This window comes from Camelus bactrianus, chromosome 1 (assembly GCF_048773025.1).
Source record: "Camelus bactrianus isolate YW-2024 breed Bactrian camel chromosome 1, ASM4877302v1, whole genome shotgun sequence".
NCBI classification, from domain to species: Eukaryota; Metazoa; Chordata; class Mammalia; order Artiodactyla; family Camelidae; genus Camelus; species Camelus bactrianus.
In genome coordinates this window covers 31,228,300-31,300,388 of record NC_133539.1, presented here as the reverse complement: position 1 = coordinate 31,300,388, position 72,089 = coordinate 31,228,300, and the positions used below count along the sequence as shown (strand labels likewise).

General features: G+C 33.2%; 1 long non-coding RNA gene across 2 annotated transcripts; it reads right to left on the bottom strand.

Moving 5' to 3' along the window:
* Positions 1 to 29,523: 29,523 nt before the first annotated feature.
* On the bottom strand, positions 29,524 to 42,214 carry LOC141577526 (uncharacterized). 2 transcript variants are annotated; one of them, XR_012506675.1, is made up of 4 exons: positions 41,970 to 42,214; positions 40,176 to 40,324; positions 39,996 to 40,038; positions 29,524 to 30,761 (listed from the first exon to the last, which is right to left on the bottom strand). It is a non-coding gene; the product is annotated as an uncharacterized LOC141577526 (long non-coding RNA). The 2 variants fall into 2 exon arrangements; XR_012506672.1 differs by lacking the exon at positions 29,524 to 30,761 and adding an exon at positions 34,730 to 38,560.
* Between the last annotated feature and the right edge of the window lie 29,875 nt (positions 42,215 to 72,089).

Here is a 72,089-nt window from a genome sequence, read left to right as displayed (position 1 = left end):
ATTCTGAGAGACACGTGTTATATATAATAGTAAAGAAAGCCAATAGCAAGTATACTGTTTCTCATATCAAGTGACAGCTAGAAGATGAAAGGGTAATACTAACATTTATTACATTCTGAGTGTTCTATATGTATTAAATGTATGTGTATATTGATATATATTAAATAATATACATTAATATATCATTAAATCCATATATCATTATCTCTGTTTTAGAAGCAGTCCAACTCCAAAGATCATACCCTTAACCACCAGAGTATGCTAAAGATGTTGTTCTGTGAGAATTGAACATCATAATTAGTAAGCACCATCTAAGATGAGCAGTAGCTAGTTTTCTCTCCAGGATTTGTTGGTCTATCACTCATATCCTAGTTTTTAACTCTCAGTTTCTCTTTGCTGATCTTACCTAGCCATTTTTATGTATATATATGTATGTGTCTCTATCTCTGTGGTATGCAGCCAAGACACTGACTGTCTACCTTCCATTGTTAGATATCAGAAGCTGCTAATAAAGAACTATTGTCATTTTCTAATCTTAAGAGACTATGTTCCAGCTTGTCCAATACTAAGAAAGTTCCCATGATGCAAGACTCAGTTTTAAAACTGGGAAAAAAAAGTCCAAGGAAAACCAAGATTTATGTTTGTTGTGCATAGTTAGAAGTAGAAGCAGTGGACCTTCCTAACCCAGTCATCTTCCACACACATTTTAATAGTTTTGTTTTTTTTTTAAGTTGTGGAATAACCTAATGTATCCTCTAATATGTATGGAGATGATTTACACTGGTATCTGAAACCCCTGGAATAAATAAAGCTACTCTTTGTTTAAAAATTTACAGAAAATAAATCCAGTGGTTTAGATGCATTCACGAGTTACCATACAGAGGCTTCAATAATAAGGGTTTTGTTCTTAAGAGACTTTAAGGAAATACCTGAAACCTGTCAGATTACCAATGTTAACCCTTTTCCCATAGAGGCATCTGTTCTTATAAGCTGCTGTATATTATCCTTAATTTCCATTTAAGAAGTTGTAAATTTCAAGCAACACTCTTCTCCAGAGCTGGAAAATTGCACTAGCTCATTGCTTTCTGGTGTTCAACTGGAGAGCCATATATCTTGCATTTTGATGGCTGCATGCTGAATGGCCATCAGGTAATAATAATGTTGTGAAATGAATAAGAGTGTGTTTTCAGTGATACACAGGGTGAAATATGGGTAAAATTCCTCCTACCAATAATAGCACTTTTACTTGAAATGTATAGAGTATAGAGAATAGATCTTTATAATATTTAATTCTAAATCATTAGATGGTGGGCTCTCAATCCTGACAGCACTCATGTCCAATAGAGAGATCATCTTTTTGATAAGACTATCTTGGGCAAACTACACAGCTAAGGAACATTTCAAACCCCCTAATGATTAGAACTACAGTCATCACCTGTGATTTATACGTATGTGTATATGTACCTGCATAACACTTTTATAACTAGTATGTTATTTAGGCATGTGTTTGGTGGCAGGACTTGCATTCCAATTTCCTCAAGGCCATATTACTGAAAAAATCAGTGCAATGAAACACTATGGTAATCACATGTGTATTACACTCTCAGCACATAAACATATATTATATAACTTTTCCAGACAAGGCTCTCCTACAGATTCTTAAGAGACCTCCTATGCAAGTATATAATAAATGGGAGGTAAATTTCAAACAAATAGTTTATTTTTATTTCCAATTCAGTTATCCATTATGTCGGTCCATTATGTTTTGGCTCCCGTGGAGCTGAGCACTGCAGGAACAATGAGTTGAGCAGTGCTGACTACTGTTCTGATTAGACCAGAAGCTGAGACAGGGTAATTTAAATAGAATAGACTGGCCAATGGCTGGATGGAGGGAGTTGAATGGAGTGTGGAAGTCATTTACAGAATTGGACAGCATCACAAAAGCGAGATTATCCAGGCTCAATCCCTCATCCATAGCTCATGTGGTTCTCCTTGGAATTCTGTGGCCATCTCCAGCTGTTAAAACGCACTTTGTTCTCTTGCAGGTTAGCAAATGACATCTATTTGGAACTATTAGGATTTGCTGTGGTTTCACTACGGAAAAACCCCACAGAGCTTTAAATAAGAAACTGCACCCGCACTTACCTAATTCTATCTTCATATTAATCTGCACTCTGGTAATTGAAAATCAAACAACAAATGTGAAAAATGAAGGTTATTTAGGTCCGAGAGTTTAGAACAAATAACAATAAAACCGTGATTCACGTTGCTGATAGAAGCACAGATAATTATAGCAGATATTGGACAACTTGCTTTGCCTTTAGAAAAACTGGGCAATGAGCGAGAACTTGGAGGACAAAATTTGAAGGTGAATCTTTGATAGCAAGTTTAAACATTTGTAGATTTAATGATCCTACTGATTCATTACAAATAATTGTAGTTCCTGTTGCTGAGACATGAATTTGAAACACAAAGTAAATGTCAAGATGTTGAAGGGAGTCATGTGGTGAGGGTTCAAGCCTGGATTGCTGCTCCTTCTCAGAGCAGCCTTGTCAGTCTCATTTAATGCAGTATTTTACTGAATTCACACAATAATGCAGTGAAATTGGTATTACCAGCCATATTATACAGGTACAGAATGAGGAAATGATGCGCTATTGTGCATTTCATGGATTGTTAACAATTAGTGATGTCTTTGAAAATGTGTTTTGTTAATATAATCAGAAAGCATGTAAAAAATTACAAAATGTATCTCATCCTGGGAGTCAGATCTATGTGAGTGCAATATTTTGAAATTAATTTGTTTATCACCATAGAACTAATGACCAGTGCACTTCTCATTGAATGAATAGCACTATCACATGTATTGTGCAAAATTTCATTTACTGGTCTTATTATTGATCTTTATTTTAAGAAGCATTTAAAATCGGAAAATTTACGGAACATTGTGACTATAATCAGAACCATTTCAAAAGCTTTCCTTCATCATTTAAATATGCAATTAATGCTAATACCTGTCTTAGGAAATGCTGTGAAGCAAGTGCTTTTCTACTCTTGTCTTTTAGTTTTCAGGATATGGAGCCCTTTAGGATATTTTCTTTCTGAAATTAATAACTTCTTTAGTATGGAAGGTAAGTCCGTAAGATCAAGTATGGCATGTATAGGTAGAATTCAGCCCTTAAGACAGAGCTTGCCTAAATCCTGCTTTCAAAAAGCTGAAGGCAAAATGATCTTGTGCAAAATATTGCAAAGTAGTTGGCAATTTCCTCATCTAGTGCAGAGCATTATTCTAAACCTTAGGGTAAAACTGGCAGATCATCATTAATCCTGTTTGTGCCCCCCAGTGCAAATTGAAAACATAAAATTTGGTGGGTGTGAATTAAATTAATGATAGGAAAAACACACAGGCCTATTTTATACTGTGAGTTACAAACATGAAGTTGACAATTACTACCAGAGTCTACACTAGGGCCCTTTTACCATCAGTTGATTTATTTCATCTACTTTTTCTAGTATGAAAGACATAGCCAATCTACAGGATACCACACATTTGGAGATAGTTGCAGCCAAAATATACACAATATTTTGGAAGGAGCAAATGCCTATCTGCTAGGTTGTCTTACACTCTAATCCTATTACTGGGGATGGGGGAAGGGAGGACAAAGATGTTTTTAAAAGGGCAGGTGCACACAGTAATCCAGCCAAAAGTAGGAGTACCTCGAGCAGTAATGTATTTTACTAGGACTTTACGTCTCTAAATCTCTGAGTAGAGGACTCCAAGTTCCCGAGCTACCACGTAACACAGGGTCTGAGTCATAAATTACTGTTGACATTTTTTGTGACTTCTCTTACTGTGTAGATTTCCAAATAGTTGGTCCTAAAGTCCACTTTCCATCTCTTGTGTCTTACTAAAGGAAAAAGAAATCCATATAAGGAACAAAACTCCTTTCCCTGGGCAACATGTGTATTTTTTCTTTGTAATGGGAATATTAAAGTCAACCTTCATATGTGTTCTACTGTCTAATTACATGTGGAAACAAGCATAATTCACAACTGTGCAATAAAATGTAAATTGTATATGATTTAAATTTGTGTGCAGTATACACTTTATTTCAGGCAGTATACTTTTGTTATGTTACTCTCCTGTCACAGACATAAATCAACAGGGAATGTCTTTCCCTGGAGAAGAATTTTCTGCTGCCTTTTCCCCTATGTAAACAAAACATGGTTTTCCTCTACAAACATTTCATTCATCTTTAGAGCAAAGTTCAAATGACTGTATTGGTCCTGTAAGGTTGCTTTGATTCCAAAGACCAGCCCCAAACTTAAAAACAGAACAAAACCAAACAAAAGCAGTCAGGTAAAAAAAAATGATGACTTCATGAGAATTTTATAAACACCAAGTCATATAGGAGCCTTTTCTTTAGGAATACCTTTTTTAAAAAACTCTGTATTTGAGAAAAAATTAGCAATTGACTTGGTTTAATATGAAAACATAATAGACTACGGCCTTTATTAAATAAGCCAAATTTCTGATTCCATGGCCTCAAATCATGCCAATTAATTCTATCTTAAGTCCAGTCAGTTCATTGATTCTCACATGGCCAAGAGCCAATTCCTTGGGTAAAGAAATTTCTGCCATACTGCTTTAATTTTATTTGAAAATTAATTGTTTCAAATAAATTATATATTCTATAATGGGATTTGTATTGGGATAGTAGAAAATCAGATAATCAGATAATAATCTTGTCTATATAGTAAGTGCTATATACATGTGAATGAAATGGATAAATTGAACTGAAAAAATGCATAGCTGCCATCCATTTCACCCTGCCTCTCCCATTTTCACTCTCATTGCTTTGTGCCCTGAGTTGTTTTATAAAGATGACTAATAACTATACTTTCCTGATCCAAGATTACTCCTCCAACATATTTTCTATAGGGCTCTGAAACTGATCATTCCCAACTACAATTTTTGTGTGATTAACTTTATTTTTGTTGGTGCTTCAATGCTTGCAAATTACATTCAGATCCTACACTTTGGATTAAGGCATAATGTAGATCCCTACCTTATCTATATTCTCTTTCTAATTCTGGGAAATGTTTTAGTCATCGAAAAGTGACCCTATGTAATATTCTACTTGGTCTTAACCCCAAACTTTTTCTGCTTTCTCTTATCAAACCTCATCTCTGCTATTCTCACTTTCTAACTGACCTTTCATAGTATATTTTTAGACTGAGGCTATTTAAAAAAAAATACCATCCTCTAATCTCTACATGCCCGTTCCTTTTCTACTCCCCTCTGGGTTCAGAGGGATACCTTTTAGTCTTATTTACCAAAGCTAACCTGCCTACGGAGGCTGTGATTCTTTCCTCTTATCCTGTATGACTTTTCTCTCTTTGAAAATCTCTCTCTTCACGGGATCTTCCAGTCCACTGGAAATGTGTTCAAGAGAACTTCATTCAAAAAATTAATAACAAGAAAAAATAAAGGTGTCTAACTTCAAATCATGTATCCATCAAGGTCAATAAACTTACCGCGTTACTGCTGTAATTACTGGACAGGTTAGTATTTATTGCTTCTGTATAATAATTACACCCACATCCTAAATCTCTTGCAGTTAGGCTTGATTCTCATCACTCTTCACAACTGCTCTTATAAATATAATCAAGTCATTATTCTTAAGCTAAAATTTATTGAAGACTTTTTATTCCAGCCAAAGCCTAAAGCATCTACATGGATTACATACTCAAACCTGCACAGAGATGAGAAATTGGAAGTTAGAAATTACCCTAGGGTTACAACAGAGCTATCAAAGCTTGGGATTGGATTTAGGTTTTCCAGTTCCAGAGCTTATATACTACCTGATCTCTTCTTATTTGAAGGCAAATTATTATCATAGAATTATTTTAGCTGTTATGTTGAATTTTCTGTATCATTCATTACTATTGACTGTCACATTATTAATTCATTTTTCTACTTCCTTGGTGTCTGACATTGCAGTTTTTCTGTTTTTATCTTAATTTCCTACCTGCTTTTTCTAGTGTCTTTACTGCTGAATTTTATTCCTCCTTCATTCCATCAATGCAGATGTTACCCAATGAATATTACCGTGACCCTTTCCTCTCTCAACAGTCTCTCCCGTCACAACTGTTAAACCTTTTGAACTATTACCACTATGTAGCTGATTCCCCATTTTATAAATTTTGCCCTAATCTTCCTCCTGAGATATAAATCTGCATTTTAATTGACTCTAGATCATTCCTTACTTCTTGTTGAGGCTGAATATAATAACTTCAACTCAAAATAAAAGCATAAGGTTAAATATTGTTACCATGCTGTCATCACAGACATTAATTTTTCTGGCCTCACAGCTACCAATACTGCAAATCCAAGGAAGATTGAGGAACCGGTTTAAAGGAGGAGATGTACTGCTAAAGATTATAGAAAAAGGGATATTAAAAAAGTGGAGCAAGAAGACATTTTATTAAGTAATAAAATAAAACCTATAATTCGTATATAGAACTCAGTATTTTAACCATTTGAAATAACGTGCTATATTTTGGAACATTTCTTAGGTGATAAGGTTCCTATGGTTTTATTTGTCAGCTCTCTTTCTTGAAACCAAAATATGGACCTGACCATAGTCTTATCTTCTCCAGTTAATTCTCTGACAATATAGTCATTTTTTTTCCTCTTTCAGGTCCTCATTGGTTGTGGTTTTATGCTGAAGAGTACATTTGGAAATTTGTTTTAGACAGTTTGATGATCTCTGTAATGCTAATGGAGCTCAGATTCTGTGATCAGTTTTCAGATGAGAGGGATTTGCATGCCATTCACAGAGGTAGTACATATGTATTTTTCATATGATTTTTTTGTCCGCACCACAATTTCATATGACACATGACACTGTTCTTGACAATTCACCGTGGTCTTTTATCAGTAATCTTAAGCAATCGATTGCTCCTCTAGCTTTTACTGGATTCTAGTGCTGGAAAGTGCAAGGAAATAGGATAAAAAACAAACATTGTGTTATTTCTGAGAGTTTGTGAAAGTTTGATGATGGCCAGAACAATGTTAATGGCCAGAACATTATCTGTGGCATGACACTATTAGGCGTGTGTTGGCAACTGCAGCTTGAGAAATATCAACTCTCAGGCTGACAAAAGAGATCAGAGAGAGGTTGGCAATTCAAAGGGAGAAAACAATTACCATGTGATAAGCTGAAATCAGGTGGGTGATAGGTAAGTCCTTATTATCAAGAGAAAGCAAATGTGTTTAACCTTAATAATTTATGAGCTTATGTGTAGACAGACAATATGCATTTTTGTGTTACTGTAGCATAGCTGTTCCAGAATTATTTAATGGAGTTAAAACATTTGAGATGCCTTTATAACTTTCAGTCTGAAGTTGGAGGATACTGAGTACAGATACAGAGAATTTTGAGCAACAGCCAGTTAAAATAATATGTACACTAAGACCCATGATCAGGTTTTTTGTTATAAAAGGAACTTTCATTATTGAATAGGGTATTAGTTGCTGGAGTGAATGGGTGACAGGTAGAGCTATAATGTACTATTATGATTAGACCACCTTTTATCTTTGAGATGATAGGAAAGCTATGGGATAGGATGAATTCGAAATTAAATTTATTGTGTAGGAATCCAAATGTTCATAAAAGTTGGAGGGTTTTCAGCAATCTCTTGTACTTCCCATGTGAATCCTTGTTCTAGGCCCATGTATCATAGATTTTTATGTATTTAAGATTACTTTTTCAGATCAATGGCCACCTCAAATTCCTGGAGACATGTTATGAATGGTTCATGGAAAATTATTTAGGAAATGGACAAATAAACCTGTAGAAAATCGGGGTGGGTCTTTCTGATTAATGTATGCAAATGGTCTTTCTGGTAGAATAGAGCCTCTGAGCTCTGATCTATATGCACATCAAAAAATAACCTTTACTTTTTAATGGGTATAATTAATTTGTATAAGAAAATAGGGCTTCTTCAAATCAATCTAACTTTCTAGTATTTGGATCTCCTTCGAGAGATAACATAAAAAATAACTATTGCTTTCTCTTAAACTCAAAAGGAATTTTTCCATCAGTTTCCCATGCTACAAAAAGATTAACAACTTTGAAAAATTTCTTTTAAAACAATGACTTGACTACTGACAAACGGAAGTCAGATTACTAACCACAGTAATTCTGTGAGACAAATCATATGCTAATCATCTATGTCATTATTTGTCATCATATTTTAAGGGAAACTCATACAAAAGAACTCTTATTCTATGTTCTACACTAAAAACAAAACAAGCAAACAAAAACAAACAAAAAATATAGATGTTAAAGAAGGGAAAGTGAGAGTTTTGTTGAAGATTTAAGAGGCATATCAAATTGGTCCAATGAATGATGGGCATATGTTTCTGAAAATCAGTAAATATACCTTTTTTGGAAACTAGAAGAGTTTAAATCATGGGTTTGAATGAGATCACTTAGGATTTGTGAGTGAGAAGGAAACAACTGTCGTTAGTAAGAATTATTCTAGTAAAAATAGCTTCTTTGAGTAATTAAAAAAGAGAGAAAAGTTTATTAGGAGAAAATTGGGAGATTTTACTAATACATGGAGTCCATCACACCGGGAGAGTTGGGCAATGTCCCAGAATAGACTTACAATAAGAGTGGCATACAGTCACAAATTACTATCTGTTCTCTCATTTGTATATCCTAATGCACCATCAATTAATATGGGAAGCCAGAAATGAACCATTCACCTGTCTGTTCTTCTTGCTATTCCACTTAAGGTATCTATGGTATGAAATGCAACTGCCAACTGAAAAGTTTTAAGTTCAACGTTGTATATGTGATCATGTAAAATCAATAAAATTTCCATGTTTGAGGGAATATGTTTCTATCAGAAATCTATTAAAAACATAACAAACAAATAACATTCTAAATTAACTGGTGGCATGATTGGAAGAAAAATATTAAAATGTTTCTATACACAAATGCTAGGCCATACAATTCTATTTCACCATGAGAAATTGAACCCAGACCTTTGCATAGGACTGAAAAGAAAATTTAATTATGCCTGTCCACCAGAGTAATCCCAGTTTGATCATATTTTGCCTTGCTTGTAATTGATGTTTGGCTTCTATAAGACCAGGCAACTGCAGTATTAACCAAGTTATTTTCCATAGTGCAACTCAGAAAACTAAGGCAGTACCTTGGAGAGCATGACAGAATCTGAACGGATAACCCAGAAAGGAACCTAGACTACATATTCAAGAATTAAAAATGACATCGTAGTAGCCTTTGAAGTAGGATTTCTGAGAACAGTCCGTGAATTCAGAAAAACTTATACTGAGATTCCAACAATGAAACGTATTACTCGTGTGACTTTAAGCTTGTCATTTATTCTCCTGAAACCTCAGCTTCCTCATCTATATAACTGAAGTCTAATGAACACTTTATTCTGAGGAATAAAGAGATGGTACTCATGAGGACCCTGAAAGGTGGATGATATTAAATGTTAGCCACCCAACTCTTCCTAAGAAAGTTACTCTTAGTAAACTGAATACACTAACATAAACTGAAGGCACTGAATATTGTGGATTTGTATGTGTGTCTGTGTGTTTGTGTGTAAACAATCATTTTCTCACCCATCAGGGAAAAAAAATGCTATTTGAAATGTATCAAAAGCATTTGCCTCCAATATATTCATTCAGTATTTACAGTTAGGTAAGACACTTCTAAAGAAATTACTTCAGCTTGATATATGATTTCACATTTTTAACTATCTATCATGACCAAATGTAGAAGGAAGATTTTTTTAAAAACTCAAAATCTTATTTGATCAGTAAGACAGAATTATTCTTTCTGAAAAGCACTGTTTTTGGCACATGAGAACATCTTAAATGATGTGCAAGAGGCTTAATGTTTTGAAAGGCCCTTGGATATCTGCCATATCACGTTTTTCAGTGGCGTTGGAAATAAATCAATTTATGATTCTCACGGATGAACACTCTAGTTTACTTTAGCATATATGCAATTAATTCTTTAAACAAAGGTTATTTGACATATTCCTTTCTTTTTCTTTCTTTTAATGATATTTAAGAACTGATAGCAGTCCCTCCTTCTACAAGGGCACTGCCTTGTGTCTTTCCATATTGACAGGCAGCTTCGCAATACTACTGATGTAACATAAGGGCCACTAAAATACCATCTGGCAACCTGGAGGAATTGACCTTGTTCAACACAAATTTTATCTGAGAATCAGTTAATTCTCCAGTGTGTGTCTGCAGTGTCCTCCCGTCTATCCAAACAAACACAGGACAGTGAAGTCTTACTTGAAATTAAAGGTGAGAGAATATTGTTGGGAAGTCACGGTAAAGCTTGAAAAAACACTAAAAACTACTTATTGCGAGTAATATGAAACACATTTAAAAGAAAGGGAACTATATTATGCGTTGAGAATGGAAGAGAGTTTATTATTTATCAAGCACTGTGACTTAATCAGTGCTGTTAGTAATATGCACCTCTTTTGCTCCATAACATTAAATGAAACCAAACTCATATATCCTTACTGTATTCTAGCCAAAAAAAAAAAAAAAAAAATACAATAGATGAGACAAAAGCTTTTTATCTACTTGATTTGTCTTTTTCTATCTCGGTAAGTACATGATTTGCTTGTAAGAAATACACTGCATTGGATCATTGAAGTGAGAATTCATTTTGTTAATATGGGAGGCAACATTATAGTGTGGTCTTAGGCAAAATTCTTTGTTAAGTATCGGGAACTCTATTAACCACCTGCAGAGTGGTGAATATACCCAGCATTTATCATCAAAGCCTATCACATCACAAATGAACACATGACAGGAAACCCCTCAAATCCCTAACAGCACATAGATTAAATGCTAGTAAGAAAATAAAAGTTGTTACTGTCATACAAAATCACCCCAAAATAAGAAGTAGCACAAACTGCCATGTTACTTTTTGGTATATATATATATATTTTTTTTTTCAAAGTTACTTTTTATGTGCTTTTCTTATGACAGTTCCTGCCATAGAACCACATGTCTATACTTTAATCACTGTAAATTTTTTTTGTTTCATCATTCATTTTATTTCAATGTTAAGAATTCTGGGATCTGAAGCTTTTATTCCTGAAAAACTCCACTATTACCTGCCTCTACTTGTGCACCAACATCACCTATATCATGTGGTTCATTATTCTTCAGACTTGCAGATCCTTCTTCTAAACAAACCTCACATCACCTTGGCTCTGCTACTGCCATCGTTATTGCTGATGGCACACCTGGTAGGGTTTTAATCACTTGGAAATGCTCCAGTCTTTTCATCCCCAAATTATTCTTGTGCAAAATGTGCTGTCTCTGACCCGTAATGTGTGCATGGAGATATCTCTGCTTCTACAGGTCCCATGCATTTATTGGGTGAGTACATGTGGAGCCCTTCTTTTGTTGGTCAGTAACAGTGTAAAGTACCTAACGTGTAGAGGAAGCAGCCTCTTCCCTCAGGGAGCTCACAGTTGATCGAGATGACACATAGAATCATATATGCTCGGCCTTTCACTTTCTGAAAAATATGCCGATAATCTGGTCTCTGTCCCATTTTCTCCTGAAAGTAGACATGCTAAGTAGTATACTTTAGAATTGTGGACGTTGATATACACAATTATAAATACCAGAGTTGATAAGGCACATTGTATTTCTTTCCTTCCACCTGTATAATTCCTCTCTATTCTTTATGTCTGTATTTAAATAATGTGTCTCCTATGAAAATGTGGAGAATGTAACATATGCTTTATCCTTATGCTTACATAGGTTAGGGAAGACCCAGCATTTATCATCTACCTTTGTAAGTTTAAATTGTTAAATTGATTTAGAGACATTTTATCACTCCAGTCCTCAGCGCAGAAGCTGTGAAAATTAATAAGGGGACCCTCATTTAAAGTAGAATCAGAAAGCCCTGAAAGGAGGAACTCTCACACAGGTACCTTCCCTTGAAGCTTACTTTACATTCCCAGGTAGGAAGCAGCTTTTTTACTACCTCAGAAGGAAGAAGGCAGATTTTCACCTTGCCCAGCAACAGAACAGCCAATGAGAAAATGCAACAAATCAGTCAGTGAGAAACCATCACCATTCTAAACTCCTGCTTTCTTTCAATGGAATTTCCTTCAAAACAACTCCTCCAGTCTTCCTCCTTTTATCTATAAAGCAACATTTCTCTCCTTTGTTCCCTAGACTTGCCTATGTTTTTGCCATAGTTTACATGTCCATAATTGCAACTCCTCTGTCATTCTCAGATAAACTCATTTTGCTAGTAAAATAACTGGCCATTTTATTTTAAGGTTGACAGATCAATAGTCTAAAGTCTGTATTTTCTCATAATTTTAAACATTAAATTTTCACATAAAGTGTGTACTCTATTAACTTCTGTTTTATAACAGGAAAATTGTGACTCTGAAAGCAAAAATAACAGTTGCTTAAAGGCACAGGTTATGATGGTCTGGATCTTGGTGTACTAGGTAGAAGCTCCTTCCAACTCACAATACTATTTTTTTAATTCTTTTTTTATTGAAGTATAGTTAGTTTACAATGTATGTTTATTTCTGGCATATAGAATAGTGATTCAGTTTTCTCTGTTTGTATTCTTTTTATTATAGGCTGTTAAGAGATGGTGAGTATAGTTCCCTGGGGTATATAGTAGGATCTTGTTGTATATTTTATATATAATAGATAGTATCTGCAAATTACAAGCTCCCAATTTATCCCTCCACCCCTGGTAACCATAATTTTATTTTGTATGTCTGTGAGCCTGTTTTCTGTTTTGTAAATAAGTTCATTTGTGTCATTTTTTTTTAGATTCCACATGTAAGTGATATCATATGGCATTTTTCTTTCTCTTTCTAACTTAGTTCACTTAGTATGACAATCTTCAAGTCCATCCATGTAGCTGCAAATGTCATTATTTTTTCTTTTATGGCTGAGTAGTATTCCATTGACAGTATTGTTGTTTTGAAGATGATATAAATATATATCATTTGAACTTTTACAGAGGTAATGTACCCTCTTCTAATACTAGCATAAAAACTAAGAAATGATGAATTATGATGCAGAAAAATCCTGTTATTAACATGCTTTGTTATTGCATTTTGGGGAAGTATTGTAAATCAAATTGTATCTTGTTTCATAGTGGGTATAAATGATTTAACAGCACAATGCCACGTGGTTGCCCCAAGGAAGACATAGAGGAATAACTCATAGGAAGTGCCCCAAAATTTAATAATGTCTGCAAAATAAAGAGGCTTTTCTCTCACTGGACTCAATCAGGAAAAAAATTGCTTTTTTAATGCTAAAAACCAAAAACAGATAAAACTTCTGCACCTTTGTTGCATAAGAAATGTGAGAAAAAGGTAAAGCAATATACTCATAGCAAAGTCATTCTTGGGACAGAACAGGTGGCTGGCATTTTTCTATGTAAAAGATACCACTGCATATTAAAAATGCAAAGATATATAGAACCATAGGAATGCAAATCATGAAAACAATTATACATTAACAAACTACATATTTCTTATTTTAGTAGTACAATATACCAAGAATTTTAGCCATCCTTTCCCAAAAACTTGTTAGGTAATACCTCGTTCACTTTCATTATCCAAAAACATTTGGATAATAATTTGACCAGTTCAGTATTCAAGTCTCTAAAGAAATGATTAAACTGCCTGGTGTAGGGAGAATTTTCTGACCCCTTGTCATTAGATGCAGGGCTGCTGGGTCGATGGTTGCATCTTGCTGCTGTGTGTTCTCTGCTGTGGGCGAAGTTTTATTCCTCCTGAGTTATGCTCCAGCTTAGGTCTGCTGAGGAATATTCTCATTCCTGTGCATCTTCCTGGCATCTGCTACCAAAATCTGTGACTAGTCATTTCTGTCCTGTTTCTCTTGACTCAGGGCCTAGTGGTGTCCCTTTATGGCTGTTTAGCTGAGGTACACAATACAAAATTATGTTCTCTGAGACACAGGAACTGCATAAGTAGATTCAGTTTAACAGGTTTAGCTGAGTTGTCCATATGTATAGGATAACCCTCATGTTTCTGATTTAATGGAATATTTTTTGTACAATAAAAGAATCCTGGGTGTATATATATATGTATTAAATCTGTGTGTGTATGCTAAATGATTTTCATATATATTCTTATAAAAATTTATATATAAGTATTCACAAATCAGGAGAAAACTTTTAAATTCTTTTGTTCTTACTTTTTAAAATTATTGCTGAATACCACAGTAAACAGTGTTAAATTAATCCTGCTGGATATCTTTTTGCACCAATGCATTGCATCACGTCATGAAAAGCATTTATTTTCATGCGTCAGTTTTATCTAAATAGGGATGATTTCAGTCATTTTTTCTCAGGAAAATCTTCATAACAGTGGCAAATGCTTTAATATACTAAATGCCCAACAATATTAATGTTGTAATTATCAAAGACTTGTAGAGGTAATGAGCTAAAGTGTTGGCAAAATTTGTGAAATGAAAGCCTGATTTTTGGACATGGGATCCATCTCCCCACAGAAACACATATCGAAAAGCTCAGTTGTTGTAAATCCCTGTTAGTAGGGCATCCAGCAACATTTCCCCTTGGCTGGCAGTTTATGTGGGATTCAGCTGTATGTCCTGAATGCTTTGAGTCCTCATAATCATATTATGTCTGCTCTTGCTCGTTCTGGAACTGGCAGCCTCAGACATGGTGAATTGATTTTCAGTTGGCTGTTCACTATTTTATTTCTGGAAGGGAAGTTAGTTGACTAGCCCTTGATAATAGAAAACGTACCTTCCCCAATTTTAAACTCAGGTTCTTTACTTTCAGTTCCTTATGGGGAATTTTCTTACAAGGAAATATTTTTTAAAATTAAAATACTTTTTAAAAGTATTTTACCTTTAAAATCACATTACAAATTCGTATTAATCATGAGCTCTGTTTTGAAGATTCGAGGGTTAATTAGAAGCCTAGAAGCCTTAAAAATAAAATAATAACAATATCATACTCAGTTGATATTTTAAAATAGAAAATTTGCACTTAAAATATCTTTTATGAGGTTTTTAAAATATTTAATTATTTATTCTCACAGCTCTCTAGACGCTATATACAGTGCTATGAAAACAAACAAAATTGATAGTAGACAATATTAAAGTTTAGTACTTTCCTCTTCATTATATCTTGATCTTCATTCCTCTCAGTCTCGACTTGAGCCAACTTTAAAGAACACCTTCTTTTCACTAACCAGGCCATTGCCAGAAGATACTTATGAAGGTGTTAGACAATAAGGAGAAGTCCAAGAGTAATAGGAAAGTAAATATGTTTTCGGTCTCACTGTACCACTAACGGTCCTTGAGATCAAGGAAATATATATGTATATGCTAGCGTGTAATATATTAGGTACTCTAATATAGGTCTTCCTTAAAAGTAGGACTACCCAAGACAGTCACAGAACCTAGCTTGTGGAGCCAAGCAAGGTTAACAGTGGAAATGCTATTTGAGCTGAGTCTTCAGGAGTCCATAGGGAAATTACACATAAACAGAAGTAAAATTTTAGGCTGTGGTAAGATGGAAATAACCTTTATGTTTTTCACTTAAGAATTTTGATTTTTTTCAAAAAATCAGCAGACAAATAACTACTTAAAATGACATGGAATGATCAGTTTTGATCTTTTATACCTCTGGAAGTGGTATAGAGAATGAGTAGAAGGTAAAAATTATCAAGGAGACACTTTCTATGTTGCTTCAATGATCTAAGTAAAAAAGGATTATAAGATTATGCTTCATCTTATGTTAATACATTTTTAGCAAATGTTTTCTGTTTTCATGACAGTGGTGTTTTAACTTCTTCATGAAGACTTCTCTAGTCTTTCTGCCAGTAAAGGTATTACAGATTTTGAATCCTAATACAGATTCCTGTAATTGGTACTGCTCTGATTACACGTTAGCTTTTTGTATGCTGTTTGATCTCTGTAACTTGACGATACATATATCTCTTATACCACATAGCAGAATGTCAAGTACATATTTTATATTCAATAGTAAACATATAGATTACTGAGAATTAATTATTGAACGTTTGTCACCAAAGTATAGTTTTAGTGTGATGTATTCTGTGTTTTAGTAAAAACACTGATAAAACTACAACTGAAAGAAAAATATGTTCAAAAGCAAAAGACAAATTTAATGGCCCTTTAATCTATTTTCTAATGGACTCAAGATTTTTGATTTGTACAAAAACATATCCCATCAGGAGAATTAATAATTATAGTATCACGACAACATCATAATCATTATCAAAATAAGAAACTCAGACAACCACGAATCATAAAAAGTCTGGTCATTGTAAATTTATGAACAAAAAATTTTCATAAGTTGTTACGTAAGATTCTACTTTAATTTTTTTTTTTTAATTTCTCTCTATTGGGGGAAAAATAGTAAATGATGGAATTGCTTACATCAGGATATAGCTATTATTTTTTTCTTTTACTCATTTAAAACTTGAATAAAGTATGTTTTTATTGATGGAAATTTTATTTGTGCAATAACTAGAAATCACACTTCACAGTCAAACTGGGAGTGATTAAATCATAAAGCTCGAATGGAGGGAGAACAGTAGAGTTAGCCTTGGACAAAATAAAAATCCCACTATTCATTTATTCTGTCTGGAAAATTAAAAATTTGTGATTTTGTTTCCTGTGATTTGTGGTAACACCAAGCAATTGGGAGGAAAATAAATTTTAAAACATTTTCACTCCTCAAAGCTGATTTTATGTCACTTTAAAGGAGGTTCCCGTATTTTATTTAGAGAGTGATTCAAACCACCAAAATCTTGTCTACAGAAAACTCAATTAGCCTTAATACATGAGTTCAGAAAGAAAAATTGGGCAATGTATCAAACTGTGAAACACTGAAATCTCCATATATGGTATCCAGTAACTGATGTTTTAAAATGAAGATGAAAGCAAATGAGAATTTGGAACCACTTAAATGCTGCTTTAAAATAAATATGTACTTTTTGGCAGTATTTCTCATGCTTTTTTTTTTTTTTTCCTTTTTTTCTTTCTTTCTTTCTTTCTTTTTTTTTTTTTTTCTTAACATACTACCCACTCTACAGGTTGGTATATGCTTCCCTAGATCAAATTTTATCTGATGAATAATGTTCATTCAACTAGAGACTCAAATGCATAAAAATGAGATTAGCATAATGCAAATTATCTCTTACAATGATCCCCCAAATGTGCAACTTAGAGAATTTTAACATAGTGATGTGTGGGACCAGAGAGGAGAAGACTACCTTCCAACATCAGCAAAGCTCATCACATATCTCAGTCCTGAGTATACAGTAGAGAATGTCTAAAGTGAGCAAAAATATTAGTTGGTCTGATGAGTAACTAGAAAACTCCTTTATATAACAACATCCCTGGAGTCCAGTCTTTTATATATGCTTAAAGATGCATAAATCAGTATATCCTCTTGGTAGTTTTCTTCAGGAATTGATTTATTAAATCATTCAATTTTACAGTTTATAGGCTTTTACATTCAAGACAGGGTAATGAAATCCTCTTCCCACATTTGAAAAGCTATTAGGTTTTTTTAATGCTGTTGAACCAACATCAGTCTAGAAATATACTAGAACAAGTTTCACTTTGAACACTTTATACAACAGATAGTAGGGATAATCTGATCGTTATGACTTATCATTTCCCATGTATGCTGACCTTCTAATGAAACAGACTATTAGGTGGAGAATTCTATATGGAATCTGCTTTTGATTTGGTGTATATATTTTAAATAGCTAATTGCTAAAGCATATGTTTACCTATTTTTATATAGAAGGATAATAATTCATTTTTCATTGCAGTTTGACATATTTTAATATGTTTTATTCTCATAGAATTTTAGATAAAATTAAAATGTATGATAGAGTACTGTATTTCAAATGGCTTTATCAGGCCAGCCTGTCATCATTCCAACTAAAAATTAAGCCAACAAAGAGGATTTATCAGCAGTGTACCCCATAACTCTTGATAATGTGATATACATGAGATAATTATTTTAATAGATACACTATAATTAATTCGATGGGAATATTTTCATGAGCAAATTATACATGGAACTTTGCAGAAAAGAAGAAATGATGAAAAAAGAAGAGGGAATAAGAACAAAATGTGAAGAGAAGCAAAGAAAAAAGGAAGCTATAAGACCATAATGTTATAATTCTACTTCCTTCCTTCTATAAAGGGAAAAATATTCCTTTAGGAACTGTTTTTCTACATTGTATTTAAAAATAGATTGCCTCAGTTTTTAAAACAATTTTTCATATATTATATTCAATATACTCATTATTACGTGAAAATCCACCTTAGACTAAAAAAGCAGGTTCAAAAGTGTAAGGTGAAAATGCATCATGCAGTGCTTCAGTTAAAATCATCCAAGTGATAATGAATTATATCTTCCATTGGAAAAGGTTTGTTCTCAAATGTTTGTTTCTATGGTATAAAGATGTAGCCTACATTCTGTTTTTCCCAAAAAGTAAGTCCGAAATATTTCTGATCTGCTGACCAAAGATTTGCTTTAATCCTGATTTTAGTGAGTACCGCCAAGGGGAGGGGTTTTAGGGGATGGTATAGGGTAGCCATAGAGTAGGAGTCTGAAATACTGTGTGCAAGGACTCTGGCCTGCTTTATTCAAGGTACCCTGGCAGCACCATTTCAGTAAACATTTATGACAGGGCTGTTGTAAAGAATGATGGTTTCATTTGATCATCTCTATATGGTGTAGGTGGTGTAGGCTTGAAGCAATGAAGCTTGGTAAACATGTTTTATTACCTGGAAATGTTTCTGTACTTTTAAAGTAAAACTAACAATGTTTAAAATGAGAATGATCTTTCTAACCTGTCCTGAAGAGCAAATGAAATATAATCACTAAGATGATTTTGATCTTAGACTGCTCAGAAGAAATGCTGCTACCTAATGGGTCTTTTTTTTTTAACATAGCTTATGCCTGAAATTAAGTTTGCAAGCTATACTGCAAAGAAATCTAGTTGGATGACAATCACATGTTTAAAAGCTTCATTTTGCAGCATGTGATTAAATTTAATAATACAGAAAGTAGATTAATCAGGGTAGTTACGGTGATAGATCAGAAATATCTGTGCAGAGTAGCATTTTCCTATATTAAATATACTACCAGTAGAATAAACCTGTGTCCCATATGAAACTCTCATATAATAGAAAATCAACACTGGGTATGTGTCAAATACCTGCAATAATATACATACCCACTTCATTTTTTATTTAAATACAGTTGAATGAGCTATTCTTATGAAAATTTTATGTGAAATTCTAAGTATTTTTGTCATTATATATACTTATATTTCAGAAAATTTACCATACAGAGTAAGGTCTCTTCTGAAAGAAGATATGCAAATCAAGGCTCTAGGTGCAAAGGGATAAAATGGACAATAATGTGAGATTGAAATATCTGCATTTTCTTTGCCAAATGACTTCAAGTAACACACTGACCACATTGTTCCTGTGGTCAGTATCAGTGCTTTGTGTATGTGTTTTTCTTTTATATAATCTTCCTTTTTACCAAAAACATGCAGCTATTACTCAATCTTTGCTTCAAAGACAATGTTGAAATCTATTTCTACATTTCTTCCTGATTCTGATACGGATCACTGCCTACTGGAAGGGTCTACACATAAACAGTTTGCAGCAGGCAACATCATAATCCCTGCCTTCTTGGTTTTACCTCCATCTCATACACATATCAGGTTAATTATGTATCCCCCAAACATCAGAATGTAATCGAGGTTGCAGAAAAGCAGCAGCAGCAAAATGAGTCTCACTCTGTCTTCTAGTATGTGTACCAGCCAAAAAAGCAAGCCTTACATTCAATTTCACTTTAAGTGGGCAGGTTCCCTTTGAAATAACTACACAATAAGGAGTAAATTACAAAGTGACCCCCCAAAATGGACACAGAAATGTTGACTTTCAGTTGTACAATATAGTGATTCACAGTTTTTAAAGGTTATATTCCATTTATAGTTATTAGAAAATAGTGGCTTGTATTCCCTGTGTTGTACTGTATATCCTGTAGCATATTTATTTTATACATAGTGGTTTGTGGGATCTCTTGTTTTTAATTTTCCATTTTACCATTTTAAAGATGGTCCTACATCTTCGTATTAGATTAACTTTTAGAGAGTTCTTCTAACTTCCTCAGACTTCAACTTTACATCTGTAAAATGAGGATGATCAGATATTTTAGCTTTACTCAAATATTCCTTGCTGAATTGATGGAGGCCCTTGACTCTGTCCCTCGTAATATCCATGCTTATGTTTATCTTGGAATAGTTAACTCCAGGGTTACCTCACATGAGCTCAGCAGCTATAGGATACCTTTTGGAAAAACACTCACTCATCTATTCAGGGATGAAATTTTTCACAAATGGACTCTGAAACAGTCTCCTTTACATTGTTTAAATAGCTTTTATAGTCTTGTAAACAGCAAAAAGAGCTCTAGATTTCTATAGATTATAAAACAATCTAGACCTAGGAGATAGCTTTTGGTAAGCTGATTTTCATTATCACAGACTGTTTTTTATAATATCTGAGTTATAGTCTTTCAGGCAGGGTATATACAACCTGATGATATCAAGCAAATCTTACTCATATCTGTTTTTACCTTGTGTCTGTTTTATGATGTACAGAATGTAACAATTAAATAATACCTGGATATAATATATTAATAAATAATCATAGTTACCTAATGGGACTATGGTTTCAAAAGCTTTTTCTGATTGAGGTGTATCATTACAAACAGTTGAAATGCCACTTTGCTGAAAGATTATTTGTTTCAAAGCTATTGTGCTTATTTATTCACACTTCAGCTTATTTAAAAATTTTATGGAATGTCATAAAAATTTGTCAAAAATTAATTTGTCATAAATAGTTTTTCTTAGTTGTATAAAGTTCTTAAATAGTTAATGTCTTTAAAGACTGAATGGTATTATTAAAATTCATATTTTCTCATCAACTAATATCTAATTATTATTATTATGACTTACATCCCAAAGTAATTTTCACATTATGAAATAAATTCTCTGTACTTTTCTTTTAAAACTTCTTTAAGTGATGTTTAGATCTGTGAAACTATACATTTCCACACAGCAGGACAAAGCTCATCTTTCTCCAAGATTTCCTTCACTATAATTAAAATAATTACTGCTCCGGGTTTTGTTTTCCTTTGTTTTTGTAACTGACATCAGTGCAAACCATAAGATTTAAGTAACTCCTATAATATGCTCACAAGCCTCAAAATTTTCAAGACTTATCATTTCAAAGAAGTTAAGGTCATGAACCATTGACATTTGATTCAGATATAAAGAGACCTATGTACTATTTGAAAGTCTATTTCAGGTTTATCGATGTGAAATTTTCTGTATACTGCAACCATTTGGTTTCATCAGGGAAAGCCTTGCATTCACCAAGAAAAATATTTTTTGGTAGCTTGATTCTTTTAAAAGACTAACATCTATAAGGGCAACACAGAATAGTGACAAAAACTCAGGACAATAAAAAGAGATGATTGTTTTATTCTTTTTTTCTTCACTTCTTGTTTTACTTTGAACACATCATTCAAATATAATAAAGCTCTACTGATTTTTCTAAAAAATGCAGAACATACAATTTTTCAAAATTTCCTGTACAGGAAGTGATATATAAATCATATATTAATATATGTAGTATATTTATTATTTCCACTAATCAGTCCCCTTGACCTCAAACCATCCCCTTCAGAAAACTTTTTGGACTAGTATTTGAAAATTAGAGGAGTGATAAAAGCACATCATTTTGTTCAATGATAGTAATATGTGAATTTCTGAAATTTTGACTTTTTTCTTTAGTTTTCTATATTTAAATGCATGAATAAGTATACAGTTTGCTAAAGTTATTTTGAAGTGGAGACAGAAATTGATGTGTGGGTTGTAAGTTTATCTACAGGTTAAATATTTTAGGTATATCTGCCTTTGGTCAATCATAGATACTCTGCAATTGGTAATGCCTCCTGAGGTGTCCAAAGTAGGCAAGTGAAATAAAATGCTACAGGAAACTGTAATAATCTCTGCTCAGGAGGGTTCTCTTTGTTTTCAGGGGTAGGCAAGGTTTATGATTCTGTCAATGGAAATTTATTATGTAGTTAATAAGGATAAATAAGCAATTTATCAAATTGGTGGAATTTATTTTACCATTAAGGCCAATTTTCAGTAGTCTCAAGTCTGAATTGTTTTTAAATTCAGGAAACGTCTTTTGTCACCTCACAGATGTGTATTTATATCATTTCACTTGACTGTTGTGTGCTTCTCTGCATTCCTAACTACCCAACTGGAGCATGAGCTCACTGAGGGCAAGTCTTAATTTTTCACACTTATAAGGATCTTGACAAATACTTAGAACTCAGAAAATAGGAAAAGAAATAGGAAAGAAATTAAAGAAATAGGAAAGAAGATAATAAATTTCGGATGACCTAGTAAAAGTCCCTGAAGATTCTTATGGAACAAAGAGAACAAGTTTTCATGGATGGAAAGAGAGCAGACTTTTTAGAAATGGATTGTTAACACTGTCGAATTCTGCAGTCTAAGTACAGTGATAAAATAGCTATCAAATTTGGCAATTTGGAGATCATTGTTAACCTTTTAGAAAACAATTTCATCAGGAATGGGTTTTAAAGTAAAAGAACAATGGCTTGAGAAGAACTGAAAAGGCAGAAGGGAAGCAGCAATTGCGGATGCTTTTTTTTAATTTTATTTTGCAGAGTTACAGGTGAAGAGAGGTTAAAAAATAGAGTCAGAGTGGAGGAAATAAAGCAGTAATAGTGGGAGTCTGGGGACACAAGGCCAGCAGAGAAAGGTACTTAGTAGTGTATTTAAGAATACAATCTGCTTTAGATGGAGCCTGCCTATAGTTGATATTAATGTCCAATGAATTGTGTTCTGTGATTATATGAGTGTTTTTCACTTGCATTTTCTCAGAGGTCCTAACATTTCCACCAATTCCCTAAAGGCTAATTGTTCTTTCTTTTCTTCCCTATAAGTCTTCTCTATGGCTTGCACATTATTATACTGTTTCTCTCTTCTCTGGGCCTTTACTATAAGAAGCTTTTATTCATATTGTGAAATTCAATGTATAATAGTTCCATGAAGGAATGTCCTTTATAAATGAATTAAATTGGGGTCAGCAAATATGCATGCTACTATTGCTATATCTGGAGTACATGGCAGGCATTGCTAATTGATCTGTGTACTTTTTGTGTTAATTACTAAAATGGCTTAAACAAAGAATCTTAGTGAGCTGATCCCAATCAACCAAGCATACAAATATGACACTTTTGCCATTCCTGAGATAGCAGTCTTGGTTAACTTAGGGTCATATTTTAACCTGCCACTTCGCAAAGAAAAACTTTATCTTAAGAAGAGTTCATTTTTGAATCCTAGATAGTTATACTGAGGGTTTATCCTTTTAGTCACAGAGATAATACATATTCATTTATTTCTTACATTTCCAGCAAGTTTATTAATTTTACTATGCTAGATACTCTGAGGGATCCAAAGGTACATATAAAAGTACTTTTTGCTTTTGTGTAGTCAATTTGCAAAACAGTATAAAATGTGCTAGCAGTATAGAACTCATGCATATTATAGATTTAGATGGATAACTTAAAACTTACCAATATTTAATTCATAAAGACAGATGCATACATACTCCCATACACATATAACACACACAGTTAGACAGCTGAGGAGAAAGAATCCATTCATTTTGGAAACACTAAAATATTCAACTTTTTTTTTCCTAGTAAGTGAACTTCTAAATGCTAGCCCATTATTAGACTTTGAAAAGGAGAATGAAAAAAATAAGCACTTTACTTCTGGTTTCTTTATACTGTGTAAGTTCACAAGGTGATATATACATTTTTATTCTAAGTATAGTTGATTTCCAATGTTATATTAGTTTCAGGTGTACAAGATAGTGATTCAATATTTTTATAGATTATACTCCATTTAAAGTTATTATAAACTATTGACTACATTCCCTCTGCTGTACAATTCTATTTCTGCTCTACTTTCCATTTGTGTTTCTCTTGTCTTCAGTCAGAATTTCAACTAGAAGTTAAATAAAAATTTGGGACTTTGTCCACATAGCTTAGGAAATCAGAGGGAGGATAGGAAGAGAGAGTGATTAAGAGAGAGATTGAAAAAAATGCATGATAAATAGCTACATATCATATTCCAAAAGGCGAGTTGATCTGTTAGAGCACAGAGGTCACCTCTGGGTAAGTACTGATAACTCATGCCTGTTAAAGTGCCCCCGTGAACACAGCTTGAAGATGTGTATTGTTATCCTACGCTTCTGTTGGGCTTCTCAGACACCGTATAAATAGTTAATGCCAGTGTGTAACAAGCATCCCTTGTCAATGAGGGCTGAGCAGTTCTACAGGTTCCAAATTTCAGCTTCAGGATTAGGAATCTTTAGCCACTTACTTGGATATAATACTTTATGATTATATATTTATACTTATTCACGAAAACCCTACCTTCAACCTCTAGCCATCTCTGAGTTTTTATTCCTTCATCCCTAGATCCAATCTTCTATGTAAATTTACTTTTCCTTTTTAAAATATCTTTCATGAGTACTTTTTCCTTTCTATTCACTTTAATATCTCACTGCCTAGAACTATATGACAGGAAACTAATAATTTCTCTGGTGGTCACTCTATCCACCTTCTCCCACTCTCTCCCACACATTTAGATAGAGAAATGTCCCAGTTTTACTTAATCATTAACTGAAAATATAAGCAAGGCCATTTCTTTGTTTCTCATGATCCTATCATGTGCAGATTCCCAAGGAATCTAAGAAAGAGTGATATGCTCCAGTATATATCTACAAATATACCTTCTATTTCTTTGTGATATGAATCCTTCACTTTGAACAAGCAATTTATTCTTTGAAGAGTCTCTCACAATTTTTCTTAATGCTTTGCAGACTCTGCTGTCTCCTGACTGTGTGATTTAGAATGTCACACCTCTTTCTCTTCAAAGTCCCTATAAATGCCCTTTCTCCAGATAAGGTGTGGAATGGTGTGTCATCACTCAGACCAGAAGTTTCCAGTGGGTGGGAGGTATGGGTGAATTTCATACTACATATTTTTCTGTGAGTTATATTTTCTTCAATAAAGGTAACTGGCTGATCCCTCTCTCTACAACATTAAATATGAAAACATTTAATATATTATAATGTCTTAGCAATGCTCATAAAATGGAACTGGCCAGATAAATTATGGTGAGTCAAAAAATTTATTGATAACCATTGGAATAGCATATTTATGGAGAACAACATATCTTACACTTAGATCCCTTTATACCTGGCATAACATATTTTATTAAAAGAGGTGTAAGTAGTAGTAATATATTAGAAATACCACCCAAGGAATCAATATACACTCTATGTTCAGATAATGTCTAAATGTGTGCTTTTAAAAATTGATATATTTTATGATTTTAAGAATCGATGACAATTATGACTTGCCACTATACAAAGAATTTATATAATGTTAATAAGATAGGCTGTTTTAAAATTAGTTCATGGGTTCAGGATTGATTAATTATTCAAGACTATTATGAACTATTAAGATTCTGTGACAAAATAGTCCTTAATGCAAAGATAGTTTTAGATCACTAGTGAGGTTTATAAAAGAAGTATAAATAATTCTTGCTAATTTATTATTAATAGAAAATACACCTATGACTATTAAGTTCATCTGAAAACAGAAAGGATAATAATAAATGAGTAGAAATGTTGTTTTCAAGGAATTTGAAGAGATTCACTCCCTACTTTATTCCAGGCACAGGGAAAAGACAGTGTAAGGTGTAAGCTGGAGGCATGCCTGCTTTGATTGAAGAAGAGCAAAGAGACCAACATGCTTTAGAAGAGTGATGGTGAGGTTGCTTAATGAGAGATGAGTTCCAAGAGTTTATAGATCAAGTAGGCCATTTTAGAGATTTGACTTTTATGAAGAAACTTTTGTAGGGTTGATCTGATCTAACTTGACATTTTAATAGTATCATTCTGGCAACTGTGTGGAAAATAGACTGGGGTCAAAGGTGGAAGCTAGGAGATCAGCCACAAAGATACTACAATAATCCAGGTGAGAGATGATGGTGTCACAGAATGAATTGTTAGCAGTGATGATGATGGGTACTGGTTGGAAAAATAGCATGTCCTGACAGAATTTACAGATAGAGTATGATGGAAAGAGAAGTGTCAGGATTGACTACAAAAGTTTTAATGATAGAATCTGAGAGGAGCTGAATGACCATTAATTGAGATGGGGAGGATTTCAAAGGAAGAGTTTGAGGCAGTATTCAGGGTTTCTATTAATACAAGGAAGATAGAGATAATGGATACTGAGAGGCAATTAACCACAAAATTGTAATGATAATTTGGGAGAAATAATTTGTTACACATGTGGCAGATAAAGGGCTAATTCAAAAAGAGTTCATACAAATGAATAAGACAAAAAATTCTGTTACTCAGTCAAAATCTGTGCAAATGACATCAATATACAATTCACAGAACCAGGAAAGTAAATGGTAAAAAATGTTAAAAATTTATTTTAAAGACTGTTGTGTAGATGTATTGTAAAAGGAAGAAAATGCTTGCCTAATTTTCATTATGGGGGGTGTGTGTGTGTATGTGTGTATTAATGATTATAGCCAATGCCGGGAGAACATGATGAAATGAAAGGAGCACACTTATATCCTCTAAGGATATTGAGGATGTAAGTTCATTTAACCATCTTTTATTAACTAAGAGCCTTGAAACATTAACTTTTACCCAGAAATTTCAATAAGAATCCAAAATAGAGGGAAAAATTAAGAAAATGAATGTTATCATAATTTCTTTATAATAATGAGAAAAAGGAGAACAATATAAAGCCCAACAATAGAGATTGCATTAATTTAAAACAGCCAAAGATATGTACAGTGTAATGTTATATATATTCTCTGACTTGATTCACCTTTAAATAGCATAATTCTGTGTAATTTGTTTCCCTTTATATGTTTAAGTATTTTTCATATACTTTTTAATAATAAACAACTTTTATTTTTATAATCAGAAGATAAAACAAAGTACTATTAAATGCATCAGATTATTATTACACAATAATGTAATACATCTGTGAAGAAGTATAATAAATATATTTATAAATCTTAGCATTAAAAATGTTCATACCAAAAGAAACAAAACCATATAAACCAAGCTGTCTGTCTGTCTACCTACATTCTATCCTCATTATCTGAGGATTCCATATTTGTGAATTTGTTTCACTCACTAAAATGTAAATCCCACATCAACATTCATGTCGTTTTCCCACTCATTCTCAGATATTTTGCTAAGACCTGCAAAAAATCTGAGTCACCAATGCACAAGCTTCTGGCCAATAGAAAAAGCAACCCTCTGCGTTCTTTCAGCTGTCCCATGCAAAACAGTTGTCTTTTTCACAACCTGTTTGGTAACACATATCTTGGACTTTTGTGCTTTTGTTAATGACTTTGCTATTTAAAATGGACCCCAAGCATAGTACTGCAGTGTTATCGAGTGTTCCTGGTGGAAGAAGGCTGTTATGTGCCTTACAAAGGAAATACACATCTTCTATAAGCTGTGTTCAGATATGAGTAGTAGTGCTGCTGGCCTTGAGTTTAATGCTGATGAATCAACATTATACACTAAATAAAGTATCTTTCAAAGGCAACAGGCCTAAAACAAGTTATCTACTCATAAGCTGATGAAAATGTTGTGAGCAAATGTTCACAGGAACCTAACCCTGTATTTCTTCTGGGAGTGGTTCTTTAGTATTTGCTAAATCAAGTCTGTGGTAATTTTCTTATAGAACATAACGACTTGCAAGTAACAAGAAATGATGATACCTATTTGGCTGTCTATCTGCTACCTGAATTTCCTAACGACAGAAAGGTTTTGTGAATCATTGGAAACTTCAGGTGTTTTTCAATAAATGCTATTGGAGTAACAACTTGATGACAAGATGGGAGCAATCAGATGTGACCTTATGCTTTTTTATGTATGCACATTTACAAGCGTTTTTACACTGGAGACTACCTTGATGGATTAGGAGCCAGTATGATTTCCATGAAGAGATACCAGTTTTCTTGAAGGGACCATTATGAAGAGTAACAGGAAACAGGAACTTTCTGCCACAGGTGAAGAACATATATATGAATGTCTAGCCTGGGATGTGCAGCCAGCCCTTAGTGTACTGCAGCCTTTGCCATCATTGTTCCTGTTTTGATAAATAAAAAAGCCTGCCTGGAGTCCCTGGTACATTTGTGCTTCAGATTCTGGAAAACTGTCTTCTGGAATGGGACAGCCCAGATTATGTGGAAAAATAAACAAATACACAACCAACTTAGATACTGAATTCTAAATGCAGTTACTTTCATTTGTAAAACTGCCACTTTCATAAGCTCTGAGTATCCATATTGTAAAATTACTTTGAATTGAATATGCAGAAGAAAAATTTTGATAAGTTTGCAATGTGATAAAGTCTTTGAACTAATATATATGATAGAAATTAAACTCTATGGAGTGAAAAGTGTATTGACACAGGGAAGATTAATTTGTATATTGTATGAATTACTGAATGTTCTGATTTATATTATTAGAATAGTCCTATAGAGAAAAGAAAGCTAATCTGATCCAAATTGGCATTTTTTTAATTGTAATTCAGTTTGGTTTGAAGAACTGAATTAAGCCTAAAGACCAACAAACATAACCACATCAGATCACACAATCAATTGATGATGTTGGTTTGTTGTTTCTTATGAATTTGCCTTAATTTTCTTTGCTTATTTTCCAGCATTCGTAATTTATCTGGAACTTAAAACTTCATTAACATATGGTACTAATATTTAGTTTCCTAAAGATAATAAAGCCATCCCTTCTGGGTTCATTTATCCCATTTAAAAAGTTACTGAGAGGATGGGAAAAAAATATCTAAAGTGGTATTCTATAAAACATTGCTTTTATTTTAAGATGTCCATTCTAATAAAATGTAATAAAAATGCCTGTACTTTTAAAATCAGATAATAGACAGCCTAAGGGACTGTGAGGAAGAATTAATGCTCAGGTTTCCAAAACAGGAGTCCAAGGACATGGTTTTTTATTCTCATCTTTTCAACTCTGAAAAAAAAAAAAAAAGAAAGAAAGAAACTTGGCTCTCTGGCCAAGAAAAAAGACTTCATTCAGATTATGCCACAATTTATTTGAAGAAATGAAAATCTTTTATTAATTTACAATTATTACTCAAAACAATAATTGTATTGGGCACAAGCAGAGTGCAAAAAAAACAATAGCTTTGTATAAAACAAAGTTAGTAATGCCCCCTCAATCGGTAAGACTGTAATACAAGAAAATAAATGAAATGCTGCTTTCTTCTAAACAACAAATGTCACTGTAATCCATATAGGTTTTTAATAGTACACTGAAATGACACATTGCCTTGGTGTTCTTACAAAGGAATTTGAAAAGTCAAAATAATCTTTCTGAATACCTACTTTTCTTTTTAAATTCAGAAATAAAAGGAACTGTTTAAAACAGATTATTTAACTGCATGTTGTTCAGGGTGAGGTTACAAAGAAGACAGTATAAAACTATTGAATAAATGTTTAATCAGCCTTGGAAATTAGAGAAATGTGCAAGCCTGTTTTGTGGACCAAAAAGGTCAAATTCCGAACGAAAGCACATTTTCTTTTTTTGGTGCTTCAGAACTATAACATGACTTTTATTTCAATTTTTGGAAACAAAAATAATAATAATACAGTAAGTTTTTTCAAATACCTAATGTCAAGTTAAAATCCCAATGCTGCAAGACCCCACTGTTAAGCTGTGAGAGTGGACTGCCTATAATTATTTCCACCATTTAGCTCTCTGAGGCTTGCCTTCCTTGAATCACACGCAAGGAGATAAGGATTTAACTCGATCGCCTTTTGCAGTATCAAGTGAAACTGTATTTCCCACACATACAGTTGGAAAGCAGGGAATTGAAAACTTTCATCTCAATCTAATATGACTGTACTTGTGGAAAATGAGGTCCAAGAACAGGTCAATGCTAGTATTATTTTGTTCATTTTTCTTAAAGGAGATTCATATGATTTCTTTCGTAATGTAAAATTTGTCGAAGGTTTTGAAATTGTGCATGGCTTTCCGACAGCCTAAACTACCTTTTCCTAGGATAAATAATCTTGTTTTCAGTATTCCTACTGAATATTTCAGAAAGAATCTGAAAGCAGGATATAAAAATAAGAAGAAAATATGCTACTTTATCTACAATTGTAAAGAAATTTTGGAGTGATCATAAATTCAAATTACAGTGTTAATGTATGAGGGAAAAGTACTTGCCAATGTGAGTGACAAAAAATCTTGATGAACAGTAGTTTAACCAAGTTCAGAGTTAGACAACTGGGGCATTGAATGAGTTGCTCTCAACAAACATCTTCATCTTTCCACTTCACTGTATCCAGAGTATAGGGTGCGTCCTCATACTTGTGTTTTCATGGTTGAAAGATGATTGCTTCAGTTCCAATCATCTCATCCAAAATTGATACTAACAGAAAGGGGAAGGGAAGAGAGAACATGTTTCTTTGTTTTGTCTCTTTTTTATCAAAACAGCGAACACTTTCCTCTAAACTACTCCTTTCCAGTAGATAAATATTTATAGGTTATTGGTAAATACGCTGTCAGATGGTTGAAAGAGAAGCTGTGAATCTGAGTAGTGAGGTTTGTCATTATATGTACTGGGGACAGAAAAATAGAGAAAGGATTTGGGCCCTTGAATAGTCAGTGTGTGTTACAGTTAATTTTGAGAGTTTGAGTTTTCTCAGATATGTCTAGAAAAGAAAAAAATAACCACTCAGTAACCTTGCTGTTACAAGTCTTTCAGTGTGATATTCCACTGTACTAAATGATCTTGAATTTGTTCCATTTTGATCAATAGGTGTGATTCAGATGGATTATTTTAGTCCAGTAATTACATGAATGAGAAATAAAACTACTGTGTATATAAAATAATACATTTATTGAAGTTATGATAAGATGGAGAAACAAGAAAATACAATATAACTAATAACTACTATGGAATTCTAAAATGATAGAAGCAAATATTTATCAATATGATTGTGACAAGCTGTAAAGATCAGGAAGTATTTGTGGAGAGAGTGGGGATGGTGGCTGGGTATTGTGTGATTCCACAGTTGATTTTGTAGCACAGGGTTCACACTGCCTTAGCAAACGGTTTAAATTTGGCAAACGAGAGGAGGATGCTCATCCAAATCATCTGTAGGGATTTTCTGGGTATTTTATCCTCTCTTTCTGAGTTGAGATTCACTGTTTAAATGAGATGTTATTTAGTGTGTGAGCTTGGCCACCTTTCAAGTCTGTCCAGGAATAAAGCAATAATTACTTTTCTAGGTCATGGGAAATACTGATGTTTTGCAACAACAGCAGTCTTTTTAAGGGTTAGAATAGAGATTGAAGTACTCTCTTAACAAGTAGATATATACAGAGGCATGATGAACATATGGGAAATAACGGAGATAATTCCAGATTAAATGAATGTCTATCTGATACAGTTTTTGAAAATTGAAAAAGAAGTGAAACACTAGAAATCTTTTCATATAACTGCATTTTAGGATTTTTACAATGTGGTGGTATTTGGGCTTTACTATTAGGCATTCTGTAGTAGAAACTTTAAAAAAGGTTTTAAACTGTTTTAAATGGCAAACCCATTTCTTGGACTGGTTTCGTTACTGTTCTGTAAAAATTGGGGTGTAATTACAGATACATATACCTTTTTTCTTTCATGAATCAGATGTCTCTTCAAACCACAATCATCTCCAGAATCCAAATGGCACATCAACTAGAATTTAATAGTTCCTATTTTTAAAAATTAGTAGATGATAGTCAGATAGTAGAAATAATAGAAGTCAATAATGGCTTTTAGTTCTGTATCAAAATTTAGATACTTTCTACCACACATTGCATATCTTGTGAATAACTGTGACAGACTTGACTGTGAGTTTCTTCTATTATAGTATAAGCTTCCTAGATAGAATATGCAGACATTGGGTCTACTAGAAACACTCGATAATCACTGCAAAAGAATATTTCGTATGTTTAAACTTAGTCTTTTAATTGAGTACATCCATCCAATTCTGTTTCTGAAATAAACTGAATCTCCAAATGCCTTAAAAAACAGAAACCTACTTTTTCTGTTGGTAATTGTAAAATAGGTAATTCTAGTGATTCTGCCTTTTAGAAACTTGATAAATTATAGTTATGAAAAAACAAAACAAAGCACAACCTTTTGACACTTGTGTTTTCATCTTAACTCTAAATAAATAAAAGGCAAGGGATTAATTACTTAAAGGCAGGATTTAAATCAGTAGGAAGAGAATAGGTTTTAACAAATATGTTAAATTATGGCCATGCAAAATAAGAAAAAAAACTATTGAATGTAAAAATTTTTGGTGTATTTATTCTAAGGCATTTCAGTTCAATTCTGTGCTTAGCAACTAGGGATCTTTTTCATTGCATAGCTAAGCAAAGCATGGGAAACAAAACATAGGGGAAAAAAAAGTTTGGGAAAATTCCTACCTTGTATTTAGCTTGGTAGAATGAATGGATAGTCATCCAACATATATATTTTTATTCTAGGTGCTGTTTATGTATAAGTAAACATTCTAGGTGTTGGGGATGTAGAAGGGAATAAAATAGAAGTTCTTGTGCTGAACAAGTTTCCAATCTGAACAGGGTAATTTGATTAGACAGTTTTTTGCCTTCCTACAGCAAATGAGAAGGCTATAGTCCCATTCAATTTGACTGAAAGGATTACTTCTACTGAGGCCAACATTTAGAATGAGTTCCTTTTTGGGTAAAAATTAATAATAATAGGTTCCTGTGTAACGATATTAAACAGTTTCCCTGACTGCAGCAGCTAGGGATATGTGATTGGGTAAGAATTTTATATGCTTTCCTTAAGTAGTCCATCTTATTCACTAACTTCTGGTTTCCAGACATTTGTGGTTAGAAGTGTAGAGATGTTATACTGGAACACATTCATTCACTCATTTAATCATTAGCTTGTTCAGACTTTCAACAAGTTTTTAAGAAGTGGCCAGTAGATGCCAGTGAGCATTCATCAAAAAGAAACCAATCCTTTTGTGAGACTTCATGCAAAAAGTCAGGTGTTGTTTGGAGTCAGATATAGTGGGTTCAAGCCACAGATCCACAGTTTACAAGCTGGTATATATAATTCAGGGTAAACTAGCTAATGTTAGGTGTTAGCTAGTTTTCTCAAATCTGTTCTATATTATATTCACAAAATTATTAGAAGCCTTAAATGATTAAAGGTCTGCAGAGTGTGTGACCGAACTCTTACTATATGATAGGTTTTCAAGAAAGGTCTGAAATAGTCCATATTGGTAAGATTTATTTACAGAGACAATTTTATATAATGAAAAACTACTAAGGAAAAATCACATTTAATTGCAGGCTCTGCTGATTGTGATGTAACTTTGGTCATGTCACTTAAAATTTCTAGTCTTAATCTCTCACCTGTTAAATAAAAAGTGTAACACCTATCTCACAAACTCATATAGTTATTGCAAGATCAACCTAGAAAAGGATGTTGAAAATGATTTACAAATAATAAAATAATATACAATTTTAGAAGCATTATATATTTTGTTTTTTCTCAATGCAACATTTCAACATTACATATTTCAAAGTTAAAACCATTTTTATTTATTTATTGATATTGAGTCTCCCTTTTAGTTTTTCTTCTTGTTAACTTTGTCTTAATTCACATTCTCATTCTTTTATTCTTTGTTCTATTTCACATTGCTTTGTAATCTTTTAAATCTTTCTTCTTAAACAGGCGCATTCCTTCTAGGTATCTCCCTCTATTTCCTCAAGGAGCAGAACATACACATACATAATCCCATAAATGTATAATAAACCAACCAACATTCTCTTTCCTCTTCTGTCACAGGAAGTTTAAACTTCTCATACAGAGAATGATAGCTGTTCATCACATTGATAATAATGGCTAACATTTCTTGATCTCATAATGTGACAAGCAGTTTGCTAAATGCTCTTATATGCACAAATTAGTTTAATTCTCATGACAACCTTGTGAGGTTGAAATTTTGTCATTTAAATAACTTGCGTAGTAATTAGAGTCCAATTCTAGTGATTCCAGAGTAGGATGCTTGAATATTACATGATACTTATTTTTCTTTTCTTTTTTTTTTTAACATTTTTTGTTGATTTATAATCATTTTACAATGTTGTGTCAAATTCCAGTGTAGAGCACAATTTTTCAGTTACACATGAACATACATATATTCATTGTCACATTTTTTTCTCTGTGAGCTACCATATGATCTTGTATATATTTCCCTGTGCTATACAGTATAATCTTGTTTATCTATTCTACAATTTTGAAATCCCAGTCTATCCCTACCCACCCCCCGCCCCCTTGGCAACCACAAGTTTGTATACTATGTCTGTGACTCTATTTCTGTTTTGTATTTATGCTTATTTTGTTTGTTTGTTTTTTAGATTCCACATATGAGCAATCTCATATGGTATTTTTCTTTCTCTTTCTGACTCACTTCACTTAGAATGACATTCTCCAGGATCATCCATGTTGCTGCAGATGGTGTTACGTTGTCAGGTTTTATGGCTGAGTAGTATTCCATTGTATAAATATACCACCTCTTCTTTATCCAGTCATCTGTTGATGGACATTTAGGCTGTTTCCATGTCTTGGCTATTGTAAATAGTGCTGCTATGAACATTGGGGTGCAGATGTCATTTTGAAGTAGGGTTCCTTCTGAAAATATGCCCAGGAGCGGGATTCCTGGGTCATATGGTAAGTCTATTCCTAGTCTTCTGAGGAATCTCCATACTGTTTTCCACAGTGGCTGCACCAAACTGCATTCCCACCAGCAGTGTAGGAGGGTTCCCTTTTCTCCACAGCCTCTCCAGCATTTGTCATTTGTGGATTTTTGAATGATGGCCATTCTGACTGGTGTGATGTGATACCTCATTGTTGTTTTGTTTTGCACTTCTCTGTTAATTAGTGATATTGAGCATTTTTTCATGTGTCTATTGATCGTTTGTATGTCTTCTTTGGAGAATTGCTTGTTTAGGTCTTTTGCCCATTTTTGGATTGGGTTGTTTGGTTGTTTCTTATTGAGTCGTATGAGCTGCTTATATATTCTGGAGATCAAGCGTTTGTCGGTTTCATTTGCAAAATTTTTTTCCCATTCCGTAGGTTGTCTTTTTGTTTTACTTATGGTTTCCTTTGCTGTGCAGAAGCTTGTAAGTTTCACTAGGTCCCATTTGTTTATTCTTGCTTTTATTTCTTCTAGGAGAAAATTTTTGAGATATATGTCAGATAATGTTTTGCCTATATTGTCTTCTAGGAGGTTTATTGTATCTTGTCTTATGTTTAATTAAGTCTTTGGTCCATTTTGAGTTTATTTTTGTCTATGGTGTAAGGGAGTGTTCTAGCTTCACTGCTTTACATTGCTGCTGTCCAGTTTTCCCAACACCATTTGCTAAAGAGACTGTCTTTATTCCATTGTATATTCTTGCCTCCTTTGTCGAAGATTAGTTGACCAAAAGTTTGTGGGTTCATTTCTGGGCTCTCTATTCTGTTCCACTGGTCTGTATGTCTGTTTTTGTACCAATACCATGCTGTCTTGATGACTGTAGCTCTATAGTATTGTCTGAAGTCTGGGAGAGTTATTCCTCCAGCCTCTTTCTTTCTCTTCAGTAATGCTTTGGCAATTCTAGGTCTTTGATGGTTCCATATAAATTTTATTATGATTTGTTCTAGTCCTGTGAAATATGTCCTGGGTAATTTGATAGGGATTGCATTAAACCTGTAGATTGCCTTGGGCAGTGTGACCATTTTAACAATATTGAGTCTTCCAGTCCAAGAGCATGGGATATCTTTCCATTTTTTAAAGTCTTCTTTAATTTCCATCTTTAATTTAAGTGGTTTATAGTTTTCTGTGTATAATTCTTTCACCTCCTTGGTTAGATTTATTCCTAGGTATTTTATTACTCTGGGTGCTATTTTAAAGGGGATTGTTTCTTTACTTTCTTTTTCTGTTGATTCATCATTAGCGTAAAGAAATGCAACTAATTTTTGAACGTTAATCTTGTAACCTGCTACCTTGCTGAATTCTTCAATCAGCTCTAGTAGTTTTTCTGTGGACCTTTTAGGGTTTTTATATATAGTAACATGTTGTCAGCATATAGTGACACTTTTACCTCTTCTTTTCCAGTTTGGATCCCTTTTATTTCTCTCTCTTATCTGATTGCTGTGGCTAGGACTTCCAAGAATATGTTAAATAGGAATGGTGATAGTGGGCATCCTTGTCTTATCCCAGATTTTAGTGGGAAGCTTTTGAGTTTTTCACCATTGAGTACTATGCTGGTTGTAGGTTTGTCATATATAGCTTTCGTTATGTTGAGATATGTTCCCTCTATACCCACTTTGATGAGAGTTTTTATCATAAATGGGTGTTGAATTTTATCAAATGCTTTTTCTGCATCTGTTGAGATGATCATGTGGTTTTTGTCCTTTCTCTTGTTGATGTGATGTATTACATTGATTGATTTGCTTATGTTGAACCACCCTTATGTCCCTGGGATGAACCCCACTTGGTCATGATGTATATAATCTTTTTTATGTGTTGTTGGATTCTGTTTGCTAATATTTTGGTGAGGATTTTGGCGTCTATGTTCATCAGTGATATTGGCCTATAATTCTCTTTTTTTGTAGTGTCTTTACCTGGTTTTGGTATCAGAGTGATAGTGGCTTCATAGAATGAGTTTGGGAGTAATTCCTCCTTTTCAATCTTCTGGAATAGTTTGAGAAGGACTGGTATGAGTTTTTCTCTATATGTTTGGCAGAATTCCCCGGTGAAGCCATCCAGTCCTGGACTTTTATTTGTAGGGAGGTTTTTAATTGCTATTTCTATTTCATTTCTAGTGATCGGTTTATTCAAGTGGTCAGTTTCTTCTTGATTCAGTCTTGGTGGACAGTATGTTTCCAGAAACTTGTCCGTCTCCTCTAGGTTATCCGGTTTGGTTCCATACAGTTTTTCATAATATTCTCATATGATATTCTGTCTTTCTATTTGTTGTAATTTCTCCATTTTCCTTTCTTATTTTGCTAATTTTTGCTCTCTCTTTTTTCTTCTTTGTGAGTTTGGCCAGAGGTTTGTTGATTTTATTTACTTTTACAAAAAACCAGCTTTTGGTTTAATTGATTTTTTTCTATGGTCTTTTTAATCAGTATTTTATTTATTTCCTCCCTAATCTTTATAATTTCCTTCCTTATGCTGCCTTTTGGGGTTTTTTGTTCTTTTTTTTCTAGTTCATTCAGCTGGTGGGTTAAGTTGTTTATTTGAGATTGTTCCTTTTTGAGGAAGGCCTGTATCGCTATAAACTTCCCTCTTAGCACTGCCTTTGCTGTGTCCCATAAATTTTGTGTGGTTGTGCTTTCATTTTCATTTGTCTTAGGTATTTTTTAATTTCAGCTTTGATTTCCTCATTGACCCATTGGTTTTTTAATAGCATAGTGTTTAATCTCCATGCTTTCCTTTTTTTGTCCTTTGTTTCTGTGTTGTTGATTTCTAGTTTCATGGCATTGTGGTCAGTAAAGATGCTTGAGATAATTTCTATCTTAAAATTGTTGAGGTTTCTTTTGTGCCCAAGTCCATGATCAATCCTAGAAAATGTTCCATGTGCACTTGAAAAGAATATATATCCTATTTTTGGGGGGTGTAATGCTCTGAAAATACCCACCAAATCTAATTTTTCTATTGTATTATTTAATTTCTCTGTTGCTTTATTTATTTTTTGTCTGGAAGATCTGTCTAGTGATGTTAATGCAGTGTCAAAGTCTCCAACTATGATTGTATTCCCATCAATATCCCCCTTTGTATCTGTTAGTAACTGTTTTATGTACTTAGGTTCTCCTATATTGGGTGCATATATATTAACAAGTGTAATATCCCGTACTTATTTTTCATTAGAGAAAAAATTCCAAAATCATAATTGTCTTTCTGGCAAGTGAAATTACAATAAAAAGGACAGTTTAGTGGTATTTATTATTTTAACATTAGTCATTTTTACAAATGCATATGCATAATATTCATGTTATGTTCCACATGTTTTTATTTCTTCTTTATATTTACTCTTACTTCCCTGTATCCTCATAATCATGATGTTAGTTTTTTCTAAAAATAACTTTACCATTGTGGATACCGCTGTATACATGATTTTTCATTCACTGTTTATCAGCACACCAGAATAATTAACCTGGAAAACATTTTTAGTTACATTTCTATAAGTATAAGAAAGATGCTTTGGATAAAATACAGATAAAAAATTACATTGTATCCAGATGACAATTGATTGGGTGTTTCTCTGTAAATATTTATCAGATCACAAAATTACCTAAATATTCAATAATATAAAGCAGTTTCTAGGACAGGATAGCTACCATCAGTAAACCTGTTTTATTAATAAGAATTGCAAGACTCTCATTTGATTTTCACTCACAGCAAACAAAACCTTTGTTTTAAAAGGTTTCATTCAAAAGTTCCCTGCACAGCAAAGTGCATGGCACTCAATTTATCTACCGACAGAAGATGAAGGGCTTACCTGGCCCTATGTGATTAGAAACTCTGGCTTTGGGAAGTCTCCCAGAAATACAGCCTGGTAAGCCACCCCTCTAACTCTCACATTGCTATTATATAAATGGTATGTTTTTTTTTTTCCTAAAGAAAGACTGAAATTGGCTATTTTTACCTTGAGACAAAGCACTTTAGATGGGAACAATATTATTTTTTCTGTCAGAAAACATTTTATCTAAGCACATTGAATACACTTCACTAAATCAGCACAAATGGCTACGAGAGCAAAGTCAAACATGTCCAAGTCTAGATTTTATTAAAAATAGGGCATGCTCCAGGAAGTGGAAATGTTATGTAGGCATATATGAGGGGGGAAGAATTTTGACAAAAAAATAATAAAATTGCCTAATACTTATTTTTCCAATATAGGAAGCATGTAATTTTAAGAAGTATGGGTAATTATGGGTAATAGAGCACTGACTAGCAGGTGTTTTGTTTTGTTTTGTTTTGTTTTAACTACTATATGTATATATACACATACAATAGGAGCACTTATACATCACAAAATGACACAAACAGGCAATTTGCAGAAAAATGTCATACCATCAATAAACAGACAGAAAGGTTTAATTTTGCTTATAATTATAGCAATGAAAATTGACACTACAACAAGACACCTTTCAGATTAGAATGCCAAAAATTAAATCCTTTTTATAATCATCAGTGCATTGTAAATGAACTTTCATGCCTTATTGGGAAGGGATTAAAATCTGTGGAATATTTTTTAAGAGTGATTTATCACTAGCTTGCAACAGTTAAAATGCAAAAACCTTTGGTTTTTATGGGTGGTAGAAACTGAAGTAAAAATGTTTATTTTTACATTCTTAAAATGTTAAGTTCAAAAGTGTAAATATTTATAAATGTAAATATTTATAAATGAAAAGATGGTTAAATACAGTATTTTATAATGGTAAAATGTATTAATAAGTTGCTATTAAAACAATTAGACCTATAAGTTCTAATATGGGAAGATGGCCGACGTATGTGGAAAGTTCAATGAAATACAGAGCATTGGGGATATTGTGATTTTTTTATGAGAAAGAAAAGAGAAAAATTACCTGTGTTGATAGTCTGAATGCTTCTGGTGAGGTGTTCAAGTATCTGATCAGGAAAAAAGATTTATTTTAATGTATATATACATTTGTCTTTGTTGTCATTGTTACTGTTCTTTATTTTATCATATGTGTATATAACTATATATAATATTGAGAACAAATATTTGAAAATTGTTAACTCACCTTTGATGGGTAGAATTGAAAAGTGGAGATTTGAAAGACGAGTTTAACTTTTCATATTGTTCCGTTTGGTGTACTCTTCCAAGAATAATTTTAAAATCAACAATTATAACATTTAAAGTAATTTAGGATACATTTAATTATTCCAGAATCTGAAATAGAGATAGTCCTAGTCAACCAAATTGATAAATACATGTATTTTTATTTTAAATTTTATATAATGGAGGAATCATCAATTTTATATAGTCACCAGCATTTTTATTAAAAAATAATAAATATTCTCAATTCGGTTTCTAGGAAAGAGTCATTATAGAACTTTTTACAAAATACACCCTGCTGGTTAGACTACATATTTACTATACAAATCTCTGAGCATATGGCCTGTGCATCTGTCTTTTTATCTAGCTCCTTAGATCAATTTTAAGAAGGAATTTAAACAGCGGTCAGTGGATAGTCATTTAAAGTGTCTTAATAAGGAATATTTCAGTTATTCTCCAGCCCTGTAAGTCTGAAACTACTTTGGTAATTTACTTAATATACAGAATCAGTGGCCAACCTCATACATAATGATTTAATTTTTCTGTTATGGATCATTAGAATCTTTTTTTTAAATAATTACATAGGTATATAAATTGATTCTTATGTAGAATATTTGATTTGAGGTATACCATCTAGCAGAAAGTTAAATCATCAAATTTTTGCTAAGAAAATCAGTTACATATTTGAGAATAGAATAACAGATTCTCATTTATACAACTTTCAGCATGGCCAGTATATATTTTTTCTTTTATATGCTAAAATTTACCATAGTATAAATAAAAACATATGAATGATTTTGATTTGTACTGAAGTTGCAGAGTAACTCATCAATCACATGATAAAAACAATGGTGCTGTCATAGGATGGAGACTAAATCATTGCATCTCCATTTCTGTAAACCAGTTGAAGTTCTTCATAGAAGACAAGAAAGTGGGTCCTTGCAGTACTGAGAAGGAACAAGATAATTTTTTACAACACATGCTGTATATAATTTGATTAATAATATCCTACCATCTAAGTTTCTTAAAACCGACCAAATTATGTTGGCATTTATCTTTCTTATAGGTTGATATCAATATGGCAAAGAAGAACTGAGAGTTTTCCCTATGACCAAGATAATTAGGTTTTAATATATTTTAATTTTAATATATATCCTAGAATATTCTTTATCTATGCAAATATAGACTATAGTATCCATATTAAATATATTGTTAAATATCAATATCATTGATATTATATTATGTATCATTACAAGCATAATTTTGGTTATTTTCTTAAATAGTCGATGTGAACATCTCACCTGTTTATAGTTTGTGGATGTCTGAGAATCAACAACTGGCTATCTATTTAAATAAAGAAAGTATAGGGAAACAGCATTTTGATGTTGGCCTTGGCAAAAACTTTTGGATTTAACATCAAAAGCAAAAGTAACAAACACAAAAGTCAGCAAGTGGGACTACACCAAATTAGCTTCTGCACTGTAAAGAAGATAGCAAAATGAGAAGGCAGCCTCCAGAATGAAAGAAAATATTTGTAAATCATATATCCTAGAAGTAGTTAATATACAAACTAGATAAGGAACTCAAACTGCTCAATAGAACACACAAAGAAAAAGAAAGCTCAATTACAAAATTGGCAAAGGATCTGAATAAACAGTCTTCCAAAGAAAACATACAAATGTTCAACAAATACGTGAAGAAGTGTTCAGCATCACTAGTGAGTAAGAAAACACAAATCAAAATCACAATGAGGCCTTACCTCATGCTTAGTGCTCTTTACTTTTGTTGCCTTTGCTTTTGGTGTCAAATCCAAAGTTACACCAGTGTCAGTTTTCTTCTAGGAGTTTTATAGTTTCACTCTTAATTTTTGGTGCTCATATATTTGCAATGGTTATATCCTCTTGCTTAATTGACCCTTCTATCATTTTACAAAGACCGTCTTTCTTTCTTCTTACAGTTTTTGACTTAAAGTCTACTTTGGTATAAGAATAGCTACCCCCTGTCTCTTTTGGTTTCTGTTTGCATGGGACTTCTTTTTTCTTACTTTTATTTTCAGTCTGTGTGTCTTCAAACCGGAAGCAAGTCTCTTGTCGGCAGCATGTCACTCAGTCTTATTTCTTTATTCATTCAGCCATTCTTTGTCTTTTGGCTGGAAAATTTAATTTCATTTACATTTATTTATTGCTAGGCAAGGGTTTACTATTGCTGTTTTGTTAATTGATTTCTAGCTGTTTTGTAGGTCGTTTGTTTCTTTCTTCCTCTGGTGATCATCTACTTATTACTCTTGGGTGGATGGTGGGTATTTATTTTCTTTCAGATGAGAGATGAAGAATTGTGATAATCTTTTTTCGGGGGGCAAATTTGACTTTTTCAATATTTTAAGCCAAATGATAAGTTAGTTTTCACAGATGCTAGCAAAATTCTTCATTACTTAGTAATGTAACACATGTAAATCTATATATTTCATCAAGTCGTAGCTCTTTCCCAGAAGATGTTAAAAACTACAATCACAGAGTGAATTGCTAAGGTTTCTCTTTGCTCTTTTACCACCTATTATGATTTGCATTGTGTCACACAAAAAGATGTTGAAGTCCTAACTACCAATAGCTAATTAATGTGACCTTACTTAGAAATAGAGGTAATCAAGCTAAAATGAGCTCATAAATGTGGACCCTGAAAATATGACCATGTCCTTATAAAAGGAGTAAATTTAGACACAGAGAGATGCATAAGGGGAATATGATGTAAAGACACAGGGAGACTGCCATCTACAAAACAAGGAATGACTGAGGTGCCTAGAAGCTAGGAGAGAGACATGCAACAGATTTTCCCTCACAGCCCTCAGAAGGAACCACCAGTGCCAGTGCCTTGGTTTCACTCTTCTAGCCTCCATAACTGTGAGAAATAAATGTCTGTTGTTTTCTAAGCCACCTAGTTTGTGATACTGTATTAAGGGAGCCCCAGAAACTAAGACACCACATGTAGTTATCTTCTTTTTACAGAATGATGCCTGGATTCTCATCCATCTTCTGCCTTGGAAGTGTGCAGTACAGAGAACAGTCTCCAAACTGACATTGAATGGGAGATAGTGATGGAAAAAAAGAAGGTAATATTGTTTTTTCTTATCTGTAAAGCAGCTTCCAACTTGTAGCTATTTTATTTGCTTTCTTTCAGCAGTTAGAGCATGAATGGAAAAGATTTATAATCACTACATTATAAATCAGACAGTCAATATTTTAATTTGATTAATACAATATGATGGTTTATCAGAGAGACTTGGAAATTGTGGTCCTGTTGTCTAAACAGTACTCTGGTCTTCTCAGAGATGCGGTATGATCTGATTTCATTTCTAAAATTCAATGTCTGGTAAACTTTGCTGAGGGGAAAAAAAAAGTCTATTCTTGGGTTATGATGAATGACTGATTATTACAAAGCAGAATGTACCCTTGGAACATGTCCTATAAATTTCCATGCCACTGAATGTTACACAAAAGTGGCTGCCTGTGGATCTTGAAATTGCTCCATACAAAGGAACATGTTAATTAAGGCAGTCTCAATTCAATACACAAATGCATGTAAATTATAACTCAATACAAGGTCAATAAAAGGCTATTTTCTTGTTTTATTATAATAATTCTACCAAAAAAAAACAACAACAAAAAAATCAAATACACAAAACTACTCTTCAGTAATTATAAGGTATGAATATGGCCTACAAATGTGAGAACATTCAATTGGAATGTGGTTGTCTACACTGAAAAATAAGAGCATTTTATTTCTTCCCCTAAGGCCCAACATGCCACAAAGCAAATGTTTATATTGAATATACACTGATTATAAGGTGGGGTCTAAATGATGCTTGTATAAGTTATAGTACTATTTAAAGGACAAAAGAGACCACTCCATGGAGAAAAGTAGTCTCTCACAGCCTTGTAACATTTTTCTTTGTAAGAATGCAATATATTTAGTATCAGAATTTACTAATACAACTTTGAGCTACAAATAATTGGTATATTTTTCTCTTCCTTATGTCCAAGGTATTATTTTAAACCTTACGTATTATCCTGTTTTACTGTGAAGTATTATACAGTCTAACGAATGAAAAAGACCCAAGATAAAGATACTAATATGTACCAAGAAATAAAGAAACCAAGTCATTGCCATAAAATAGGCAATTTTGTAACTTGGCTCCACTCCTATAATTTGATTCTAATTGTAGGAATATGTCTATAGGCTATCTATATTTTGCTATAATTACACCTTTGATTTTTAAAAAATCTAGGGAGCCAATGATATGTACATTATGGAGTGATAAAATTGAAAATTAAATATACAACAAGCTTAATTTTGATGATTTTCCTTTACTCTTATAGGTATTCTTAAAATTAAAAAGCCTTGAGTATATATTTGAAAAACTGGAATAGGTGAAATTCATGGCAGATCTTGAGACATGTTGATGAGAAGTAACAGTTAAATGTAGCCAACATGGAAAGAAACAAAGGAAGGACTTCACTTCAGTGACAAAACATTCTGTTTGAGTTATTTATGTACAGCATGGTGCTAGTGGGGTCAGATTTTTAGTAGGGTTAAAGTTTAAATGAATGTGGGAGAAGAAACATCCTACCATTGGGCAAAGCATCCAGTCTATCACATACAAATGCAAAGGTTGACTCTTATCACATGGAGAAGGAAGCCCCTAGATCTAATAAAGGACTAGGTGGAAATGCTTTTAACAAAACAGGAAATAGGGAATCAAAGAAGAAGGCAGATAGACTGGAGCTTAAATTAAATGAGAATTGGATTATTGGATTGAGAGAAAAAAATAGTGATGCTAAGGGGGAAAAAAAAGTATTCTGATACTTGTTAAAATAGTAAGGAAGACATTATTCCATATTATTTCAATAAGATTATTCTAATTGGGGAGAGAGCCGAGAGTCAACTCTGAATACAGTAAAGATACCTAGAGATTTATAGCCAAAAGCAGAGTGAGGGGCAGTGGGTGGAAAATTACTTCAGAGGAGACATCAAGAGTGGGGGGATTCTTTTAAGCCAACTTAGCAGGATTCTTGATGAAAGTAGGCCAAGATGATGAGATATCAAGGGTGCGGATGAAGAATTTATCAGATATCGAGGGTGATCAAGTATCAAGGTAGGGGGAATTCTCACTGTACTGATTTAGCAACACTCTTGGTAAAGGTGGTCTTGGCCAGGGTAGACACAGAAACCAACTGTCAAGGCCTACTTGAGAAAAGGGTTCAGAGGAGCCTAACACAAGTTTGGCCAAAGAGAAAATCTTTGTCAGTGGGTAGGGTACTTGAGAGTAAGGTCTAGATTCAGTAACATAATAATAGATAATATTTATTGAATAGTTTGTTTGTTTAAGATACTGTTAAAAGCATCTTAGTTATTACTCAATTATAATTATAGCAAATTAAAAATAAAATATAAATAAAATAATAAAGAATAATTACATAACTATGTAATTTAAGAGTTCAGCATTTCTAGGAGGTAGAGAGTAACAGCACACTTATTTTATCTTGAGGAATGCAATGTTTAGATAAAAGAAACTTCTGCTTTCAGCCGACACAGAGCAACAGGATCAGAGTTACTATCATGCTCAAAACACAACAAAGCAAAGACCAAAACAAAAACACAAAAAACACAAAACAAAACAAATAGACAAAATATGTGGAACAGTGTTTTTTTGAGGACACAAAATACCAGGCAATGAAAGAAAATGAGCCGTGAGAGACTGGAAACAACATAAGTGAACCATACTAGTGCCCCAGTTTACTACTTTGAGGAGTTTCTAAGCCAGTACTTGACACTATTGAAAAGCCATCCATAAGGATTGGAGAGCACAGTACCTGGTGCCAAGGCCGAGAAGAGTGCTTGTCATTAGGCTGTTCCCATCTCACCTGTTTTGTCCCAATTACCAAGCAGGCTCAACTCCTTCCTCTTCACTGAGGGCATGGACATATACAAGCTTCACCATGAAATTCAAATATTTAGTAATATTTTAGGGAGAGTTAACGTATGATGGATAATTGTTTCTTTCTCCAATACAAAAATCCATTTATCCTTTGCATATATTTTTAACATTCAGTTCTGAACAATATAAATAATAAATATAAAAGTAACATACTTAAATGTATTACATGATAAATTTCAAAGAGACAAATTGCAGCCCCTGCATACCATCTGTATGTGAGTCCATGGAATGAATTTAGTGAATGAATATCATCCCACTAAATATCTTAATTTTAAATCAAATGAAGTCTTTGTCTTATGTTTAATTTATATTTGATTTTATTTATCTTAATATAATAGGATACTTTCTGTTGATTTTTCTAATCCATCATCCAGGAAAGAATGTTTTCTCTCCTTAGGGAGCTTTGAATTTAGTACTCTTGAAAGACCTCCTCACAGTGGAGATAATGCCATTGGCAAAGAAAATATAGAGGAAAAAAGAGGGACACACACGTACAGAGAGAATATGTAATAACATTGGAGAGAAAGATTATGAGAGAAAGAGATAAAGAGACAAAATTCACAAAGGTCTTAGAGTTTAAAGAGTAACGGTTCCTTCTTGGGACTTTGGATTTGTTCAGACCTCACAAAGGTTCTCTGGCCCACATTGGGAGGTAGACCTCCGAGGCCAAGCTTGACTTGAAAGGAGTAGAACATAATGTTAGCAACCCTGAAGCAGGAACAATGAGAGTATAGTCAATGAAAATGCCTTTAATCCAGACAGTCCTCTTCTAACATTCTATATGATTTTGAGGCTAGGTATCTGATTTTTAACAAATAAGATTTTATTGAATAAGACTTTCTTCCTTGTTATATCAGTATGTGTGTGCATGTGTGCATGTGTGTAGAGCTGAAAGATTGATTTGAGATTAGCAAAGACCAACTTTGATGAATGGTTGAATATTTTATTTTCTTTTATAAAAATCCTTTCCAGTAGTTTGTAAATAATAATAGCAAGAGTAATAATAAGCCTACTGCTATTAATAATAGTAGATTAAAATGAATTATTTGCAGGAATGTGTTCTGCCATAGATATTTTGTTTCATATTCATAAATTCATTCAAAAATTTTCCAATAGATATTTTTTGAGAACCTACTACATGCCAAACACTGTCCTAAGAATTAGGTATTAAGAAATGAGCAACAGAAGGAAATATTCTTCCTTCAGGAAGTTTACAGTCAGGTGAAAGACAACGTATTTGTTTGTATTTGTCCTTCAAAGATTATATAGGTTTTCACAGATTCTGAACAAAGCCATTAAATGAATATACTTCTTTTTCTTTTCCTTTTTTAATTTGCTACATTCACCCCCACAAATTAGTTTTTATCAACTTTGTAATGGAGTATCTGATTTCACTTTCTTAACTTTCAAAATTTTCACAATAACTGGTCATTTTTTAATATCTTCTTTGAATTAATATGTACTTGAAACTTTATCCTCAATCATTTATTTTTTTTGTCCCATGCCCTTGAAGTTCTGAAAATTACTGGACTCCTTTTGAAATTGAAAATAGCTTATATTCTGTAAAAACAATCCAAATAAAACAAACAATAAATGTTGCTTAAAAAACATGTCTTAACCCAGTATTTTCATCAGATCCAGTACTGTCAGTGTTTTTCTAACTCATGATGCTCTTCCAGGTTTCCAAAATTCACTGATACCATTTATGTAGATAAGGGGAAGTTTTGTAACATGGCTCTAGGAATGCCTTGTGGTATATCTTTGGTAAAATTTTCTAGACAAAAAAAAGAAAAGAAAAGTTTCTTCCTTGTCCTGCATATATATTTGTGTGTATTACTTTAAAGCCTATGTGGAGATCTCTCTCAGGAACACAGTAATATAGTTGAATAATGAACTCTCGTTCCTGGGTACATTCTAAGTCCTCTTGAATCAAAGACAAAGAAGACATAACAGTAAGTTTAGTCCTCAGACATGATTTCCACCTTACAAATCCTGTGGAGTCACCGAAGTCAAATGTCTTAGGGTATACAGAAAATGATGCTTTCTCATACTGAAGTTATCTATTATACATAAAGGGGAAAAACATGGCTGGTTTCGGAAAATCCAATTGTAGAAAGTCAAGTCAGGATGCTTTGGGTATTACTTTTCTGTTTATGATATTCTACAATCAATATAAATAGATTTTGCTTTGTTATATGTAGGCAGGAATTCCAGCAATGGTGCAATGGGTTAGATACACCAATGCAGTTGATCTATTCCATCACAGAAGAAACCTTAAAAATGGATATGTGACATGTGTGACATGTCATTGACACTCATGTTATTTTCTGTATGTGAAGAGGACATAATCCTCCAAAGTTGGCAAAATTTTTTGCTTTTTTGCTTTTAATTGCCTACTTGAGTGTCATAGTTCCCAAAAGTCACTATACAGTGTTACTTATTATGGAAAATGGAAAATGACCACAAATCCTTTGACATTACTCCAATTGAGAAATAGGATCTATGCCACTTCACTTTGAAATCAAGCAAATTTCCTGACTGCAAAGTGCAACAGAATGTTAAGATGTGATCATATACATGTATCTAGGCCCAGTCCTTAAGAGAGTGGCAGCTGAGTGTCCCTTGGAATACTTAATTTGTGAGAATTCCTTTTAAAACAGCTGCTGTATTTTAAGTAGCCAGATCCCATGGAGAGGTCGTACAGGTGCTCTAGTAGTCAGCACCGTAAGAGTTTCCAGACAGTAGCATCAGTTGCCACCATATGGGAAGTCCTCTTCATTGTCCACTCCTGAGACCGCTTCAGATGACTGCAGTATCTGGCTGCAACCACTTGACATAACCCAAAGGAGACCACATAGTTGAATAACCCACGGAAGGATGGAAGATAACAAAGTATGGTTTTACGCCACTGGATTTAATGTAATTCCTTTGCAGAAGTAGATAACCAAAACTAATCTCTTCATATTTATAAATCTTCCCAGTCAGAATCTCTGTTGTGTTGGCAAAGGTATTAAATTGTCACAATAAAGCAAGAGATTGGAAAGTTTTTCTTCTTTTCTGGTGCTATCTAATTTCATTTTTCCAAGGATCTGGGGGCAGTATTTGTGCCATGTGTCACTTTTTCAAATATGAGAAAAATTTGTTACTGCCCATTTAATTCATTCAGAATAACAAAAGGCAGTTGATCTTTTCTCAAAATCTTCAGTGCTATGGCTCTATTTTCCCAAGGTTAAATAAAAAATAATAATAGGCAACATCTTGAATTTCATTCATTAAATTTTGTAATAACATCAAATTATTCACATTTTCAGTTTGAATATCCAGCCTATGTCATAGAATATTTACCAGATTGTCTTTGCTCTGCTAACAGTACTTTGGAGCTAATTTGCTGTACTCATGGATTATTTTTTATCAATATTGAATCATGGAAAGTTGGACCTTTTTCATTACCTCTAAAGTTTCATTATGTTTGCTCACCTTGTAAAAAAGTCTTTTTCTAAAACCACAGTCCACATGTTCCAAAGGCATTTATCCTTTAGTCATTGCTTTTGTTGTTCTCTTTTTTTCTCCAAGCTGTGAACATTACTGGAGACCTTTTCGCCTTCATTTGGATTAGTAGTTAGAAATTTGATATGGAAATCTTCCATACTCTCCACTCTCCCCACACAGTGAATGAAAGCCTCAAGCTATCATGTACTGTGGCCAAAGAATGATCACATCTTGAACCACAGGGCACATCAAATGTTTGGCCCTTGAGACCATCCAGCAGCTGCCTCTGTCTCTCTGTATTGACATTGTTATAGCTGTAATATATCAGAGGATTAATTTAGCCAGTTTTTAAATGTTTCTCCATTGATTTGGGGAAAAGAACCATACAAAAAATTATTTTCAGTATTAGCATTTTATACTCTTTAAACGTGTACAAAACAGGAATTTGCATACTAGGGGACATCATACTCTAGGAAATGAGAAGCACCTTCATCCTCTATAAAGCTCTCGAAAATCTAACATCATTCTCCTTTCTTTCTGGAATGGAAAATACATTTTAAAATTTATGTATTCAACTTTCAGGCAAATGATCTAGACTTATGGTTTCTAGAGTGTGGAGCACCATTCATTCATCTAATCAACAAATAACTGATGGACATGTGTTGGTGTACCATGTACAATCTGGGTCAGGACCTACAGAGGCTGCAAAACTCGTGCCATTATCAAGAGCCAGGCAATAAGCAAGTAAACACAGAAACAAATGAAATAAGTTTGTGTTATGAAAAGAGCTATCCAGGAAGTAAACAAGCAGTTTTAGATATAACTCACCAATTAGGGGTGAGCAGAGAATCCTAAGTGTTGGGAAGGAGGCGGACATGAGGGGTAAGAGGAAGTGCATTTTAGGCAGCACAAAAACAAGCTTTACCCGTTTGAGCACTGAAATGTTGGCTAGTGCGAGTAGAGTTTAGTGTAAAAAGGGATGAGTGTTGTGAAAGTTGGAGAAGTGCAAAGAAGTTCAACTGGGTCAGGGATTATATTTCTTAGGGACATATATTTTGTTCTCCAGGCATCTTCATAATTTAAGCAAACAGACACTTTTTTTAAAAAACAAGCCTCACAAGTACATCTAGGTCTTATTGCACATATAAGTAGAAGCAGCATTCCTTTTACTTCCTTTATATAGCTAGTGGACAGAGATGATAATGATAGACGATAGATATTTAGATACATAGATACATAGATAGAGAACCAGTGTTACCCTTTTTATAGTCAGTAAGATTGCAAGATTGCTTAGAGAAGAGTCAAACTGCATACTGCTGATATGGCCCCTACAGTACTAGCATAGTGCTGAATATCTTATTGGTACTTAATATTATTGACCAGTTGACTACATTGTGTACATTTTTGGCAGTTTTATAGGCATCATCATTTTTGAAAAAAAAATTTTTGACCATCAGGCATTCCACTCTTCTTCTGCTTAACTGAAGCTCTATTTTGTGGGAAATCACCTGTTGACACACCCTTGGAAGATGCTACCTTTTCCCGTGTAGGTAGAAACAGCTTATAGTCATGTGATTTGGGCTCAGCCAACTAGATAATTCCTTTAAGGTCTTTAAGGACTCCAGTATGTGAAACAGCAAATAGGAACAGCGAGGCTCAGACTCATAACATGAACAGCTCTAGCACACTGGCCATTTTCCCCCTTCATTCTGGTTTACAGTCACTCCTGAGCATGCTACATGTCCTTCCCATAGCACTGATTTTGCAGTATTGTGAGTCTTCCATATCTTAACAATAAATATCTTCATTGCTTAAGAAAACAAGTTGTTTTCTATGATATACTGGTTTACCTCCATAAATAGACTAAATGTATCTATATTTATCTATAACACTGTATATTATATTAACATTTACATACTAATCTATAAAATACTACATATTGCATTTCCGCAGGAAATACTTACCAATATTTTCTGAGAAAAAAATGCCAATTTCAATATTGCAGTATATTGACAAAATAGGTTAATTAATGGCTCTTAGTATATTTTTAATCTGTGGTTCTAAAATTCTGTAGTTCTAAAAAGATACTATGTTAATTTTATAAAAGAAGAAACAAACTGTTGAATAGGTATTTAAGCTAAAATTTACTTAAATAGATATTTAAGAAGTTTAAAGAAACAAACCTTGATCCTATACTAATAAAATACATATTTCTAGTTAAATGTTTATATACATTTTGTTTTCATTTATACTTAAAGTGAAGTACATAGGAGCCATCAGTTTTTAGCCATCAAAAAGACCAGATGTCAATGGTGAGATAGAGAAAGCATGGGACTTTCATTCCATTCACACTGATTGGTTCCTTTTCTCTGACATACCTTATATTTTTCACCCTATAAATTTCTTCATGCAAATTTCAACCTCTCCTGTCTGTACAGTTCCTCTTAAACCAGCTAGGAGCGGATGAATTCTCATCTCCTGTAGAATTTCTCTGACAGCTAGAATTGAGCACTCCGAAGTCGGAGCTCATTTGGCACTTTTAATTTTCATGTCTATTTGCAAGTAAGACAAGGCTGGTGTTTCTGAGTCACTAGATAGAATCCAGGCCCTGTTGAGGGAGACACTCTGCCTTATTTTTGTTTGTTTATTTGTTTTCTAGTTGTGCAGTTTTTCCAAAGATTTAACATGATTGTTGATAAGATGTACGTAGACCTAGAAAAACAGTAAGACATAAGACTGGGTGAAAAATAGGAGATTTATTAGGTGATGTTTTATTCCAAAACAGAATACAACAGTCACAAAACCCATTTTCTCTGACCTTCAAGTCTCCACAGATTTTCCCAGTGCTTCTAATAATCCCTGAACAGAAAGAGGATCTTGTTATGTCCATTGCTTTTATTCTCCTCTCAGGAATTTTTATACAGTTCTCTGCCTCTCCTTACTGTTTTGAAAACTGACAACACACTTGCCCATTTCCAAGTGCAAGTAACAGATCACAGGCCCTGTCCAATCCTGAGCATTTACTTAAAAACTAAGTGAGTCAAAGGTAATTTCACAGGCTTTCTAGCCTTCAGTAGGCCTAAGTTTCATCCTTGCCTGAGGCCATTTCTAGAACAGAAAAATTTAGCACAGTATCTTTTCCATATTAGGAGCTGAAATATTTGTAGTTCAGTTCAAAGACACCATGCATTGGCAGTGATTTCTGTAAGTTTGTTTCCCAGTGTATTACTGCAGACTTTCTTATTTACCTTATAATTCTCCCTTGGCAATATCAAGTTGGTTGTCCCCAACGTATAAGAGGCAGACTGCAAAATAAGGTTCCCATTTTCACTTTCTGCCTTCTTCCATGTCTAAGCAGAACTTAACTCTCTCTTGTTAGGCTCTGAATTTTTATTTCAGATAATAACAGTAAAAATGTGTATGTATATGGAGGTGACAAGGGCCTGACTATTGTGGGAGACTAGATAATAAATAACTTGAAAGATGCTAAAAATATGTGTATTAGTTTCCTAGGACTGCTGTAACAAATCCCCATACACTGGCTGGCTTAGAACAACACAGATTTTTTTCACGGTTCAGGAAAGCTCTAGTAAGGCTTCTTCCTTGCCTCTTCTCAGCTTCCGGTGATCGCCAACAACCTGGCATTTCTTAGTTTACAGACAGAGCACTCCAGTTTCTATCTTCCTTGTCACGTGGTATTCTCCCTGTGCATCTCTTCGACTCTCTTTGTGAGGACATAGTCATATTTAAGGCACACCCTAATCCAGTATGACCTCATCTTAACTAAATCCATTTGCAAAGACTCTGTGTTCAAATAAGGTCATATTCACAGGTACAGGGATTTAGGATTTAAGACATTTTGGGGGGGCACAATTCAATAACAAATGATAAGAAGGAAGGAAAGGAAAGAAAGAAAGGAAAATTAAAAAAAAAAAAAGAGAAGGAAAGAGGAAGAAAGAAAAAGAAGGAAGGGAGAAAAATCCTGTAGAAGAAAAATGTAATAGCCTTATAGCTTGAGTTGTTGGGAATAGTTTTTCATTTGAATTGGTTTTGTTTGATTTTTTGGAGAAGAAGAAGCCTTTTTAAGCAGTGAGGGTGTATTACAGGTTAAGAAAGAGGAGGATGTAAATTCCTATCCTGGATGGTGCTAGAGAAGAGGAACTCGAGTTCTTGCTTAATCCCTCAGAATATTGAATATCACCAAGTTCATACTTAGAATTCAGAAAATAAATTTCAAATGACAAAAATTCATGATTTAATTAATACACAGTTTATGAATACCTGCTATGTGTTATAAATGGTATTCTTCTCTGAGTAAAATCGGGTTAGCTTTCTTTCTTTTAAAATTTTTATAGCCAAACTATTCTTTAGTTAATTTTGTAAAATATTAGATTGGAAGAGGCCTAGAATTTTTTAAAAGCTATATTAGATAGTACTAGAGATAATTGACAAAATAGAGAATTAAAACAATACCATCTGTATTGCTGTAACTTGAACACAAATATTATCTCCATTATGTGATATTTGGTGTCATTTTATAAAATATGCATATATTTTAAAGTAGTAGTCTCAAGCTTATTATTTTATTATTTTCTGAGCATAACTATACATTTTAAATTAAATCCTAGATTATGGCTATAAATGTAATTTTATATTTTATAACTACTATTGAAGCTTAGGAAAAAACAGAGTAGACTTCATATTTATTTATTTTGTTTTTATTCTGTTTTTTAAAGTTTCCTATTTCAAGATTTCCTTTATATCATATAACAATGTATTTATGTTGTAGTCATCAAATGGAAGAATGACATTTGTAACTAATTTGGAATTCTGATATTTTTTTCACCCTTAACAGTTCATTTCCACAACAAAGACATTTAATTTATTTAACCATATGGCATTCTGTGTTTTATCTTCCAATGTAAAACAAGTAAGCTAAGGATGCTCAACTTATCTAATTTTCATATTTTAAAAATATTTCTTCCTTTGTAGTTTTCAACAGATAACATTCTTACTTTGTATGTTAAACATGCAGTTGTTTAAGTTAAACTGAGTATTTGAGATAATAGATCATCATGCAGTTTTAAGAAATAATACAGTGATCCCTTGTACTCTTTACTTAGTTCTCTCTGATGGTACTATCTTGTAAAATTATTGTACAGTATCACAAACAGGATAATGATACTGGGATAAATCGAGATGCAAAATATTTCCATCAACACAAGGATCCCCTCATGTTGCTTTTATAACCACCTTCTCTTCCTCCCACCTCTGCTCACTCTTTAAACTCTGGAAACCACTAATAAGTTTTCCATTTTTATATTTTTTCAGGTCAAGCATATTATATAAATGGAATTATAAAAAATGAAATCTCTAGGGACCATCTTTTTTCATTCAGTAAAATTCTCATCTTTCAGGTTATTAAAACACAAACTATATTTTTCCCATGGAAGGGGAAAGCCATTTGCAAATCATTTAGTTGATAAGGATTGCTATCCAGAACATATAAACAACTTCTATAAAAAAGGCAAATCCCCATTAAAAATAGACAAATGATTTGAATAGACATTTCTACAAAGAAGACATATAAATGGCCAATAAGCACATGGAAGGATGCTCAGCATCACTGATCATTAGGGGAATGCAAATCAAAACCACAAAGAGATACCCTTAACATCCATTAGGATGGTTATTATTATTTGAAAAATAAAACAAAATGGAAAAAATACTAAGTGTTGGTGAGAGTGTGGAGAAATTGGAACTCTTGTGTCTTGTTGATAGGAAGAGAAAATAATGCAGCACCTACGGAAACCAATATGGCAGTTCCTCAAAAAGTCAAAATGAAAGTCTTCAAATGATCACATAGTTCCATATACTGGGTGTATACTCAAAAGAATTGAGATCAGGGACCCAAACAAATGTGTATACCCATGTTTATACCAGCATTATTCACATTAGCCAAAGAGTGAAAGCAACTCAAGTCGCTTCCATCCAGTGATGGATGAATAGATAAAAGGTGTTATATATGTGTAATGGAATATCATTCAGTCTTTAAAAGGAAGGAAATTCTGACATATGCTACATACGACATGGATGAACCTTGAAGAAGTTATGCTAAGAGAAATAAGACAGATATAAAGGAGAAATTTCATATGATTCTACTTACGTGATGTATTAGTCAGGGTTTTCCAGAAACACAGAACAATAGGATGTCCAGTAGTCTGAAGAGTCAGGGAAGAGTAGATATTGCAGCTCAACTCAAAAGGCAGTCTGGAAGTCAGAATTCCCTCTCCCTGGGAAGACCTCAGTCTTTTTTCCTTTAAGGCCTTCAAATGATTGGATGAGACTCATCCACATTAGGAAGAGTAATCAGCTCAAAGTCTAATGATTTAAATGTTAGTCTAGTCTTAAAATGTACCTTCACAGAGACATTTAGACTGTTGTTTGTTCTGGATACTGTGCCTTAGCCATGTTGACCACAAAAAAAAAAAAAAAATTAACCATAACAAGGTCATCTCTTGTCACTATGGCACCCATATACCGCTCCTTAAATAATACCTAATCTCCAAATATAGACAGTAACAAAGTCATGCTTCCACCTAACATGATAGAACTATCCTGCATATAACCAAAACACATTAAGTCTTTCCCTAGAAGAGAATGCAAAGAGTGATTTTTCACTCTCTCCCTTGATGTCTAGTAATCTAAATGCTATGAAGTAAAATTAACAATATTTAACACTGTCATGTAAAGTAGTGGTTCATTACCTGATCTGACCCAAACCCTCATTCCTGAAGGGTCTAGACCATTAGTAGTTCTGCCTAAATTGGATTGTTTTATTTTTCTATTGCCTTTATTCACAGGGAATAGTGATACTAAGAGACAGCCTAAGGGATCTTCTGTATCCATGTAAACTTTTTTCCTATCTTCATTGTGGAATAGCAGTCTATTTTCCAGTGGTAATCAGGATCAAGCACCCTAGCCAGCATAGTAATTCTCATATTTGCCTGTTGTTTCAGAGTAACTAAGAGCCCAAAGTAACCTGGTAGCAATCTTAAAGTACAGTTCAATAGGATTTTTGTTGCATCTCTAGCCGGAAGTGCCCTTCCCTTTGAAACTAAGATGTTCAGGCCAGTAGAGCATAAAGTCATGAAAACAGGAGGCAAATTTTTTTCTAGGACGTTTCTCCCATTTCTACTTCTTGATTTACTCAGAGCATCTACCTGGAGAACTTTGCCCCAGCCTTGCAAGATTTGCCACCTAGCTGGCACTGTAGTTGAGTCTTCAAAAGGTCATTCCATGATTCTATCAAGCCAACTGCTTCAGGATAGTTGGGAACATGGTAGGGCCAGTTAATTCCATGAACATGGGTGCATTTTTGCATTTCATTTGCTATGAACAGAATTGCTTGATCAGAAGCATGGCTGGGTAGAATACCATGACAGTGGATAAGGCATTCTGTAAATATACAATGGTAGCTTTTGCAGAAGCATTGGATGCAGAAAATTCAAATCTGTATCCAGAGTAAGTGTTTATTCCAGTAAAAACAAAATTCTGCCCCTTTCATGATGAAAGCAGTTCAGTGTAATCAACCTGCTTAGGTTCTTGAATCTGTAGCCTTATGTCTCTTGTCAAAATGCAAAATTCTCAGTCATTATTTCTTCAAATACCTTTTATCCCACCATCTTTTTCTCTTCTGAGACTTTACCTTTTTGCATGTTCTATTTTTTTGTTTGTTTGTTGTCATTATAATCCTACAGAGTCTTGAATCTCTGTTCATTATTTAAAATTTATTTTTCTCTCTGTTTGCATTGGTTAATTTCTGTTTTTCTATCTTCCAGTTTATTGATTCTTTCCTCTTTCTCCTTCATTCTCCTGTTAAGGCCATTCACTGAATTTTTCATCTTATTTTATTTTTCAATTCTAAAATATGCATTTGATTCTTCTTTATATCTTCTTTTTCTTTGATGATGCTTTCTAAGTTTACTTTTGTTTCAAGAATGTTCATAATTACTCACTGAAGCATTTTTGTCTGGCTGCTTTAAACTAGTGGTCACGTAATCCTAGCATTTCTGTCATCTCGACGGTGGGATCTATTGATTGTCTTTTTGCATTCAGTCTAAGATCTTCCTGTTTTTTTGATATGACAGGGTTTTTTTAATTGAAATTATGAGATTTTTGGATAAGATAAGACTGGATATTATCTAAAATATTTATTTGTTTTATGTAGCTATTTGACAGTAGTTCAGCAGGAGGGAGGGGAACACCACCTTGATATTTCTAGGTAGACATAGAAGTCCACTGCTTGGCTTCTGTTGATTCCTCAAGTGGTAGATCTACTTCTTGCTCCTTGGCAGGAATTCTCCACTGATGTATTCTCCACTGATACCACATTGGAATTGTCTTTGTTGCCTCTGGATAGTGGTGAAAGAGCAGACTCTCACTGAGCCTCTCGGATGCTGTCCTGATGCGGATGCTCAGATACCTCATTATATTCTTGTAAAGGTGAAAATCTAAGCTCCCCATTTGGCCTTTGCTGGCATGGGTGGTAGGGGTACCCGTTTTTATGGTGTTCAGCAGGAGGAGACTGTTTATTGTCTGAAAGTTTTCTTTCTTACTGAGCTGCCCTTTTCTTGGTCCTTTGGCTATGAGAACAGGCTTTTGTTGGGGATCTTCTTCCTAGATCCTTTAGCATTTCTAGACTGCTGGCTTCTTCAGTTCCATGTCTGGGGTATATGAGGCAAAAAGAACATCCAAGGAACTCATTACTGTGTTGTTCTTCTGGCCTCAGAATCCTTAGTTGATCTGACTGCTTTTCTTCACTTTCAGAATCTTCTTATGTTTGTTTTGTATATAATATTAAGGGTTTTTTAGTTGTACTTGTTGGGAAAAATAGAGGAAAGTGTGTCTACTCCATCTTTTTAGAAGCAGAAGTCCTCCAGCTGATTTAAGCTTTTGCATTTAATAGTATCCTCAAGATATATTATAAATATTTCTTTGAAAATTTATTTGTTTTCCTTGTAATAGCTTGCTATATAAATAACAGTCCCACTTTCTTTAACAAGTTATAATCTTATTTGCAAATATTAGATATTTCAAAGTCATGATGATGTATATGCACAAATTTAATTCATTTTAACAAATGGATTCTCATAACATCACATTAATGAGTTTTTATTTCTACCAAAATAGCCAGCTTAACAGTTGGAGTAATTAAACTTAAAATTTAAATATAAGTAATACACTTGTTTATTTGTTATAATTGGGCCAACTAAACTATTTTTAGTTAGGCTGATTTCTATTTGATTTAATTAACAGGCCATTTTGATTTTTAAAAATTTTACAGTCTACCAGAAAAAGTTCTAGTTTTTGTCTTTTATAAGAGACCTTCTAGCCATTTTACGCTGTATGTTTGCTGTGAAATTTTAAAACAAGGGGCACAAGAACAGGCCAAAGCCTACTCACTTTCTACATGGATATTGGTGACAAGATGAAGATTATCAATCTATACTTATTTTCCAAACCCAAAAACTAACAAGGAGAAATTCACATTTGATTATGGTCTTACTATTCTCAACTTTGTCATGAAATCTAAGGTTTTAAAGACAAACTTTTCTTGGACCATAGTTAGGAATTATATTCCCAGTGATCACATCTCAGGAAGGTTGTAGGCTCTTTTAAAAGCCACATTTTACAACGAAAAGGAGCATAAAAAAATCTGTTTGAAGGGATAAAAAAGGGAGGATGTGTCAAGAGTATCGAAGTGATGGTTAAGTGCTGCTATACAGATAGGCATAGAATTGGAGAGTGAAACTTCCAGGTATTACATGTTGGAAACAACAGTGTTTATGAAGTATTACGGTGTTTGAGCTTCGACATTTTAAACACAGGTTTGTTGGTCCCATCTTTTTCTTAGTCTATGACCTAAAGTTTCAGGGGACCTTTAGATGTCTGTTATTTCTAAAAGAATTGAGTCTGAGATGATCATCTCCTTTGCATGCACAGTATCTGCTATGTAGTTTGTGCTTGAGGCAGATGCTAGGAAAAATATGAATGAGAATGACATTGTATTCTTTTTTTCATTGTTTTATCCCATTATGACTACCCTTATCTATTTCTTAATTAACTCTTAACTGAGTTATTGTTAAATTGTTTTATTTACTGTTGCCAAATTTATCTTGTAAAAACCCCAATTTTTGTTGTCACATATCTATTGAAAACACTTTAATGCCTCCCCGTAACCTTTAAAAGAGAAATTAAATAATTTGTTATTCCAGTTTTTCCATTAGTTTAAAATATATCTTCTGATTTTACTTTCACAAATTATCTATTTGTAATAATCATGGTGATGATGATGATGATGATTATAATAATAATAATGTCCAGCCATATATAACAGATAACATTTGTCAGGCATTATTCTTTTTTCCTTACACATAGTAAAATTTTAGTCTTCATTTAAATTTAATCTTCATTCAAATTTAACTTAATTTAATCCTCATTTAATTTAATCCCATTCAAACCAGCAGATGTTTTTTATATTCTCCACTTCATGCAAGAGGAAACTGAGGCAAAAATTAAGTTAAGCAACTTGCTCAAAGTCACAGAGATAGAAGTTAGCTGAGCTGCATTTGAAGAGACTCTCTAGAATCTGTGTTACTAACTTCTACGTTCAGTTGTCTCTCTAAACTAAGCATTTGTTTTTTTCTATCACTATATTAAAATTTACTAATTTTTACTATGGATTCTCAATCTTTAATGTTTTAAAGTGAAAAATCCTATGAAATTTTCAAAGTCCTGTCAAGTTTCATCTTTTCCACAAAACCTTCCATGGTTCAAATTTGAAGTAATCTTTCCTTCCCAGTGATCATGTATCTTTTACCTTATGGGACATACTGCTTTCTGCCTTGTATTTTAGTGATTTATAATCTTATATTTAATAGACTGTAAGCTATTTAAAAGTTGAGACATTGTTTGCACATTAACTTTCGCAACACTACACAACCAGCAGTTACTAAGTATCCATCCCCATCCTAAATCTCCCCTTTTTATCTTATTGATGGGTTAACCCATTATTATGGTAAAATGTTTTCTCTGCTTTTAATATACTATTTTGCCTTTGTTACATGTTTTCCATATTCTATAAATTATGTTATTTATTAATACATTTTTTTCATGTTAGTAGGAATGAAGTTAATTTGATGATGAGACTATAAGTTGGTAACAGTTACTAGGAAATTATTTTAGCGATATGCATAGGCCCCTCTGATGTATTATGTTCTTTAGCTTGCTAATTTTAAGTTTTGGCAATTTTCTTAATTCTGTTTCAGAACATTAACACAAAGAAATGGGAAATGCAAAAGAATTTATGCATAGACATATATAAATCATATATATTTTTTATTTCTTAGTGGAAAGTTAAAAATAATCAGAATATTGAGCTGAAAAGAAATAAGGTACTCCTCATTCTTGTTAATATTCTGCCAGTAAACATTGCAAACAATGGGTCTTTAATATCATGCAAAAATTAACTATACATCCTAAGTGAAATTATGCAAAAACATGATAGGTACTCAATAAATATTTTTCAACTGTTCAAAATGTTTATGCGACAATTATTAAAGCCAAACATCAATAAATTGTGTTTTCTTCAGAATTATAGCTCTTGACTTGAATCTTGACTTGATTCTCTATGAGTGAGGTGAATTGTCTTTTCCATGTGAATGCATGTTATAGTATTTATAGAAATATACTTTTTTTTTTAATTCATCTCTTAAAGTTTCTTTTAAATAAGTATATGTGATACTGGGGGTGGGGTGAAGGAAGCATTGTTTTTCATCGGTATCATCAGATCCCAATAAAATTTGATCATACAGAAGTTGTCAAATGGATATATTTGAGTGAAATTAATTTTGTCATCTGCTATAGGACTTCAATAAATACCTATGGGCTGCCTCAGGCTTCTAAAAAGTGTTAAAGATTCCTTATGATAACTAATCTAATAACCACCAACAATAGAATGAAAGATTTCTTCACAAACTATTAGCCCTTCTTTTTCACAGCTTTATTCTGGTCACAATTATCAAAGGGTAACTGTCAGATAGGTATATCTCTCAAAAATAACAGTAAATACAACATACAAGACAATGTAAAATGCCAACTGCACTTGTTACTTTTAAATGTATATTATTACAACAAATAGCAGAAAAATACCTACTTCTAAAAACATGAGAAGAAATTTCATCTCAGAAACAGTATGTTCATCATCCACATGTTTATTCTTATTTTTTGTGGATGAAAAGACACAACTGTGTTTGTAATAAACTCTGACCCTTCCCCTTTTTATTTTCTAACAGAGTTATATAAAATGTGAACTATTTCTTCCTTAAAATGTGATATAGTTTATAACCATCTGGATCTGTTGTTTTCTTAGTGGGAAGAATTTGGTTATGAATTCTTTTTTTTAATATATAGCTATTCAGATTTTCTGTTTTTTCAATTTCAGTAAACTGTATTTTTCTAGGAATTATCTATTGTCTTCAAGTTAGTAAATTTATTTGCAAAAAGATGTTCATAATAGTTCTCATTGTATTCTTTTAATGTCTGTAGGGTCTATGGTAAATATCTACCCCCTCACACATTTTCTATTTCCTTTTCTCTCTCTATTTCATTTTTTCTGTAACAGGTTATTTTTGCTAAACTCTGAAAGTACTGCAGTTTTTGTTCTTACACATTCTTTTTAACACTTGGTGTCATCAGTTTTTAAAAATAATTTAGCCATACTAGTGAGTAATAATAACCAATATTGAACAATTTTTATGTTTGTTTACAATCTGTACTTCTTATTAGCAACAAATAATATTCAGTGAGAACATAACAGAAGTACACAAGCATGCTGATTTATTTAATCAGAAGAAATTATTTATTAAAAAAGCCAAAGAACAGATATTTAATGCAAAAATATTAATTTTAAAAAATTCTCTACAGTAAAAGCAATGTAATATTATTTGAGAAAGGGAGAGAGAGTGGGAGAGATGTAGAGAAATATTGGACATATAAAAGATTTGTTGCTTTATTTAAATGCTAAACAGAGGCTGCCTAAATTACCTTGATAGGTTTTATTTGTATATTTCTATGCTAAGATGTGTTTTGTTGATGGTTTTATACATTTGCATGACAAATTTACTATTTTTCTACCTTCTTTTCAGAATATTTCATCTGTGAAAACTTGACTATAATGAGTCTACACTGGTCTTGTTAATTTTTTCTCTCCCATTCTAAATTATTTCTTGTGCATGTCTGTTTCTTTATAAATTACTTCCCTAAAACTCTTAATTCATTTATTTCTAAAATATCAGATATTCTGCAACTGAAGTGAATTTCAGATGCTTATAACTTAAGAACACTAGTATTTGTGTGTGTGAAAGAAAATGTTAATTAAGGCATTTTTTCCTCTTCAGCCAGGATTGATTTCAGCCCAACTACTTTTAGAGTTTTACCTTAAATAGACCTTTTCAGGACCACTGATAATTGCATTCCCTGTGGAGATAAGAAGTAAGTCCCAGAATCCAGATATGGCTTCATATCTAAACTGTGCTTCTGAGCCAAGGTGAGGAAGATGGGCAACTGATTGGCCATGTGCCACGTTGATAGCAAGACTCGCTTGCTTTTCCATTGTTCTCTGCTGAGCTCTGAAATCTCATTTACTCTGAAGGACTGCGGAAAAGGGATTGTACCTGAATGACAGTAGCAGTGATAGTCAAAGGGCAAGAGGGAAAAGTCATATATTCTTGCATTATTGGCACCTATTCCTGAAATATTGATAAATTGACTTTAATTGACTAATGAATATATTTTCTTATGTCTTTAGTCTTTCTACATCCTGATACATTTTCTCATGTAGTTCACTGTCTGCTCAGTTCCTAGGCTGTCCCCAGATCTAATTAGCTCTTACATACTAGGCTAACCTCTCCTTTCTCTAAACTGTAATTGTCTATTGATATTAATGGGTCATCTATTACCTCTGATGCAACAGAAAAATAAATCTAGTCTCTTATTCATGTTGAAAACCCTAAATAATATCAATGCAATGATCAAATTGCCTTCTAGGTCTTCTTTTCAGATTAAGTTTGACCAGTTCCTTTAAATCTGCTTACCTGGACAAGATTTTCTGCAATCAGGGTTACCTTACCTGAGACTGTGTCACTTGGACACTGTCTTAAGGTCTATATGAAGGGTCCCTTTTCTCCACATCCTTGCCAACACCTGTTAGCTCTTGTCTTTTTGATGATAGCCATTTTAACAGGTGTGAAGTAATATTTCACTGTGGTTTTGATTTGCATTTCCCAAGTGATTAATGATGTTGAGCATCTTTTCATAGGCTTTTTGGCCATCTGTATGTCTTCTTTGGAAAAATGTTTATTCAGTTCTTCTGCCATTTTTTTAAATGATCCGATTGTTTGAATTCTTTTATTGATTTCTATGAGTTCTTTGTATATTTTGGATATTAGCCCCTTATCAAAATACACACTTTGCAATTATTTCTACTATTCTATAGTTTCCTATTCATTGTGTTAATTGTTTCTTTTGCTGTGTAGAAGTATTTTGATGTGTCCCACTTACTGAGTTTTGCTTCTGTTGCTTGTGTTTTTGATGTCATATCCAAAAAAATCATTGCCAAGACCAATGTCAAGGAGATTTTTCCCTGTGATTTTTTTTCCCTCAGGGGTTTTACAGTTTCACATTTCATTTTTAAGTCTTTCATCTATTTTGAGTTAATTTTTGTGAGTGGTGTAAGATAGGTGTCCAGTTAGGAGTCCAATATCATTTTTGTGCATGCAGTTACCCAGTTTTCCCAATACCAAACATTGATAAGACTGCCCTTTCCCCATTGAGCATTCTTGGCTTTGTCAAATGTAAGTTAACCATAGATGTAAGGGTTTATTTCTGGGCTCCCTGTTCTGTTCCAGTGATCGTTGTTTCTGTTTGTATACCAGTCCCATACTCTTTTGATTACTATAAATTTGTAATATAGTTAGAAATCAGTAAGTGTGGTGCTTCCAGCTTTATTCTTCTTTCTCAGGGTCTTTTGTGGTTCCATACAAATTTTAGTGCACTGCTTGTTGGAATGTAAATTGGTACAGTCACTAAGGAAAACAGTATGGAGGTTTCTCAAAACATTAAAAATAGAACTACTTTTGATTCAATAATTTCACTTTTGGGTATATATACAAAGGAAATGAAAACAGGATCTTAAAAATTTTGATATCTGCACTTCTATGTTTATTGCACTATAGTTTACCATAGCCAAGGGATGGAAATTACCTAAGTGACTATGTGGATAAAGATGTGTGTGTGTGTGTGTGTGTGTGTGTGTGTATGTGTGTGTGGCAAGCTCTGTATGCACACACACACACACACACACACATATACATACATACACATACATACATATTGGAATATTACTCAGCCATGAAAAATAAGGAAATCTAGCCATTTGCAAGAACATGGATGAACCTTGAGGGCATTGTGTTAAATGAAATAAGTCAGGGGAAGAAAAATACTCTATGATATCACTTATGTGTAAGTATTTAAAAAGCTGAATTTGGACAGAGAGTAGAATGATGGTTACCAGGGGCTAGAGAGTGGAGGAGATGAACAGATATTGGTCTATTGATCAAAGGGTACAAATTTACAATTAGAAGACTAATAAGTTCTGGGGATTGAATTAATGCACAGGATGATGACTGTAGTTAATAATACTGTATTATATACTTGAAAGCCACTGACAGAGTAGATCTTAAATATTCTCACTATGGAAAAAAATGGTAATTATATGATGAGATGAAGGCACTAGCAAAGCCTGAGGTAGTAATCATTTTGCAGTGTATGTGTGGCTCAAATCAACATCTTCTACACCTTAAATGTACACGATATATGTCAATTATATCTCAGTAAAGCTGGAAAAAAGTTTATACAAAGTAGTCAAGAAATACTTCAGATAAGTTCTTCAAAATGCCAGGTAAAAAGAAGAGATAATGAAGATGTAGCACCACCAAAGAGTCAACATTTTAGGATTAAACAACTTAAAAAAAGACACCTAAGGACGATTAAGGATTGGCACATTTGGAGGGCTGACTGATTTTTGAAAACATTGCATTTGTGAGAATGGAACCTTGAATAGAGATTATCAATATCTGGGAATTCTTCAACAGGACGGTGGGAGATGAGCTAGACCTAGAGATATGAGTAGGTTTTTATAGATGATTTTAAGTGCTGCCTAAGTCACAAGGACATTTATTTATTCTAAATGAAATCATCCTACTCAATGTCCCTTCTGTTTGATGTTTTTGCAAGTGAAGGGTGATGAGGAGAGCAGGGATTGGCATGTGGCAGTACAGCAGGTGCTAAACAAACACAGCACATTGTGCTCTTGCACGAAATGCCACGAGAAAAACACCTTCTCCTACTTTCCATATGCACATAAATGCATTATAGATTCCCCGTCCTTAAACAATACAATCCATTCAGTTCTTCATTTACTAGTATAAGTATACTTACATATCTACATTCATGTATAGGTTTATATTTTTAATGAAATGATCAGCATGGAATTTCACAGGCTTGTAGGAAATTTTATAGTAGGTTTTATAGTAGTTAGGCAATTAGACAAATGAATCTCCCTCAGAATTATTGTATGCCACAGTTCCTTGAGATATAAAAAGTAAAAGAAGATATATCAATGAATAATTGAATTTTCAGAGAGTGGATGCAGGATATACAATATATTAAAATGCTAGTACCATTTTACTTAAAAAAAAATCAGTGAATCCAAGGAAACCTAATTACAAAATATAAAAATAGTTTTCACTATTCTAGAATTAGGACAAAAGTGTCAGAGACATAACATATTGGTTAAGTGGTAAGGAAACTCAGGCTTATTGGGGGAAAACTTGTAAAGCAAGGAATATTCAACACATAATACAAGCAGTCATCTGTTGTCTACAGAGATGCTGAGTGATATTCTTAACCTGTAAGGTCGAATTACTCACATAGAAACTATCAGAACAATCAAAGAAAACTCTTTAAATTATTCCTTTGAATTAATGCTGGAGTTTATTTTGTGTAAGACACTACTTGCAGCACATTGGGGATTTCATACCTCTGGAATATAAAGAAGCTGGTGGCATTTTTGTCCTTGATTTCTGCTTCACGTGTGCACACACTTCCAGAAGAAAAGTGCCAAAATCTAGTCAAGTGGCCGAAAGTGATGGAGACAAGAATGAAAGTGCATGATCACTATCCCAAAGAGAGTAAAGTCTCTTCCTCACTGACATTTTGGCAATATGAACTGCAATATACTCTATGGGGGAAAAAATGACAATTTCTTGATTGATGAAGAATGTGGTGATGTGGAAATAACTGTGGCAAGCTCTGTCCAATAATTCCACTATATTTCTATCACAGTTAATAAAACTTCAAAACCTGAGATGTTGTAGTAAAGTAATTGTAGCATGCTTCTTGGGTGATGGGAAGAACTTTAGTGAATATCTTTTAATATGTACATTTTCTTGCCAAATTTCTTTAACAGTCTTTAACTTACATATATTTGCTAAGTAAAATGCTATATCCCTTCATTCTTTAATGATTTATGTATTGACTCATAGCCCTACTAGCTAGATTTCAATGATCTATGTTATTTGTTGTTAGTGATATTTTCAGTAAATTAAATCTCTCGGTCATAGGAAAAATCTGGTTAAATTGTTTGTTTCAGATTTCCCCCTTTAAGATTTTAGCCAATATCCATACAGTTATATTTGATGTATTTCACTCTTCCTGTGTTTTTAAAACAGGGAGTAATCAGAAATTAAAAGCAGCTGTAAACACTCAGGCTCAGTAATTTTCTCAGTCACTGAATTCAGTGCACTTAAAGCTAACAAATAGTTTATTGCATTGTGGTCAACATTATGGTAAAGAAAAATCTAATTATTGGATATAAATTTTGAAATATTCCCCAACTTACATTTTTGTTATATTCCAAAAGCTGCAGGCTAAGCGGTTTAGTGCTTTTAAATGCAGATTTTTTTTTTTTTTCATTCCTCTTAACTACCATAAAAGGTGATTAGTTGTCCAGGCTATTCACAAATACTGTTTACCATGATGTTAAAAAGAATATTATTGATTGCAGCATTTTCATTATTATTAACAACCGCTCATGAACTGGTTTCCATAGAAAGTATACTATGAATCCTATCAGAGATTGTAAGTCTGTTTTCCACAATGAAGCAGTGGGAATGGGAATTCCATGGGTTGCTTTGGCAGAAGAAAAGGGATTCCAAAATGAGCTTCCCCAAGGTGACTTCTTTAGGTGAACAGAGATTGGCCACCAGAGTACTGGGACTATAAGAAGCTAGTATAGCTTATCCATTAATTACCCTTGTAAAAAAGAAAATAAACCTCTAAGTGAGAAATTCTTAAAGGTTAATATGTATTCATACCTCCTGCTGCTCTCTGGCTCCCTGGAACCCACACTGATGGGACCCAGCCTATTCTAGAGAGTGCCTCACAGTCAAAATATTTACTCCTTATTCATCTTACTACGATAAAAACTGCCATTCTTTTAGAGAAGATACTTCAGGATAATGTTTTGAGAAGAGATTGGTAAAATAAATTTACAAAAATATTTGAAGGCTACTAGTATTTCACTGTATTCATACACTTTAGGCTGTATCTGCATTATAATTTCACAGTAGCTTTCTTACTTGTAGAAGGACTTTATGAGCACCACTAATATTATATCATTAATATATGTAGCTTGGTTACATACAAGGTACACTTTGATCCCAAAGTAATATAGGGTTATGCCTTATAAAATAATGAGAAAGAATTCAACGCTAATTATTATTTTAATGGCAATTGATAGAAATCTGTATGTCTTGAAACACAGTGCCTTTAGTTCAGAATACCATTGTAGTTTGGTTATCTTGAGTAAGAATACAACCAATTAAATGATATAAATAAAATTACTTATGTTTATTTTCTAACAAGATGATGGAATTGATAAAAGATAAAAATTTAATTTTTTTAGTTTAGTGTATTTATAGCATGTAATCATTATTGAAATAGAGTATTTCAATTTTTTTTAAAACAATTCTGCATTTAGAATTTCATCATATCCTCCAGATTTTGGGGGGTAAAGTAATTTTTAATCACTTAATTGAATAATCATTTTGAGTTTATTCCTGAGTTAACTTATTAATTGTGAACATATTCATTAACTTACAGTAATTTAGCATAAACTCTGAGAAGTAATATCTTAGGTAATGATGAGTAAAAACATTTTTGGTTTTGATATAGCACTTAAGAAATAAGAGTTAATATTGATATAGTGCTTAATGTGCCTCTGGCACTAATCTGTATGCTTTAACATGTTATTGTATGCAATCTTCACATGGAGTATATGTGATAAATTCTAGTTATCTCCATTTAACAAATGAGAAAATTGAGGTACAGAGTGTTTAACTTGACCAAGATTACACAGCTAAGTAAGTGTAGAGACAGGACTATGTAATATATTTTCCCTACCAAAGATGTTTTCCAGTGTTCAGGCATAGGAAAATATCCAGGATACTTTTGAAGTCATCTACCTTAAGAGGATAATCTATCTTAAGGGATGATGTTCTCAAATACCTAAACACAGAGAAAAAAGACATTCATTGACAATATTTTTTATAACTTATGTGGTGAATTAAATAAGATGTCACTGGAGCAAATGAGAGAAATATGGTGATTTGGTTAAAATGATATTGCTGAATATTTTCAAGGAGGGGGAATGACATGATTCAACCAAAGAGTGGAGAACAGCGACTTGTCAGGCAACAGTGATAACTCACAGAAATTCAGAGAAAGTTAATGAAATAATGATCAAATTGTGGCAAATGGTAGGAGAACAAATTGGAGACATTTAGAAAATAGAATCCATTTGTGGTTTGTGGGAGTGAGGAAAGGAATGGGCCAGTGAATAATGACACATAGGTTCTAGACGGGGCAGTAGAGTAATTGCTGTTGATAATTACTCATTTAGCCAAACTGATGGGAAAACCATGAGTCCTGGCAAATTTCGGTTGACCTTAGATAAAGGCACACTGTTTTGAGCTATAATATAGGGGATTTTGTATATGTGAGGGCATGGAGGTAAGTTGGGTTTCACTATGAATACTATACTGTAATTCGATTTTGCATTAACCTAGAATTTTTTAAAATCTGGATTTAAATCAAAGTATTATAGGTATAGGCAATTTTGTAAAATCTCATGACATACATAACAAAATGATGGCTTATTGATTATGTACTTCAAAGGTAAGTCCGCTTTTAAAACATTTTTTAAAATGAATGTGTAGTTTGTGACATTTTTAAAAACAAAAATACTTCTATTTATTTAACTATAATAAGGAGTCATATTTGTATAAAATAATCATGCAAATAAATTAATATATTAGAAAATAAATAAAGATTAGAATTAGAAATTAGAAAATAAAGCATTTTCTCCTGCTGTGTTACTCACTGATTACTTACTGCTAATGAGAATTTTTCCTGCTATCGAATCAGCCTGATTTTGCCTGTACAGAGTTTATACAAACAAATACATTTGTGCCCTTTCCATCTGAAAAATAAGAATAAAAATCTCTGAGATGACGAACGTGCTGTTTCCACTTAAATCAAATTTCTCATGGTGTTAAAATGATGTACTTCCCTGATATGGTGCAGCACATGTAAAAGCATCAACTGTGGCCTGCATTTACTTTGGCCTGTATTTTGTATTTACTGTTAGCTTAAGAAAGTATTGAAAGATGCACGTATTTGATGGCTGTCCCTTGATAACTGTGAGCAGAATGGATTGTGAAAAAGGAAGAGGAAGTAATAGGTTATGATGAAATCTTTCATTCTATTATTGGGGTGGTTATTAGATTAGTTATCATGAGAAATGTTTAACACTTTCCAGAAGCCTGAAGCTGCTCGTAGATATCTCTTTATGGAAGTTCTATAACATATATCTAAATTAATTTTATTCAAAATGTATTTGTTAGACACCTTTTTTTACAACCAGTTTTTACTAGGAGCTGAAAATATCCTTGAAAAAGAGTGATTCCCTCCTTCTGAGATAGATTTTCAACACAATACTTTTTTAAAAATATACTTTTGGCTTAATAATCAGAAATCATAGCTTATGAGTTTAACCAAAGAATTTGCGTAATATTAGCTCCTCCGAGACTTTTTATGAGACATCTCTGAAAAATAAATGTAGTTTTAATGGACATTCAATGTACAAAATAGACAATCTAAAATAAAGTGTGCATTATTTACTATGAATCTGTTAATAGAAAATGGGAAAGTTGATTAATGACACTATAAACATGACCTTAATGGAGCTGGTATTAAATAAAATATCCAATTAGTTGGATTTCATTAGCTTGCCAAAAGAAATTCTCTTGTGTGCTATAGAAAATGTTGCAGAATATTAGAAACCTTTGAATGATATATTATGTTCTGTTGTAGGTTTAAAATTTTAGTGGTGGAAGACAGAGAGAGAATAATCTGATTTGTGTGTTTGGTCAGATCACTCTATTGATCTTGTACATGATAACATTCTACTTGGCAGATGAAATTGAAAATGAATGTCCAAAAATGATGCATTTTATTTTCAGTGCAAGTCGTGATTAAAGCTAGAAGTCAGAATGCCAGCAGTTACTATGTCCTAATAGCTGTATTACAAATATTGAAAGGTAATTCCACGTTACCACGTTCTGCATAGTCCAAAACAAGCAAAATATTTGATTTATGCATGTTCATACCGTAATACAAACAGGCGTATTTCTCCATTGTTGCATGGAGTTTACCATGTTTAGTTCAGCATAGTAAACTTATTTAAAAGTAGATTCACTTTTTAATTTCAACTCATAAAGCCAGGAAACAAATATTTATATAAGGCATTGCAAATTGTGCCTGAACAGCTTAGCTACTCTACACTATGCATTCTCTACTGTGTCATTTTTGTACCTTGTGTTGACTACAAAGTAAGGGTTTATACTTGTCCTTTACTACATTTTTTAATATCTTGTTAATAAGAGTTTTATTCATAATTAGGTAAATTTTTACTTACCCCAAACAAGAAATTGCGGGATACTTTGTTGTTACTGAATTTTAGGTTATATCTTTCTTAGAAATCTCTTGCATCCATGACAGGAGGGGAATAAATTATAATAATCATTTTGAGTATATCTTCCTTACCAAAGTTATTTTCCATTTTTCAAGTGCAGAAAAATACACAGGATACTTTTGAAGTCATGTAACAATAATTTGAAATGGATTTTAAGTGCACCATTTAGAGACGTAACATAT